This window comes from Pungitius pungitius, chromosome 1 (assembly GCF_949316345.1).
Source record: "Pungitius pungitius chromosome 1, fPunPun2.1, whole genome shotgun sequence".
NCBI lineage: Eukaryota > Metazoa > Chordata > Actinopteri > Perciformes > Gasterosteidae > Pungitius > Pungitius pungitius.
Genome location: NC_084900.1, coordinates 28261165 through 28324900, shown reverse-complemented (window position 1 = coordinate 28324900; position 63736 = coordinate 28261165). Strand labels below are relative to the sequence as shown.

The 63736-nt window shown below is 42.9% G+C and overlaps 4 protein-coding genes across 6 annotated transcripts; all 4 read left to right on the top strand.

Annotated features, from left to right (window-relative positions):
* Window positions 1-14965: 14965 nt before the first annotated feature.
* foxl2l (forkhead box L2-like) lies at window positions 14966-15784 on the top strand. The gene has a single exon (XM_037480478.2). It carries the CDS (start codon window positions 14966-14968, stop codon window positions 15782-15784), a length of 819 nt encoding a protein of 272 aa, XP_037336375.2.
* A 1299-nt stretch (window positions 15785-17083) lies between these two features.
* tmem201 (transmembrane protein 201) lies at window positions 17084-28531 on the top strand. Of its 3 annotated transcripts, XM_037480475.2 has the most exons (11): window positions 17084-17292; window positions 17970-18090; window positions 18231-18419; window positions 18503-18682; window positions 19052-19416; window positions 19508-19708; window positions 22877-23082; window positions 24033-24095; window positions 24186-24476; window positions 24617-24745; window positions 25443-28531. In XM_037480475.2, exons 1-11 carry the CDS (start codon window positions 17183-17185, stop codon window positions 25538-25540), a joined length of 1953 nt encoding a protein of 650 aa, XP_037336372.2. In that variant the 5' UTR covers window positions 17084-17182; the 3' UTR covers window positions 25541-28531. The 3 variants fall into 3 exon arrangements, with proteins under 3 accessions (XP_037336372.2, XP_037336374.2, XP_037336373.2); XM_037480477.2 differs by lacking the exons at window positions 22877-23082; window positions 24033-24095; window positions 24186-24476; window positions 24617-24745; window positions 25443-28531 and adding an exon at window positions 20902-22224; XM_037480476.2 differs by lacking the exons at window positions 22877-23082; window positions 24033-24095; window positions 24186-24476; window positions 24617-24745; window positions 25443-28531 and having other exon boundaries at window positions 19508-22224.
* A 2206-nt stretch (window positions 28532-30737) lies between these two features.
* Window positions 30738-45460, top strand: pik3cd (phosphatidylinositol-4,5-bisphosphate 3-kinase, catalytic subunit delta). The gene is made up of 23 exons (XM_037480353.2): window positions 30738-31025; window positions 31881-32055; window positions 32650-32878; window positions 33815-34026; window positions 34390-34566; window positions 35124-35279; window positions 35683-35772; window positions 36650-36871; window positions 38019-38115; window positions 38414-38541; window positions 38621-38674; window positions 38792-38959; window positions 39312-39433; window positions 39528-39671; window positions 39765-39864; window positions 39956-40122; window positions 40490-40596; window positions 40875-40953; window positions 41033-41200; window positions 42422-42545; window positions 42834-42979; window positions 43069-43201; window positions 43280-45460. The coding sequence occupies exons 2-23, from the start codon at window positions 31915-31917 to the stop codon at window positions 43415-43417; spliced, it is 3102 nt and encodes a 1033-aa protein (XP_037336250.1). The 5' UTR covers window positions 30738-31025; window positions 31881-31914; the 3' UTR covers window positions 43418-45460.
* A 417-nt stretch (window positions 45461-45877) lies between these two features.
* ctnnbip1 (catenin, beta interacting protein 1) lies at window positions 45878-62135 on the top strand. Its single transcript, XM_037480384.2, has 4 exons — window positions 45878-46044; window positions 52999-53113; window positions 54241-54331; window positions 59912-62135. The coding sequence occupies exons 2-4, from the start codon at window positions 53018-53020 to the stop codon at window positions 59968-59970; spliced, it is 246 nt and encodes an 81-aa protein (XP_037336281.1). The 5' UTR covers window positions 45878-46044; window positions 52999-53017; the 3' UTR covers window positions 59971-62135.
* The last annotated feature ends 1601 nt before the right edge of the window (window positions 62136-63736 follow it).

Below are 63736 nucleotides of genomic sequence, written 5' to 3'. Positions count from 1 at the left end.
AAGCTCAATGCAACTGTGCCTGCAGTCTCCTTTGGACCAGTGACAAAGAGCTGTCACAATGAGTGATTATGAAACTGCTGTCTGAATTTAAAACAAGGAACCTGCCTTTACTCCCGTCCATCCTTAAACAGACCCACAAACCCCCCCCCCCAAAAAAGAAAAAAATATAAACCGGGCAAGAGAGAAAAGAAGCTAGGAGTGAGCCTCGAGAAGAGGAATCCTAACAAGTGTTTACCCTCTTTCTGTTGCCAAGCTGTGGAGCAATAACCTACCGTAGCGAAAGGCAGTGCCTGATGCAGAAAGAAAGGCCTCAGCCTGCAGGGTCAGGGGTCACTAACTCTGCCATTGTCTCTCACAGGGCAAGCACACTCCAGCTTTTCTCCGGCTTTCAAAGGCCTGTGATGGGGGTGGAAAGATAGGCCTGAAAACACTGGGTCAGGACCAGGGGCTTTATAATAGTCAGGGAAAAAAAGATTTGGACCCCAAAGGTTAAATGAAGAGCGAAAGGGCCCTTCTGTCCAATTACCGAGGGACAAATGCTCCCTGTGACCCGTCGGGATCAAAGTTCAGCCCAGCCATTGGTAGCGGCACACTCTGGCTTTTTGTGGCTCAGATGAGATGAACTTCTTCTGTGTTTATCTAAGTGACAACCTGACCAATAGTAAAAGTATAAATAATTTGGGGGCTTTAGTGCTGCCAGGAGAATTAATTTATAGACCAGGGCTGCAGAAGGTCAAGTTTTTAAAGACATGGAGCAATTAATGAGCATCTCCATTGTTGTTCAGAGGTCAAATGAATGAAATAAGAAACAAAAAAGGGATTTTTGGTGAGTTCTAATATATTCCGAGTTGCAGTCATGGATAACAGAAGTTATGCAAAGTTATGCATTGATAAATGAAAGAACGGCAACACCCACTTCCAGGAGCTTTCAGCAAAGCCAGTCAGTTCTACTAATCATGAGTCCATCTCAGTCTCAGGCGGCACTTGTGGCGTTAATGCCTGCTGATACAAAGGCCCAGTGGAGCGGCATGGCGAGGGTGGCCATATCCGGAGAATGCTGGATTAGAATGTTTCTAAACCACTTCCTCCTGAGCCCATGTGCCAGGGATTATGTCAGATTGTTTAATCATCTGCACTTGTTAGGTTAACAAGCAAAGTACAATTATATTCCTTGTTTCAGCCAGTCCTTTATTTCTCCAGGAACGTGCACAGCGGCACACGCAGACTTCAAATGTCTTCAATCACAGTTTTGATTTCCATTTGTTTACATATCCTTCCTCTTAAGACAATATTGATTACCCACTACTTTCAAGGGTGTCTTGCAAAAGAGTACATTTTTTCAGCTGAACTCCTCAATCACAGTCAAGCTAGGTGTATCTTTTACATGCAAAAATAACTAATTTGCATTAATTCACCCATTATTTTACAAACAGTATAGCAGGGATGTTCTGGCCCAATGTGACCTTCCCCTCACTCCAGCAAGAAGTCCATGGAAGCCTTAAAGGGACTAAAAATTCCAGCAAACTCCAGCGCTACAAGTGAGGCTGGATCCTTTAGAGATTCCATATGGGACCTTCACTCTGAACAAAATTGAATCCTGTGTTCACACAAATCCCAGTGAGCCCAGCGAGTATTAAATCCCAGCTAGGTCCCCACTACAAATTATCTCCGAAAATCCAGGTATGAACCTGAGAACAATCCATCAAAGCCCTGAGATGCGGCCGCCTGGGCCACTGAGCGCTATGAAAGCTTTAAATCTCTTCCTCTGCCCAATCCATTTATCATGGTTCTGCCACACTCCACCAGGGGGGTGCCTCGGGCTGGATACCAGAGGGGTGCCACTGGGATAAGTGAATGTGGGTTTGTGTGTGCGTGTGTGTATATCTTTGCTTGTGTTTATTGTGTGTCTATGCCTAAGTCTGCACTGTGGATGTAGAGGATTTTCCTCTCTCTTGGACTCCTCTCTGCAGGTCCTCTCCGTCCTTCATGAGCTAGCATAAGCCTGTTGGACACACATCGGAGGGGTGAAGGGGAGTCACTGGGAGCGGGCCGGGCTCCCAGGGTCTTACAGGCCTTTAGAAGGAGCAGGATGACCTTTAATCAGGGATCAGGAGTCCAGGCTGCAGCTGGAGGCCAACGGGAACCCCGATTATACCCCGGGTCACACTCCCAGCTGGCCGCAACCTTGAGCCAGGACACTTGAGAAGCGCTCAGTGCAGGCATGAGGTGTACATTTATGATTTATGAGTATTATCATTTATCTACAAGATCTTCATTTACACAAGTTTTGATCCGCCAGAGATCAGAGTCTTAAAAATCAGATAAAGAACCTGTGATTGTGACGAATAAAGGAGCTACTGCTATTATGACTGAAGGCTGTGAGTTCCAACACAGTTCGATGTGTTTGAGGGATTTGGGGGTTAAGATATATCCCAGAGAAATCAGCACTGACTTCAGAAACCCTTGGGGTGAGCACTAAAGCATTTTATTTTCAATCTTTTCTTTGATCAAATAAATATCAACAGGTGCTCCAGAGGGTACTACACTTTTATAATGTTGAGGGATCCACGGATGACAATTATTTTAGGAATAGTCAAATTGAAGCAACAAAGGCCCATATGTCCTTTTAGTCCTGAGCATGGGGGAAGCTACAAAAATAATCAATCCTACCCAATATGGAACAAGAGCATATTTCCCGAATCCACAGTGCATCTGAAATGCCCACCTTTTGTAAGGCTCATCTGATAATAAAGAGGTTTGTACGTTGATGTTTATAATCTCATTTTGCTAAAGCTGATTTTACCCAAAATGGGAGCTTACAAGTTGAACATCATGCTGTATTGTAGAATACATTAAACTAATGGTTGACATCATAAACTCTTGTTAACAATGTTTACTACGGTAAAATCAAGTGAGGAAAGGGGTCAGTTTCCAGTGCAACATGTAGAATTGTGTTTTCATGTGCGCGCTCAGCATTGATCGGTGTTCCTGACTTATGTGAGAGATGTGAGTTGTGAGGACATGTCCTTCTTTTCGCTTCGAACATTTTGAAATAAATAAATAAATAATCTAATCTAAGAATGTTGACACCAATTTGTTCTTTCTGTGCCGCGCAGCCTAAACAAGGCCTTGCCCACCACATACCAATACACACACTCACACACACTCACACACACACCCTGCTGCTATCTCGAGGAATGACACCCCCTGCTCTCACCGTCTCCTCATCACCCTCCCAAGGAATTAGACCCCTACCCCCACCTCTGTACGCACTAACCATCCTTGCCCTATTATCATATTTGATCCACAACCCCCCCCCCCCCCCAACCTTCTTATTTCACCCTCCCACATGCACCACCAGCAAGGCATGCCCCCTTTTCTTTGGCCACTCTCAGGGACAAGAAGAGGCAAGGGCTTTCACGGGGAACAATCTGCCAGGGAGATGAAGAATGAGCGGGCACTCAATTAAGGGCGGCCCATTGAGCCTGCGGAGTGAGCCTCAATGTGGGCCCCTCCAAAGGAATGGAGTCCCATGAATAGATTGTGGGCCTTCATGAAATATTAAAGAGTGGACGGATTTCCCACAATATTTGTACACCTCTCTTTGTGGGGATTTCTCCCTCCATTGAGCCTGAAACTGTTAACACATCCGCTCTGAAGCGCGGCCCGCGGACAGTGCTAAAAAGCCCTCACGGTCCAAGCATCAAACGCACCGCACCCTCACCTCTCCCCGTCTGTCTCTTTCTCTTTGTCTTCCTCTCCATATCTCTCCCTTCCTCCTTTGCTCTCTCTGTCTTCTTGGCCCGTGAGGGGATTACAGCAGTTTTAATGACCACCTGTCCTTGTTGCAGCCAGCACTGTATTGTGCCACGCCAGGCCAAGCAGCAAACATCCGCTTGGTATTAAAGGGTCGTATTGCTAACCGGTGACCCTTGTCTCCATCAACACAAGCCCGACAGCCGAAGCCACCCAGACAGGTAACGAGAAAAATCACCACAATCCTGTGTGTGAAAATCAAAGATGCAGAACAATTAATGAATGTGGTTGTGGCTTCCCTAAAACACACTAGCTACATGTATATGTGTATTAACGTATATGCATATACATATATTTGGATAGACTCATAATACCTTATAGATTTTAATCTGGAAGGATCCAAAGGATGGGAGACCTCTTATGATCTTGGCTGTATGTGACATCACCCCAGTAGGATTAATTATTTGACAGTTAGTGGCATCTCTGGTCTTTGTTGTTTGTTACATAAATTTTGATTTGCATTCGAGAAACGCAAATCTTGAGAATCAGGGTGATTAAAATAATGATAAATTACTTCTCTGTGCAGTAATCTGTGTTGTTTTTCGCATAAACCATTCGTCCATGGAGTGAAATACTTTTTTGTGTATGAATCCTTCCCTCATATGTTCATTAGTAGGCGCTCTATGTCTATGTATTCCGTTAAGAAAGAATCTAGGATCTAATACCGTGACTATTGCCTCTCAGAATCTCCCTCTCCCTTTTTTTCACACACACACACCCGCACGCACACTCACAGACGCACACACTGCGATCGGGTTGAGTAGAGTTGTATGGCATGTGAGGACTATGTGGTTAAGTAGGTGGTTAAAGCTTCCATTAGCATTAGAATGGCCTCATATTCCTGCCATGAGTCAACATTAGTTCATGTCAGAATTTAGGGGTCGAAGACGGGTCAAAACTGTCGCCGCAACGTGCAAGTGCACGTGGCTGATAGTTTGTACTTGTTTTATATTTTTACTCACAGGTTTTAGATGGTTTGTAAATGTTCAACGTGTGAAAAGATTATAATTATATTATTATCTCCCATTTGCTGGCAGCACTTGATCCACAACCATCGGTACGCAATATACAGTATTCATTTCCATCTTATATTGTTTACAATACCCACAAATTAAATTTTGTTTTTATTTTATATGATTATATATATATATATATATATATGCATATGCATATATAATTTTTGTTATCTCTATTTGCCAAGCTCCTCTTGAAGCTCAGCCCTAACTTCTTTTCTTAAGCTCTGTAGCATAATGTTTAAATTAAGCTTCTGGGGGTCACATTCACTGCACATGCCCAATTTATCTGATATAAATTCCGAATTGGCTCATGAAGACGTGGACTTAGATCTAAAAACAACTCGGTAAGGGTACATTTTCTTTGATTGAAGCATTACTTAATTCTTAGCTTTGGAAACTTTGTTGGATTTTTGTACCAGATTCTAGATCAACTTGTAATGCATCTGACCACTTCTTGTTCATTACAGTTAATGTACTGGGTTAGTGGGGTCAAAGTGGCTCCAACAGTGCTGTGCTGTCAACAATTTACCTCCATGTTACTGAACAATAGTCACAATTTTCTATATGATGGTAACAAAACATATTTTGACCACCATATTCCACTCTGCTCCCAGGAGTTTGACATGTCCCTTTAGGAAAAGCCCAGGTTTAAATTTAGCGTTAATGTTAGCGGAAAGAAATTCCGCTGCTTCTTTTTTGGCTAATTGTAATAGCCTACTGGGAGACATGAACAAAGACAATGTTAATGTTCATGTTACCACCAAACCCAGGGCTCTTTGGACTGTAACCAGGCAAAGTGCACTGAATAGAGTCTGATGTAACATTTACTTAAATAATAATTCATATTATGGTAACCCAAAGCAATGAGCTACCAGGAGTGTAATCTATTCACTGAAGTTCTGTGAAAGGATGTCAGGTGTAAAAAAAAGTAAGTAACTTAATGACCTGTTATCACGAGATGCAGGGCTTCATCAACTACTTGAGGAAACTGTATTAATAAGACCCACAATTAGCAGCTTGTCTGTGCCAATGGGGAAGTTGTGAGTGGAGACAACGTGGTCGCACCGAGCTCCGCTGCCCACTCCGGCAGAGCTCCAGCTGTGGAGCACGTTGGGGAGCGGGACCCTTGGTCTGGCCCCCATATGCCGGGGTCTGGGCTCCAGGCTGTCAGCGTTGCTCCAGCACATGGAGGGCAGTTGGGGGGCACATGGGGTGGGGGGTTTCTGGGTTGGTAATGGGGGCAGCCCCTCCACCAGCATTGTACCAGGAGGACAAGGGCCGAGCAGCACCCAGCAGGAGAGTGGGGGGCCTTTTCTAAAGAGCGATCAACTGGAGCTCCTTTTTTCTCACAGGCCGCTCCCTTCACCCTGCTCTGCATCGCCTCCTCTCCCTTTCCTCTCTCCTCGGCGCTCCACTCCTTCACATGGTGGACTGATACTGCACTGACTGAAATGTGATTTTCTTGCCCCTTATGAAATTGCATTCTCCCCCTCGTTTCCCACCATCCCACCCACTCGTCCCACTAACCTATTCTCCGCTGGAATTAAATCGAGCCGCGCTGCTTTGTTTTCCAATCATCTTGTCCACATCAAAGTCACTGGTGAGAGGACGCTAAAAGGGAGGAAGGGGCCATGGATGAGACAAATCTCTTTGGCGTTTCCTTCTCACAATGCTTCTCATTTGAATTTCCCCATATATTGCTGATCACTATACTGAATGGTGCCCCTGATGAAGTGCTGTTTTTGTGGTTCCACACATGAATTCCAAAGACCCTGGGGATACATTTTCCTCTTTTTGTTTTGGACTTCAGAGTTATCTGGAACGGGACGTGTCGGAATGACGAAACCGAGGGGTCCCCGGGTCCAGCAATGGATGTTGTTTACCAACCTTCTCACCAAGTCAAGCAACATTCAAACTGTGGAGTCACCACAGGGATTAACACAATGTTTTTCAGGCATTGACCTATTTTTATAGAGTTAAAAGAAGGCCCTTTTGTTTGGATGGTCTTTAAATTCATACTCACAATGTATCATTATGTAAAGGATCGTCCAGCCTACTTAGTCTTTGTTTTGGGTGTCTGGTCTTTGTAAGGGGCTGAGAAGGCCAAACCCTGGAGGTTCTATGCATAAACGTAGATTAAAAAACAGGAGATCCTTCTTGCGTATCATATATGTGTTGTGCAGTATTCAGTGGCATGATATCTCAAGATGAACCAAATCTACAATGATAGTCATAACATGTTGATGCCCTAGTGCAGGGCTATTCATTTGGCGGCCCGCGGGCCACATCCGGCCCGAAGGCAACCTCAGAGTGGCCCAGCCCGTAGTTCCGCAATAGACAGTATAAAAGGGAAAATAGGGTCCCGCCAGCGATATTTTTTCCCCCACTATGGCCACGCCAAGACCCGCCCTTCAATAGCATTCACACACTACGATTGGCCAGGTGTCCGTGTACAGGTCCTATCCCTTGACTGCTTCGTAGGGCGGGTCTTGTGGTGGCCATAGTGGGATTGGTAATTCTGCGTCCCGCCAAAACTAACAAAATGTAAACAATGCAGAGCGTGCTGTGCCGGCAGTAGCCTACATTACTATCAATATGTCTTTCTCAACACTGAAACGTAAAATTGACAATGAAAACCGTCAGTTTAACCCTGCCTGGACTGACAAATACTTGTTTATTTTACCGCCACATCCAAATGCCAAACCGATGTGTTTAATTTGTAATGAGTGCGTTGCAGTACTTAAAGATTACAATCTGCGGCGGCACCACGCTGAAAAACACCAGACTTTCCGCACCAATTTTCCCGAGGGATCTCAAGAGAGGGCTGCAAAAGTGCAGAGTTTGATTGCATCTTACAACCGGAGCAGTGTTACTATGGTACGGTCATTTACAGCCCAAGAGAGAGCTACCGCAGCATCCCTTCGTGTTTCCTGGATATTGGCAAAAAAGAAAAGGCCATTCACAGACTCTGAAACCGTGAAGGACTGTAATGCTGGCCATCGTGGATGAGGTAATAAATGACGATAAAATGAAAACGAGCGTGGCATCTGCTATAAAAAACATACCCCTGTCAGATACTTCCAACAGTCAGAGAGTTGAAATTCTTGCTGCAGATGTGTATGAAACGATGTTAGGCGACCTGATGAAAGCTGACACTATGTCTATAGCAGTCGATGAGTCCACAGACAAAACTGATACTGCTCAGTTGTGCATATATGTCCGTTTTTTTGACGGCAAATGCTTCCGAGAGGAGCTGCTCACCCTACTGCCGTTAGAAGGACACACAACTGGCGATATAGTCTTTGGGAACATTTCTGCTTTTTTTTAAGACAATGGTCTGGATATGAAGCGTGTGTGCATGCTTGTGACAGATGGGGCTCCATTCATGACAGGGAAAGTGAATGGTTTGGCAGCACGTTGGTCCGCTGTAGCACCTCAGCTGATGTCCTTACACTGCATTGTGCATCAGGCGGTGTTGTGCGCAAAACTAAGCGGGGCGCTCAAAACGACAATGGACAGCGTGATGGCTACAATTAATTTTATTCGCTCCACATCAAGCCTCCAACACCGCTTATTCCGCATGCTGCTGTCAGAAATGTCTGCTGAGCACCAAGACCTGCTTTTGCATAATAACGTGAGGTGGCTGTCCAAAGGCAAAGCACTGGAGCGTTTCTGTGGTCTCAGAGAGGAGATCATAACTTTCCTCCGCAGCAGCAAGCAAAAAAAGGCAGAAACGCACTTGAGTCGCATACTGGACGACAACTTCATGGCTAATGCCTGCTTTCTGAGCGACATATTTAAACACCTGAATGATCTCAATTTCGGACTACAAGGCAGAGATAAAACTGTCATTGACCTTGTGGGACAGATGCGCGCATTCCAAGTTAAACTGGACCTTTTCGCAACTGATTTGAGCACAGGACGAAGACTCCATTTTCCGACACTCCGCAAATACATCTCATCCCCCGCAGAAATCACGGATGTGATGACAGATTTCATTGCGAGCCTGAAAAAGAACTTTGCTGGTCGATTGGATGGACTTGTTCTGCCCACAGAGGTGGCCGTTTTTGCCAGAGACCCGTTCACTGTTGCAATAGAAGGGGACTTATCCGCCCGGGCAAAGGAAGTGGTTCCTTCCATTGACGAGGGGAAATTCACACTCGAACTTGTTGACATGCAGTCATCTGTGACCATGGCACAGGAGCTTTGCACTAACGGGCCCGCAATGTTTTGGACAGATGTCAACGTACATCAGTTCCCTAACATAAAGAAAGTAGCGATCGTCATCCTCAGTATGTTTGGATCAACATACACATGTGAGTCAAGTTTTTCACACATGAACTCAATAAAAAGCAACTCTCGTTGCTCCCTGACTGACCGTACTCTCCATCAATGCCTCCGGATTGCATTGACAACTTACGAGCCTAAAGTCACTGCTCTCGTTCAAAACAAAAAATGTCACTTCTCCCACTAAGTCAGCAGGGTAAATGTAGCCTAACTACATCAATATAATGTGGGATGTGTAAAATATGTTCCCTCAGTGTGCAGCTTGTGTAGTTAGTTAAAGTTGTGCACTTTTTATTTTTATGCACTTTGAGATGTTCCTGCATGGGTCAAATATGAGCAAGATGTTTATTTTATTTCAAAAGGAAAGTTAATGTTATTTTTAATTGCTTACTGTGCACTTTTTTGTTTTATGCACTAAGATAGGTCAGATATGTAGCCTAGGTAGGCCTAGGCAAGAGGTGCCTAGGTCAGTTTCTTTTCTTTTGTAAGTGGAAAAAGTAGGAGCTACCTCAGATTCTGTTCAGTTAGCTCTTTTGTTTTTTATGAACCTTTTGCTGTGCAAACTCACCAAAGTCAAAAGAGAAACAATTAATAAATGTTTTTTAATAAATTTGTTTGTGTTGGTTTTAAAATTTGTCATTACGAGCTGCTTCGCCGCTGAAATGACTGGCCCAACTAACCTTTCTCGATTTAAAAATCTGGCCCAACTGAATTTGTAATTGAATAGCCCTGCCCTAGTGAATACTTAGATTACTGAATGGGGGGGTGTGAGTTGGAGATATTTTTGCAATGCAGATAAGAACTTACACCCGGCATTACAATAACAAAGTGAAACACACATCTTACTGTCAAATCATCCTCACAACCAACATCAACAAGTTTTACAAAAAATGAGAAGATTCACACGTTCCCTGCAGCATTGGAGAGTGTCACTCTGCCGCCCCCTGCTGTCAGAGTGTAAAAATACAACAGAAGAAGAACGTCCACACGTTTTAGAATTCCATAGAGTTAATACATCTTTTGCAGTGATAAATGCCAGTATTTTGGTCATTCAGATATATACTAGAGCCAATATAACATTATAATAGTACACATTATATTAAACTTTGCTGCTTATATTAGAGACAGTACTACACCACATGTTTAAGGTACAATACTGGGCATGAATGCAGAGTTTGTATTATATGCGTTATTGACATATTTTGATTGATATCCCGTTTAATTCTATGTTTAGCCATACTATAATTTTATCATGGCTCATATTAATTTATTTTGCTGCTGCAACACCCACATTTCTCCTCTGGGGACCGCTAATGGTTTATTTTGGCTTTCACCTATCTTATTAGTACATTTGAAATGTATTTTTTATGAATATGTATTGTATTTTATGATAGTTATTACTTAATGTCTCAATAATGAAACGTAGAAACATCTTGATGGGTGTAAAAAATATTACCTCCTCAAATCAACAATGTTTTGTGTTTTTCCATCCACCTCCAGAAGAGGGCACTGGAGAAAATCAAGGCAAACTGTCCCTTCATTGAGTTTTCCAAAGCACACATGGTAAATAGAGAGGACTGTAGACTATATTATATCCTCACCGTCACATGAGTGTTCGTAGGTAGAAACATTGCATCCACTGAAACGTGAAGATTTAACTGCACAAACAACCTCTCACTTTCTTTTTAATACTAAACTCAATAGGAAAATCACATCCACAGCCTTACACCCCAACAAAATGTGCTTGTTTTTACAGTAAAGCGTGAGAGAGCTGAGAAAATAGAAAATGTGAGAAAACAGTGAGGGCATAGTACATCCTGCTTATTCAGGCGTGGCTGGTATTTGGCCGTGTCTTTATCAGATAAATGAGATCTCAGCCACATAACTCATTGTGCTAACTGGGAGAGGCTGCAGCGAGTTACCCGTATAGAAGTAATATGTCAGGCAGTTGTCACAAGCCTCACTGTTATCTGACGCAAGCAGGAGCATACTTGTGACAAAATTTGCATGATAGCTTGAAGATAACATTTGTGTGGCAACAGGTCGATCGGGAGGAAACAGCTCAAACAGGAGGATCATCAGTTTGATTCCATCCTGTAACAAGTCCCAGCAAATAGATGATACACTATTGTTTTTAAGCATTCGAGTAATAAAAACGCTGCCATGCAATTTGTCACAGAGGGAATTGTTGATGGCTTTGTCTTGGCAGAGCTCATTTTTTGACAATTGAGTGTAAAAATAATATTTTTTACCTTAAACCTGAGACCGAGACATGAGACACGAGTCTCCGCCATAAAAGTCCAGGATTGATAAGATACTTTTGCAGAGAAGAATCTCTCTGTACAATCTTACAGAGTATGTTTGAAGTCATACATTAACACAAAAAGGACATTTGAGGGCGTATGTCAAACAACAAAGATCCAATTAAGTGGCGCACACAAACATGTATCATCTTCTATGAGTTTGGAGTTTTTGTGAGTGTGATGAACTTCGTTTTTGGGAGACGATGCATGTGAAAAGCTTTGTTTAGGGAGTGGTAAACTGGAGATGCGGGTAAATGATTGGCACGGCGCTGGCTGACAGGCCGTCATGTGGAACCCTACAAAGGGATGCTTTGTGTGAGGAGGCACGGGTCATTGGGATCATGAACTGAACAGTCCTCTCCAGCATCTCATCACCTGCCGCACCTAGCACGGGAACTCTTCCAACAAGCAGTCAGAGAAGTGAAAGAAATGATCACATGGATCCTATTTGAAATGTTCATACATGCACGAGTATCGTGCTAAGGGTGGTGCAGGAATGTGAAATGGGCCGGCCCACATTTATACCTAAAAACTAAAGCGTAGGCCTTTTTGTTTTGACTCTTATGTTGACTTTTTTGTTGTTGTATCTATCTGATTCCCGTCACATTAGATCAAAAGTGTTGTTTGTTCCGCCATTAACAGGCAAGTCCAGTCTCCTGTAATCCGTGGATTAGGGAGGTTTGGGAGTGGTGCCTGAAATGACTACTGTAAGTCAAGAAGCGGGCTGTGATCTGCCTCCTGCACTTATGTTTAGACAGGAGCCACAACACACACTGGCACTTCCTTTTATCGCTGATTGCAGCTTTACAGGTGCCCTGGTGGGTCATATTTCATACCTACACACAACTGAAGTCCAACCACACCATTTCTACTTGCTAATTTTCATCAGTTCCTCATTGTCAAAGCCAGGGGAAGAACATAAGCAAATGAAATGTAGGTCAGCAGGTTAACCCCATTTGATGTCCTCACAATCAATTATAGTTTATTCACAACAACGGCACTAATTGTGGATTACCTGCGACCTTCGCAGAGCTTTATTTTACTTCGGGTTTTTTTTTTTTCTGGAGAATTCAAGGTAAAAAAACAGAGGCTTGAAGGCTTGCAGTCTTAACGTCCATGGCTCACTGTAGCCACTGTCAATGTTATCAGTAAGACATGTCCTATTACACCAAGCCTGAATGTAGACTGTGAAAAATAATGATTGTGACATAATTAACTAAAAGCCAACTATCTCTCTCAATAGATGACGTTACTTCGTTGTAAAGACTGAGTGGATGAATCAAACGGATCAGTAATGTAATCTGTGCAGTGAGAGGCCAGAGGAGGAAACATTTTAAAGGTCTGCATCTGGCCATCACTCGGCACCTACAGACAGAAGGGTATCCCGTTGCCTCAATCTCAACAGCTCACACAGCCTTCCTCTTTTCTTTTCCTTGACAGTGTGCAGGAAGAAGAGAAGCAAAGGTGTTGTTGAGCCACCTGATCTGTTAAGAGCAGTTCTGGACCAGTGCAGCTGTGTAGACACCATCTGTGCGTATGAGGTATCCGTGGTATGACAGCTGGGATAAACTCTGGTCCAGAGTAATTTTTTTTCTTTTAAGTGCTAAACCTGACGGCCTACTTTTAACAGCATGGTACGTCGAATAGTTTTACTTTTTTATGTGTAAAAGCAACATATATTTAGATTAAATATGTCTATGAAAAAGCAGGCTTCATTGGGTATTATTACAACGTTGGCTCAGGTGGTTTCGTTGACTACTTTAAATACACAGCGGTTTAACTCGTCATACCGTATGTTTTGCCAGCGTATTGTCACAAAGTGAAAGTATTCCCCTAGATGTTAAAAAAATGCATTATCAACCGTCAAGTAATATTTCAAAGACATTTGGGGTTTTCATCATTGAATGCAATAGTGACCGCGTGTGTTTGACGGTTATGGATTTACGAGAAATAACAAGAGACAAACTTTCTCATGAAAACGTATTCATCTGTTTAATTTAGTTTTCTAGGGCCTCGATTGATAAAAACAATGCAGTGAGAATGCTGCTTATTCATTCAACTGTAGCACAGTATTGAATAAAGGATTGAGATTTCTTTTTAAATTCTTAGCACTTAGAGTGAAGTTCTGAACAGATCACATTGATTATATTTCATCACAAACTCAAGTTTATCACTCCAAATGTGAATGCTGTGTATGACTTGAAAGCAGGGTTGAATACAGCCATGACACAGTTTTAGTTTTTTTACTGTTGTGGCTGTTTTTTGATAGTGTTTTAATTTCCATCAGGAAAAATCACAAGATATATTTAGTAAAAGACTGAGCAAAGTCATGGATTGTATTAATTCTGTATTGCACTAAACTTCAAATGATCAAGGCATTATCTGAAACTCTGGCCAATAGAAAAGTATCCAGCACAACTCCTATTAACATCATTACAGTGATTACAATGCAGCCGATGTGCACACGAATCCTTTGCAAAGACGGCTTTGCTGTTCCACTTGTTGCTGTCAGTTCAGGCCAGACAGGCTGTCTGTTGGGGGGTGATCATTATCTCTCTTCCTCAGAGGACAGAAAGGCCCGTTGTTCATGCCTATGCTGTATGTGGGTGGTGTGCTGTTTGTGACATGTTTAGCTGGAACTATGTGTGCAGTGGTGGAAAGTATGTAAGTGCAGTTACACTGTGCTGTACAAATTGAAAGTACTTGTAACAATAAATAAACATAACCAATAAATTCAAAAAAAGAATAGTGATTCATCTTTAGAGGCTAATGTACAAATACCTGGTCACAAACTATTTCAAATTCTGTGCAGTCTTTTAGCAGCAATTATCACATACAGTTAAGTAAGTATTTATCTAACGTCAAAATCATTACAAATGTGATCTTTGAAACTCAACTTATTTCATTGTTGTCTATCTTGTCACCGATTGGTTATTGTTGTCAATTGTAAATGTATTTATTATAAATATAATGTATTTTATTGTTTTATTCCTCTGATTTCAAACATGATTTTGTTAATTATCAAATTACTGTGTATATTAAACCAAATAAATACATTTGGGAGGGGAAGGAAAACTAATTGGGTCAAGTAGAATCCCCCCTGAACTATTTGGGATTCTCCGTGTTTTGTCGGTACATAATATGAAATGTGTAAAGGGAAATAATCCCTCGCAAAAAGCGCGTACAAACATCTGTCTCCATCTGTTGACGCTATTTTGACTGCGAAAAATCAATATAACTCAACAGAGTCTTTGATCCCATCGCTCCAAAGTGTCCATGTCGCTTTGCTGTTAAGGCACAGTCCTGTGACCCCCGTTTCAACCCAAACAGACCGCAAACTAGTATCATAGGGTGGCATGAAAAAAGCGTGAGAAACCCGGCGAGATGAAAGAAGAAGATAACTGCTGCCCTCTGTACCTGTGGGAGGAGTGTGTGCACCTGCGGACACGAACACGTTCACAGCGTCTGCCGGCCTTTTTGCTTTATGCACATCGCAGCTTTTCGGCCCTCGCAGGACGCGCAGACGGACACCTCCCGAGCCCCATGGACGCACAGCTCAGAGCCCCCGGCGGTCAGGGACCGCAGCTCCTGGACATCAGCGCCAACGCTCCCCCGTCTGAAGCCAAAGGTGGGGAGGAGGAGGAGGAGGAGGAGGGGGGGAGCAGCCGGCAGGGGAAGCCGCCGTACTCCTACGTGGCTCTCATCGCCATGGCCATCAAGGACAGCCGCGACAGGCGACAGACGCTCAGCGGGATATACGACTACATCATCTCCAAGTTCCCTTACTACGAGAAGAACAAGAAAGGCTGGCAAAATAGCATAAGACACAATTTGTCTCTCAACGAGTGCTTTGTCAAAATGCCCCGGGACACCGCGGGGGACAGGAAGGGCAACTACTGGACGCTGGACCCCGCTTTCGAGGATATGTTTGACAAGGGGAACTACCGGCGGCGGAGGAGGGTGCGGAGACCCTTCGGACCGCAGAGCGTGCCGTGTCTGACCGGGAACGCGGTGGACTACCCGGGGCCGCTCTACCTGCAGCCCTACGTGAGCGGCTCCTGGGGTCTGTCGCAGCCGGCCGCCTACCCGACACCGCACGTCATCCCCGGGCACCCACGCAGCGCGTCCCCGAGCGGCCCGATGACCTCCTACTGCTCGCCCCCCCACTTCCAGCACGCTCCCTACGGCGCGTACCACCGCCACCCGGCCGTGCTGGTGCCGCACAACGCGTGTCCCTACGGCGCGGTGCCTCCGCCCGTGAGCCCCGGCGGAGGCACCGTGTCAGTGGCGTGCAACTACCAGCAGGTCTCGAGCTACGGGAGGCACGCGGAGCATTTGCGAGTTTATTCGTATGATCAATAGAGTTTTGAGGGGGGGGGGGGGTTATTTTGGGACAATTGACAGCCGGTTCTTGCTGACTCGGTTCATCTGTTTCACTTGGGCTGTCACTCATTCGCCAGAACGACATTGATTAGTTTGGTGGTTTGTTAAGGCACTTAAATGTGTCAATTAACTGTTTGATAAATTGTTGGATTAAGTGAATGCCGAATGATAAATGCCAGTGACGCGAACGATACTGTTCGCATGTTTGATCGAGTGAGAATGTCCGGAATACAGGTGACTTGAAACTGAGGCCCAGTTTATGCCTCTTTTGTTGAGGATTTTTTTGGAACAAAATCAACCTGGTTGTTTTATATTGTTAAACATGTTTCTACATTTAGCCTGTTCTTACTTTTGAAGAAACCTATTTGTAATAATGTTATTTATTTCTTTTTGTCTGGTTTTATACAACTCTTTGTGTTGATATGCAACCGTTGGGGACATTTGTAGTTATGGTTACTTGATGTAAAACACATCATCTTTGTTCAAATAAAATTGTATTTTTTGCATCAACTCCTTTTATAGATTGACTTATTCCTCTGTAGATGGCTATATACAGTATATTAATCTATTCATTCATTATAATGTTTGTAGTACTAGTATACAACAGTTATTAGAGCGTTCTGCTTTTAAGGTTTTTATGATGATTTTCTAAATGCAAAGGATTGGCACCTGTCTTCCAAACATATATTTTACCTGCATAAGTGGGAAGGAAAGACATTAACTAAATATATTAGATTAGAAATGCCCTGTTGAAATAGACTAAAATCAAAGAACACATTTATTAACACACTTATTTATCTATATGATCATTCACTTTATTACTATAACATTTATGAAGAAACGAGCAACTAATATTACAGCACAGATGAAGTGAAGTAAAATGTAAAATAGTTTGAATATACCTCTGGCTATAACGTTTCATGCTCGTCAGGCTACCTTGGGTGAAAGTTATTTTAAGAGTCGTAATGCACAGTCCTGTTTTGTTTTGAGTTTCACACCATGATGAGAGGGAAGATAAAAGAGAAAATTGTTCACTCACACATTCCAACACTTTCATACCATTCGTCAAATACACAAAACTTTGTTTAGAATCAATCAAAAGTGTGATTGAATCCAATTCAATTGAACTTCCACCTAAGAAACTCCAACTTCAATGAAATAATTTACATGAACGTGATTGTTAGATCGCGGGTGGTTCTCAATAATTGAATTAAAAGGAATGAATAAAAAAATATTGGAACGCGTCCCTGCTGTTACGCACCTTCCGTTTCCGTTTCATGGGCGTGAACAAAAGGGATCGCTCGCCGCGTGCGCTCTCGCGCCGTGTTTATCGGCATCGAGTCCTAACCTTACAATTTGTCCCTGATTGCAGCAGAAATGGAGGCGTTAAACCAGCTTCTGTTGGAGTATCCTGAAATAATGTACAGTGGAGTCGGAGCTACGGCGTCTGTCGCCGTCGGAGCGCTGATATACAAATTTGCCACCCGGTAACTTGAAGCTTTTGCATGTGTTTTTGCTAACGTAGATTCGCTTTAACGGTAGTACAAATAAGCAAACCTGTGTTAAACATTTGCATTTATGTTAAAAGCATTTGTGTTTGATTATCGTGAGATTAAAGAAGCAATGCTGGCTATAGAACAGAGTCGTTTGTTCTCTTACGTCCCGCTGGACCGAGTGCTAACTTTGCTAGCTGTGCTGCTAACCAACTTAAGATAGCACGATAATGAATATTATTTTTATTATTTAAATGCACATATTTTTTTGGGTGCATGAAAGCTGTTGTGTGCATACGTTAATGAAATGCTGTATCTTATCAGTTACAAGGTAATAGTCACTCTGTCCCTCGTTTTAAAGCAAGAATAGTTGTAACCCTCCCCTAGTTTATGCATTGATTGTGACATCTTTTGAAAAACCAAATGGTACATTTCAAGGGTTTTCATCCCAACAAACACATTTGACCTAACATGATTGCTTTGCAAATCTGCATTGCTAAAGGAACTTCAGGGCTTCCTAAAGGACCTGCAAACAAAATGACACATCATTCAGTGTCTTAGACCAGCAGTGTCTCGTTCATATAGAAGTGATACGTTGTACCTTAATACATGTTCGCATTGTCTATTGATAATATGTTGCACCATGTAAGTTTTCCACTTCTAATTTACAGAAAGAAGCCGACTCACGCAGACGTGAACTGCTGGTTCTGTAATCAGAATTCTGTGGTGCCCTTTGGAAACAGGAACTGCTGGGACTGTCCCAGTTGTGATCAATACAATGGCTTCCAGGAGGTTAGTTAGTAGTTAGTCAAGTAAAAGTACTTGAAATTGTTTTTTTTAGCAATTTAAATTTACAGTTATTTGTATTTACACAGCCGCGAAAGTGTTTTAGTTTTAATTGTACTATTTTTGTTCATCCGTCTTGTTTTCAGAATGGCGATTACAACAAACCCATCCCAGCTCAGTACATGGAGCATCTTAACCACGGAGTATCTGGTAGCCTTCCCTCCACCACCAACGCACAGCAAGGGGTTACCAGTCAGATGCTCTTGTGCAGAAAGTGCATAAAGAACCAGACGGTTGTAATAAAGCAGTTGGCCTCATTTGTCCCACGGGATGATGTACGTACTATTCGCCACCACAATGCCGTTATTTTCACCATTACTGTATACTTTAGATTTAAAAATGGTTGTCTTCTTTGTAGGAGAACTACGATGAGGAAATCGAGGCGTACAAGCACCACCTGGAGCAGACCTATAAGCTTTGCAGGCCGTGTCAGACAGTGGTAGAATACTACATCAAATATCAAAACCGGCAACTTCGTACCGTGCTCCTCAACCATCCGCTTCGACGGAGTGGAGAATCCGACAAGGGCTTCATAAAGGTTAGTGCAATCCAAAGGCACATATGTCAACGTTGAATTCATAGTTGAAATATATCGTCCATATAATATTTCCCCAATTCCACTGTTGTCACTCTAATCTTTATACTTTGTTTGGAGGACATTATTTTTATTTAAGTAGATCACACACATATAGGGGTTATGTATTCTCTGCCACCACATCAGTAATTGTTACACTGCTATGTACTTACTGTCCAGAATATGAATCATATTCATCCTCCTTCCTATATTGTTGTCTGTTCCTATCGGATTAAAGAAATTAGTCTTTACAGTCTTTACTTTACATAGCTTACTGATTTCCTTATGTTGTGAAAATACCAGGATCAAAAAAACCTCTCCTTTCTCCCACAGAGCTCCTATTCTGTGTCATCTCCCATTGGGGTCGTACTCTTACGAACCCTTGCCTTCCTTATATGTACTTTCCTAGTTGCTACATCTTTGTGCGACTTGCCATACCAGCCCGCATCGCTGAGTGCCCCACAGACATTAAGTGGTGGGGTGACTCCTCCAAAGCCTAAACCTCACAACGAGTCCAGCCCCAACAATGAGAGCGCTGAGGCTGTGCCCGCATGGCAGGCTCTGCTGGAGCTGCTCCCAGACAAGCTCATAGAAAATACAAAGCTGGTTTGGCACCGTGGAAAGGACAACAGGTTGGCCGTGGTGTCCGTTGGCCTGCTGACTTGTCTCACTGCAATCGTCTTCGCAGGACCTGTGAGGTAAGCCATTCATGTCTCTTTATTTGGCTGAGTTTAATTCAAACAAACCCGCACTCGGGCCGGGCTCATGCGTTGCTCCATCTTGTTTAAGGTTGAGGAGAATTGATGCTGTCGCTTCTGTCCTGTGGCTCCTCATCCTGAGCCTCCACATGGCTGAGGGCTACTTGACTGACGCCTCGGGCTGGATGGACACGGCCAAGCTCGGTGCCGCCTCCCTCTGCTGCCTGGTCAGCTGCGCCGCTGCCCTGGCAACTCGCAAACCACTGGGCCCGAGAAGAGCGAGATATCGAAGGTCAGAATCCGAGCAGTGATGTTCGAATCACGTTTGAGATATGGGATTTTGTGTTAATTAGAACCAGTGTAAAACACACTTTATATATGTGTATACGTGTTCCATAATCAAACAAGAAACAAGCCGTTTTTATTTACCGTCCACTTTCTACTCGTAACCCCCCCCCCCACACACACACACATCACACGCGCACGAGGCTGCAGTTGTTTGCTGGATGTAAAATGTTGGCGGTTAACATTGATTAAGTGCAAGATGCTGTTGAGACAAATACTAATAGAATATTAGGGTACCAACTGCAAACAATTGTTAATCCTTCTGGTTTGATTTAATGGTATTCATTATTATTTTGGGACCTTCGGGAATAAAAAAAAGGCTTTAGAATGCTAATGCTAATACAATTATAGTAGTTACCAGTTCTCAAGAACGCTACATAATAAGTCTGGGGGAAGATTTTATCACATTTTCTATGACTAAATACAGTTATAATTCTGTTTTTATAAAGAAAAACAATATAGTGGGATTTTATCATTAGTACCAGACCAGTATTACACAATACAAATGTATTTTAAAGCATTTTGAATATACTCATTTATTTATTAACACTGTTTTTTTTGTGGGTGGAATATACTGCACTACAACTCATTGCATGAAGTACTAATTTGTGGAGACACTGCAGGCCAGGCTGAAGTTTTATTTTTAAATATTCACATCCCTCCTTTGTGAACGAAGGCTGATATTCAATATTTCCATCAAGTGTTCCACCACAAGCCGTTTGAAACACCACCTTTTAGTTTGTAACTGATATCCGTATGGGATCTCTTGGGAATACAACATCGGTGATGAAACAACGCGCCGCCTCTTAGAGCAGAACTGGAAGGGTTTTTTCACGTGTGACATCTCTGTAGAGACGTGGCTTGTATTGAATTTTCATCTGGACACAACGAAATCTGTGAATCCGGATCAGATCGTTGTTTCTTTTCCTTGGGGGGGAATAAGTCCATTGTCCAATAATGTTTTCCCCCCCAAAATCTGCCCTTTAGTCCAACGGCCCTGCTGTGTCCCGCCCTTTTTCTCTCCTATTTGTCCTTGCGTGCTGTGATTTCCCTTTTTTATTACTTCCACCAAGAACTTAAGCATGGACCTAACCATCACCCAATAACACCTACTATACATTTTTGCTTTGTATACTTTAGTTTTGATTAAGCTGAGGCTTAAGAACGGCGCTTACCCGTCGGGTTCCTGGCTCGTCTCCGTCTTTGCTCGAGGGAGTTTCTGATGACGCTGTGGCATCGGGCCCCCAATTTCAAGCAGAGAGCATGAGAATCACAGAAATAGACATTGATATAGTTTGACATGTGAACGATAAGATTTGAATAGCTTCAAGCAAGTCTGGATAGAAATGTTGGAGAGTCAGCACTTTCCTGTTTGCTAGAAATGTTACATTTCTTCAGCACTTTCAGTAATACTGAACCTTCTTCTGCCGACATTCTGACGTAGTTGTGGATTAAAAACCCCGATGGACGTGACATGCGCCTACACTTCACCTCTTTATTTATACTGTATTGGAACATATTGAGTGAAGAGGGATATTTATTTGACACTGATGTGAAATGGTTTTTTAATAATTAACATCTAGAATGTGTTTATAGATTGTATTTGGTAATATTTCTGCAACTAGAGCATGTGCATGTTTTTCTGTCGTGTTGTTGAAGTTACATCTTCAAACTCACCTTTTGGTGTAGTTGTTTCAAGGCTTTAAAATGTTACGATATTTTGCAACCAAAGCGCTGCCGAATGTAAGACACTACAGATCATCACCTACTTGGTCATTCGCAACGGCTGCTGTTTGACTTTGAAAAATCTATTGCATATACTGCAATGTCATATTTCATTGGTGTCTTGAGTTTTAAATTAGTTGGATTAATGATTAATCATGCTGTAGAAGTAATTATTAGGCAAGTCATTTCATAAATGCATCATGTGAAAAACTGCTATATGCACAATATTCTGCCTGAGTTTTGAATTTGTTTGTTTTTTTATTTTGAGGACTACCTACCAGATGAACTGTATAAATGTGAACCTTTCAATGTGTCCAACTCTAGCATCACTACATTGAAACATTAATATTGTAGCATTGTGCCGTTTTTACCAGTGACAGCTGTTGATGTTTGTACTGTACTCTTTTCATTATGCACCCGAGACATAAACAAATTAAAGGTTATCATTTCAAATCTTGATATTTAATTAAAGAAAGCGATCCTTTGCCCAGCCTGAGTAAGCTCTTCTACTAGATGTCACTTTGATTACTACGTGTTTTCTATATTGTGTATTGGCCTCGAAAACCACATCCGTCCATTCTGGAAGGTTCCCTGCAACATACAAACGTACCCAATGACAAGTGCTGCGGTTCGGTGCCTTTGTGCCTCGACTGCGTTTCTTCCTTTCTGTTATTGTACGGCTTGGATGTGAAGACTGTAGGAATGCTTGCTTTACAAGGAATGTAATAAAAAGCTGTTGAAAGGATATGCCTCTGTTTGTTTTCAACGCAAACACTTTACTTTATTTCTGTATTTTTTTACCAGTTTTTAAGAAAAAGCCTCATTACATTAAACTTAATGTTGATTTTTTTTTTTTAATTTAAAAAGGCAGTCTTTATTAATGGTCATGTCTGGGCCACCGGATGTCTGTGGTGGAAACGTGACCTGTATTGCTGGGCAGAATATTCCCTCCAGCTTTTGTTCTGTAGGAGCTTTCAGCTGTTGTTCGACAGCTGCAACAGCATTTCAGAGACAGCCGCCATTAATGAAGTGCTGGCGTTAAATGGCCGTCAGAGCTGTGTGGTAAAAAGATTTATTAAGACGTGCACTTGCATTGGAAGCCTACTTTCTTTTATACAACAAATGCTAAATTAATCAAGTGTCACTCTTAACTTCATAAAGCACTCGATGGGAGTCCTCTATGAAGCCGTGGATCGGTTCTGTTAACGTTATCTACAACAAGTTGTAAATTGGCTAATTTGATGAAATTGCACATTCTTGTTTCTTCTGAGTTTGTATCCCTCATGGTTGAAATGCACTTATTTGAAGTCACTTTGGATACAAGTGTCGGCTAAATGACCTGTAATGTGATTTCAGTTGGTAGACAGATCGGTTGCTCTTGTGTGTGCAGATACCTCGCAGGCAGCGCTGCTGTCCCGCCCCCTCCGCTCTGTCAGGACCCGGCGGACTCCTTCGTCCTGACCCCGCCGCCCAACCTCTTTAAGCTCATCAACCGCCAACAGGGTCCTTACGAGCGCAAAGCTTCCCCCACCTCTCTGCCCGGGCGCCTCAGCAAGGCACTCTGTCTGGGCACCATGCCGTCGCTCAGCAGGACAGGTATACAGACGATATCGAGATTGATTTATCAATGTAACAATGTACATTAAAAAAAAAAAGTCAAACCGAAGATCTGCCAGTATCAGATCAGGGAAGTAGGCTTCTGCCAGTATCAGATCAGGGATCTGATACTGGCAGATCTTCGGTTTGACCTTTTTGTTTTATTATTGTGTGATTGGGTTCAGTGGCTTGTTATTTATTTGACAATTGATGCAGTAGTGGGAATATTCTGCCTACTGTCATGTTGCATAGCTGCTTTATAAGATCTAACAATTGATTAGATATAGTAAATTTACTTTAAACTGCTCGTTGTACAGTTTGTTCCCACTGCTCTTTCCATGTGTTGTTTTCATGTCAGAGAGGCACTGCGAGGTTTATTTGTTTCTCATATAAAAAGCTGAACATTTTGAATGACCCTCTGGAGGACAAACCATGTAATGGATATTGTTTTTAAACGGGCCCCCCTATTGCAACTTCTTTACTTATTTGCCAGCATATTACGCCACAGAAAGTTGTCTATTTTCAAGCAGCGACAACATTGGTTCCCGCCACCAGAGGGATTTGTTGCTTTTCTTTGTCATGTTTGATAACTGAATGTGATTGGATATTTTTTGGGGGGGGGGGGGGGCTTCAAAAACGTTTAAATGTTGATGATATTTATTAAGTATATCATTACTAGATCAATCTTTAATGATAATAGATAGTTGCACCTAGAGCTGCATTTATTATTCTATTCCACTAGGGGGCAGAATTTAATATAAATAACCAGACTCAATGACCAGCGCCACATCTCACAATGTTTTAAAATTGTCACGGCCTCATTTAATAGCCTTCGGTTTCCTACTGTTAGCTTCATCAGACAGAACAATATTGGCTTTTATCTTCTAGTTCTGTTTCGACCCTGATGTGATTGGTGGCATCACTTGATGTGGGATTATCTTCTTTTTCAGATTCCGGTTACCTGTTTAGCGGAAGCAGGCCCGCCTCACAATACAAAGACTCCCCTTCCTCAGGTATTAGAAATCCTGGTGATTTTTGAGTTTCCCCACTTCATTGTCATCTTCATTTTATTGTTTGACATTTCTTGCATTGGTTTGGCACAGATTACTTTTCACTGATGTCCGGGAGCCGCCCGTCCTCCCCTGGCCCCTCTCCCACTCCTTCAGTAGCTGGCTCGGTGACCTCCAGCTCAGGTTCTGCCAGACTTCGGCGCCCCCTCATCAGCCCGGCTCGCCTCAACATCAGCGGTCGGAAGCTGCGGCTGTTCGCGACGGAGCCGGAACCCTCTCTCGCGTCCCCGTCGGTGTCGTCGTCACATTTCCACGTGAAGTCGGCCTCCTCCGTTTGCAGTGGGCACTTTTCACCCGACGCATCACCCTTCCAAAGCCACAATGGTAAGTACAGCCGAGGTCGCACTGACGCAAGGGAAATGTTCTGTGCGTGCAGCCGTCTACATCTTTACGGAGAGATTTTTTTTTTTTTTTGAATTACTTAATGTTCACTTCATCTATGGCTCTCTGACTTGGCGTTACAGATTTGAGTTCCTTTTTGAGGGACGGCAGTATGATCGAAGAGGAAGAGCGGCGAGGCAGCTCCTCGGAGTCCTCCGCGTGCCTCGTTGGGACTACTACACAGGGACCCGAGAACAGCCCTCCTCCCAAAGGTGAGCAGTCCGTCCCATCGAAACCCAGCAGGCCAATGGCAGCTGCTCACTCAAACGCCGACATGAACGTTCAACCCATTTCCAGCACCGCCGTTGGTCCACGTTAGTCTTAAACAACGCACCCGGCCAAATCAGTCTTGAGTCGGTTGAGTGGTCAACTGGCTTCGGGCTTTTCCTCCGTCCATTTGGCCAGGAGGCCGAGGCCTACTACCTAGTTCTTGGTGCTTAGAAATGGACGTTGTCCTGTAAGGGAAGTAGACTGCAACAGTCATTTCACCACACCGTCCACTATGCACCAACTTGTTAAACACCCTTCTTCACCAAGACTCTCTAGAGGGGCTTTGATTTGGCCCCCGGTTTTATTTGAGAGGAAAGGGTGCCGTCTGATTGTTGAATTTAAATCTAGCATGTGCTAGTTTCAATGGCCACCCCATTACTCGCGCTGAGGCAGAAGCTTTCTGACCAAAATGACAGGAGCACAGGAGCCGAGTACCAGAAACAGCGGAAACTGGTTCACACTTTACACTCTCATGGTTCACATGCGCCTGAGGTTAAAGTCGCTGAGACTCGGATCAGCCTGAAAAAAAACGACTTAACAGTAAAATTGTGAAGAATTTACACAAGGAAAAACATTCTTTCCACATTAATGATGACAATCAACCTGAAAATGAATTTGCTTTCGCTTTGACTTCTCCAGGTTTAATAAAACGGTTTGTCTGGCCGGGCCTCTTGCTGGTCAGCCTGACGTCCAACCTGTTTGTCGCCTGCCTCTACATGTACCACAACTGGAGATGAAGCGTGGATGGCTCTGCTGCTTTTCTCAACTGCGCAGAGTGAGTTGGCGTCTGACCTTTGACATCCAGGGTGCGTGTGTCGACCTGGAGGCCATTAAGCCATGTCAGGAACCATCAGATTTCTGCACGCCACTTGCGGTTTGCTGGTGCTAAGGGAATTACAGACGTCTGGCTGACGGATTTTTAAAAGCGAACCTCCCATCTGCTTGGAGGAATGTGAAAAAACGTGTGGGGAAATCAAATGTAGCTTTATTGTGATTCGAGACTTCTTCTTTTTTTTTTTTTTTTAGGGGTTGGGGTGGGTCGTAGGGTTCTGGCCTGGATCTGGGTTTGTCTTTTGGTTTGTCACTGCTCCTCTTGCACGAAGGCAGGCACATGTTTAATTGAATTACGTGGCTCAATTGCAGCTGCGCTGAGGCTCTAAAATGTGCAATAAACATCCTGTTCAGATGATGCTGCTTGGACGCAGAGGTTCACGTCTTGTCGACTGATGCTGATCGTGATGAGTGCTTCACTTCTCCAGACTGAATGACATTTCTGGTCCTCCAAATGAACCAGAACTCATTCATTAAACAGCATGTTGTGTGGTGGTGCGCACAGTGTTTTGTATTTTGGAAAATCTTTACAAATCTTTCCTTTTAACATCATGATTTCACAGCATTTCACTATTGTTCTGTTCACTACAGTTTACAGTAAACCTTTATTCAATGATTTTATGGTGTTTTGTATCTCATACCAAGGGGACTGTCACAATCATTCACTACAGAAATGGTTCTCTTTCATCAACCCTTTCTTCTGCTTTTCCAGGTTGTTAGGGGCAACACTCCGAAAGTCAAAGTGCAATATATATATTTTTTAAATCCCGCTCACACTTGCATAGAAATGGCACAGGGGTTGAAGATACATTTTTATTCCAAACTGAGCTGTGAACTGATATATAGAAACATTTTCTGATAAATAGTTGGCAAAAATCTTTAAACTTTGCAGTCAAACGCACATTCAATTTTAATGGGTTTGCACTAGTTTCTTTCTGAAAAGTATTTCCACTTTTTGGGGTTTGTCTTGTATTTTGAAATGTGATTTGAAATTGTTGTTTTTAAGTTGAAGAGCACAGTGTGTGTGTGTGTGTGTGTGTGTGTGTGTGTGTGTGTGTGTGTGTGTGTGTGTGTGTGTGTGTGTGTGTGTGTGTGTGTGTGTGTGTGTGTGTGTGTGTGTGTGTGTGTGTGTGTGTGTGTGCGCTTGCGTGTGTGTGTGTGTGTGCGCGCTTGCGTGTGCATGACAAGAGTTACAAAAAGTTGTACATTTTAGACAAAAGAATTAGAAATCCCTTAGTTCGCCTGTGTTGCTTTTGGTGCGAGAATGTCAGGCTTTCGGGTCTTTTATTTTGACATGTTCAGTGTTGTACTGTTGAATGGAAACACACTTGATTTTAGACTGGCCAATTTGAATTTTTGTTAATTGAATGTGTCTATTTAAACTTAGCCAAAGTAAAAATGTAACCATGTTGAAATGATTTTTTGGTGTTTTTCTAACATTGTCACATACAGAATCCCAACATCTGCATCCACCCCCTGGGAGTCATGCCAATACACTGAAAAATACTAATATTAACACTAAATGAAAAATATACTTTTAAGGAATTGAATATTAAATGAAGAATATAGCCATGTGGTAAAATTAAATGTATTTATGTAATAAAACAAGCTATAATTAACCAAGCCCTTAGTGCTAAAGCTGGACTTTCCCAACTTCAAATGAACCAGCAGCTGTGTGCAGGGGGAGACAGCTAGAAGATATGGAAAGACTTACTTAAACAGAGGCTGCTGCTGCTTCTTGTAGCTTTAAGTCATTCAGACCCCTGTGAACGGTGCCGGAAACCGACTCGGCCTTAGCAGGAACGCTGGAGAGCGTTTCAAAGTCCTTGGACCCTAAATTAATGAATAAAGGTTGCCGAGTTGTTGTTTCAACATTGACCGGTTGGGAAAGCCCCCCTGCAGGGCCGATCCATGCAGCGACATCCTTACAATTCGATCAAACTGTCTGACATGTATGAATGTTTTGTGGATTGTTACTAGGCAATTTCATCCTCCCGTTCTCATACGAAATGATCAATTTCAGTTTTAGCGTTTTGTTCCGTAGGGCCTCACAGGGGTCTGAGAAGTGTAGTGATGTCTATTAGAGTAACTTATGTTGAATGTATGGCAGTTTTCCATCATGTATATTTTTGGATTGGTTTTCTGTGTGAAATTGTGTGTTTTCATGTTGTAGATCTTTGGTGCTGTGATGTGATAATTATGCAATGTCTTTTAGTTGGATGCCATGATTGAAGAAAAGGTCTCTTGTCTTGTAAGTAACTGGATGAAGGTCTACGTACCTACGCCAGGTCGCTAAATATATCTGAATATAAGTGTTTTTCTTTCTAACAAAGTCTAAAATTGTTAACAGTTTTAATTATTTGATTTTGGAACGCCAAATGACCTGACTGGGAGAGAGACAAGTCCGTCACATTGCTCAGGCTATTTCTGAACAATAGTCATTTAAAATAATTTATTCGTGAAATTGGGCAGCGAGAAGGACCCCGTGTCTGCGTGTGTTCCCTCCGGCACTCTGGCTTCCTCCCACAGACCAGACGTGCTCTGGTGATTGGGTTGATCCACTCGGTGTGTGCATGTGAGTGTGAGTGGTCGTTAGCGCGTCAGTCTTGCGATTGGTTGGCGACCGTCTCTCACCCGATGTTAGCTGGGATTGACTCCAGCCCCCTCCCCCCCCCCCCCCTATACATGTACTAGAAAATAAACCATTGACACCTTCCTGTTAATCTGACATAAGTCGTTACGAATGTCCTTTTCACAAATTGATCAATTGACCAAAATCATTCCAACTGTGCAACAAGCTATTTAAAGGTGTGCAAGGGGTTATACTCTGAACTAATAATTTACAAATGGATGTCTCCTCATGTCATTAAAGGTCAGCTGTGATAAATATCTAATTCCTTTTCTGTTATCCAAGCACTTCTTGTTTCCATGCACTCGCCGTGTGAGCACCCATTCTCAGCTACTTGTTTGTTCGATTACAGCCTGCCCATCTCCGGTATCTTCCAGGGGTCTCTTTTGTCGTGTTTTTATTCATGACAACTGCTCCCAATGGGACTCACTGACAGTTTTGTTGTGTTGGTTGTGTGTCCTTGATAGATTTCAGCACGGATTAACAGAATGTGAATCGGCGCTCGAGACGTCACGAAATAATCCGTTGGCTGCAGTTTCCTCCAAACAAGGATCCATTTCAAGTCCTTCCTTTTAAGTCATGATGAGAAAGTTAGTTTTTTTAAACAAAAAAAAAAGGAAAGAAACGCTAGCCCCGAAGACAGGTAGCACGTCTGAATATTACATGAACAACTCATTGTTTTCACTCATTGTCAGGGTAAATATGTGTGACGTTATCTATTTGGTGTTCCCCTGCACTGAAAGGGTCTGGTTTTAACATAACGGCGTGTTTAGTCTGTGTTTATTGAAGGTACACCCGCAGTTTCACTTAAATCTCAGGAAAAATGACGATTTGAACTCTGTGCCCCTGAGTTCCTATTAAAGCAGCTAGAGTTGCCTGATGTGACGGACTACAGGTTTACTGACAGGGCTGTATTGTTGATAAAAGCGCACTGACTAGGGGGGGGGGGGAAGTGGGTTCATGCTTTCAGTCTGCAGCTCTGGCCAAAAGTTTCTCTTCTGTACACTCACTTCCTGTTTATTTTAACTTGAGCTACTAGAGCACCAAGAGGCTGATGTTCACATGAAGGATTAACACCTGCAGACCAAACTCCCAAGTATATCACGCATGTTTTTATTTACTGCGGTGTGGCTTACTCTGTCGTAGATTTCAAGTCAATGAATTACGTACTTTGCGCATCAATTAGCTGAGAGTAGATAGTTGTAATGTCATGCTGTTCATGTTGGTCCCTGCATTTCCCCTTTCTAGGGTAGTACTACTGTGGTTTCGTTCCATGAGACTGGTGTCATTGTTCGCGATTTGCTGCCGAACTGAAAACATCACTGGTCTTATTGTTACTACATGGAAATATGTAATAGTAAGGCAGTTTTCCCATCAAAATAGTTTTAGTTTTATTACAGACATCCAGCCTTGAAACCTCCAGATGAATGAAGAATGAGTAAAGTTCACTGAGGTTAACTATGAATGTTACGGGTAACTCCCAAACTATAGTGGGAGTTACCCGTAACGTTACCCGTCTTTGATGACTGGTTGCAAATTCTAACATGCAAAAGAAATCGCACAATTCAACCTAATTTTAGTGCAATAAAAAACAGACGGCTGTTTTTTCTTATTTAGCTGCAAATATGTTAAAAAGTAGGAGACATCTCTGGTTTGTTTTGGATCACATTTGTGTGCTATAGATTTGACCATTGCAATGTTTGTCAAAGCAATAAATCGTTTTGCTGTTACACGCTTATTTTATTACTGATTATCCATTTTAATAACCCATTAATTATTTTCTTTATATACTAAGACGCCAGGTTGATTCTAAATTCCACCCCCCAAAGTGGTGTCCTTAAAACTCTTCTTTTATCCAAGCAACCGTCCAAATACATTTGAGGAACCTAGAAAGTATACATAGGTAGATATATAGATTTATACTGTATTGATCCCCAAGGGGAAATTTGAACAGTTGAATTTGAATTTCTTGTACTTAAGTTGCGTATTTATATTTGATGCCACTTCATAGTTGTTCCACATCCGGGGGAAAATATATTTTCTGACTCTTTTACATATATGTTTTTAGGTAAATTGGAAAAATTAATTTAGATTCTTTTCCATCTCAACAATAGTGCAGTACATGTAGGCCATTATGTGAATGGATCAGTAATAATAATGCAATGATGTATCATATAATAAAATAACACAAAGCATAGGGCATTTCATAGCATTGAGCCCTTTTACTTAGGTTTACTCACAGAATCTCCTCGCCGAAACCCAAAGTTATTCAGTAAACACATAAAGAGCAACTATTGGGAGTAGTTTGCTTGCTGTGTTGAGCCTGGCGAGGAAAGGATGTATTAATAACACAATAAATAAATAGAATGTAATGTTAAAGCAGCTCATCACCACGTATGAGAAGCTCAACTCCCGAAGCAGGGCGGGAGTTAGAGTGCGTTTTTTTCTTTTACTTTCACTTCGCGCGAACAGAGGTTTTTGTCGGACGGTCCCTTGGGCCGCAGGGAGCTGGAGAGGCGCAGCCGCTCAGTGCGGGTCAGCGCAACACCGTCACTGCTCGGATGACAGCGCACTTCAGCGCCACGCAGGAGCCGTGTAGCGAGCACTTCGTGCCTCGGAGTTGGATAAATAATAATAATAATAAAAGTCCACCTCACTCACGGATACAGCCGCCTGAGCGACGCATGTCGCGGTGATGTTACAGCCTCCGTCTTCGCCGGAATTAAAACCATGAAGAGATGACCGGCGTGGAGAGCTCATAGGCAAGTGGGGTTTTTTTTTGTATTTTTGCGCCAACAGGTCGGTAAGGTTTCGGATGTTTTGTTCAAGACCAGTTTTATTCATAGAGGAAAATATCAGGTTTTATCGGTTGTCGTTCTTGTTGTTTGTGCACCTGTCGTTTTCTTTCCCATTGGACATTTTTTAAATGTTTCTTCTATAAATGTTTGATGAATATTGTATTTCTATATATACATATACACACACACACCTGTGTATTTGTATATATTCTGTATATACCCCATAATTAATGTAAAGGTTTAGCCTACATCCTTAACAATGCCTCCTCTTTATTCAGCTCCTCTTACCGAAATCAATAGTGTAGAATTACTTTACGGTAAACTATTGGAAATAACAGTCGCAATGAAATGTGTTCTGTCCATTGAATAGATCTACAGGAAACAGGACATACAATCCACCAAACTGCATTTTTGTCGTTTGATTTATTAGTTTGAATATTCTTTGTATTGTGTCTCAGCTTATTTTACCTCTGGGCACTTTGCTCTCTCTCTTAAGGTGGAGATAAATGATTTAATTAGACTACAGACCATAAATGATAGCACTCAGAGACTCAATACCATCGGCACGTTTTAACATTGGATACCGTTTATAGAAATTTGCCTATGTGCATTTAAATATTGCTGTGGTGGAGGATGGGATCTGGTGAAAACAAGCTACTGCTTCCACTCTTCACATGCTTTCTTATCCCAATAAACGACCTTCTCAAGATACATCATTCAGGGTTTTGGCAACTAACAAAAAAACCCTGCACAGTCACATATACATTAACCCTGGCTGTGTTTCCTCTGCGGAGGGCTGGCTCCTGTTCTGGTGAGCAGCAGAGGAGCTGACGGTAAATGAGAGGCCGTCACCATGCCCCCAGGGAAGTATGGGATGCAGGAGGAATGGGAGAAGGAGTGGGACCAGAGCATAGTGATGGACTTCCTGCTGCCCACTGGGATCTACCTAAAATTCCCTGTATCTCCAAATGACACCATCAAGAGCATTAAAAAAGTAAGTGCCCGCACATCCCCATTTAATTAACAGTACCTGCTTTTAGACATCATAGAAAAAGCAATAATGTTATTCACAATATTTAATCACAATGCTTTAAAGTAAATTGCTTCACTCAAGACATTAGGCTTATTAAAACGTGACAATCTGAGCAATACTCCCTTGTGGCTCTGACGCATCTGCATTTTTGATGCAACCAGGAGCCACATCTTTCATACATGGCTAACTCTGCTAGAGCAGATCTGCTGTTCAATGTGAATGTGCCGGTTTCTATGCCAACAGCTCTGCCGCTTTCGGGCTGTTTGCATTTAGCTGTGTTCACTGGTGACACTCGTGGAAGCATTTGAGATGATTAAGACGTTAAATATGGGTTTTACTTTTTTTTTTTCCCAACGCATTGTTTGCACACTTTAATATAGAAAGGAGAGTAATTCCCGTGACACTGGTCCATGTGTTTTGACTCACTGTTTCGATGAAGCTTGTTTTACATGGCGATTCAAGCCCACCTTAAACAGGCCCATGACCACGCTGTGCACTTCAGGACATAAACACCGCGCTCTCAACCTCACGTGCTCTCGCTGCCTCCTGTTTCAGATGGTTTGGAAGAATGCCAGAAGCGAGGCCCTGTTCAGTGCACTGGGTGACCCCGAAGCTTACGTCTTCACCTGCATCAACCAGACGGCCGAAAGGGAGGAACTGGAGGAGGAATCGAGGCGCATATGTGACGTGCGCCCCTTCATGTGCGTTTTGAGGCTGGTGGCGAGGGAGGGCGACAGAGTGGAGAAGCTCACCAACACCCAAATTAGCCTGTTGATTGGCAAAGGTTAGCAGCGTCCTTTGGTGGTTTGTGATATTGGTGGATGTTTGCAAAGCTTTAGATCAGAAGCGTTCCTCTGCCATCGTCAAAACGAAGATGAGAGTTTTTTCTTAACCTTGTTCCAGTCCTCTATTCCTCTGTCAGCAATGCAAAGAGATTATATTAATAGAATTAATCATTTATGATAATATAACATTATAAAATATATTGAATACAACAATGAAGTGAGACAATGGGGCAGCTCACGTCAAATTGCCGCTTTACTACATCATTCAGTCTGACATTATTGTTCTCATGTTAGCAGTTCTCTGTGTGACTTGAAGAACTCGGCAGTGACTTACCAATCTTTAGAGACGGTTTCCTTTATTTGTGTCTCGAGGGTTTCACCAATGCCGTGCCCATTCAAGAGACCAGCAGCGGGGCCACAGTCTGTTGACTCCCATCTAAACTCTACATTCTGACAGTGAAATGGCATTTTTCAGTGAGACAAATCAGGATTTCACAACTAACGTTCGAGAACAACAACTTTTCATGCTAACATGGCTGCTGGTCTTCGAGAAAAGCAACACGTTTAAAAAAAATATAATACCGAGTAACAGATGTGCTTTCATCCATGAACACAACATTCACAGCACTTCCAAACAGAATGAGGAGATGTGACCCACTTAGGGGAGTGGAGGTGGATAACATTTTAAACCATTGGTGGACCTTTTCATGCGGCATCTTTCTTATGGACTACCTTGAAGGTCCTCTGGAGACAGAAATCCCAAAAGGAGCAGAACCAAATTACAGCTATTTTCCTGAGCAGTTAGCAAACTAACAGTCAAATGACAAAGATCGAGCACAGTAATGCAACCTTTTTTCAGTTAAGCAACAATATGACTTTAATAGATTTCACTGTATGAGACTTGAATGGCTTTTTCTTTCATCATGATCGTTCAGGTCTGCATGAGTTCGAGGCCCAGAAGAACCACGAGGTGAATGAGTTTCGGACAAAGATGCGTGCGTTTTGCGAAGAGACGGCGCAGGAGAGGCAGATGTTGCCGTGGCAGCAGTGGATGGAATACAGCTTCCCATGTGACCTTGAGCCGTGCTGTGTGAAGTCGAAAAACAACAAGAAGATTTTCATCAACGTCAAGTTTGAGGCTTGTGATGTGAGTTGCTCTGCTGCTGTAGTGTGTGTGAGTCATATACGGTTTAGACTAATCAAAGGATGGTTTTGAGTAAACGTTGGAAATCCCGCTGGCACACCAGAAACAAAAGAATCAAAACACCTCTCAGAGACAACATCCACTGACATGAAAGCTGCACTGTGTGATTTTTTTGCAGGGCCTGGTCTAGGCAGGGGCAAGAGGGGGCCTGGCCCCCTCAAATAAATGTTGTGCCCCCTCAAACTAAAGAGTTTGGTAAAAGGTGCTGGAGCACAATGCCCCCTCAAGATTTGTGGCTGCCCCCTCATACATGCCTGTCTAGACCCGGCCCTGCTTCATTGGGGTAAATGTGTGTCTCTCTCATAGGAAAGCTTCATGCTGCAACAGGACCCTCAAGACCTCCCTGTGGCTCTGATGAGGAGCGCCCTGAAGAAGAAGGCCACAGTCTTTCGCTCGTTGCATCAAGAGCCCCAAGACTACACTTTGCAGGTCAACGGGAGGTGGGAGTTCATCTATGGGAAACATCCCATGTGCCAGTTTAAAGTGAGCAAACGCACTCGTAATCGACCGATTTCCCAGTTCTTTCTTTTTTTAAACAAAAAGCATACTTTTTAGTAAGTTTTCCAAATCTCCCTTTGTCCCTTTGATTAGGCAATCAAAACCCAAACTGTGTGACCAAGAACACTTTTTTTTTTTACAAAATAGAGACGTTGTTTTGGAGGGGGGGGGGGGGGGGTTCTCTGATGTTTGTCTACATCCTGCCCGTGAGTTTTCCCCTCTGGTACGGGTCTGCAACGGTAAAAATGGTTGTCGGATCAAGAGTGGGTTGAGTCGAGGTTTTGGTGGCAGGGAACTCCGTTGTTGACCTTAAAGCTCCGGCTACCTGCAGCGGTGACTCATATCTGCCTAGCAGCCCTGCAGCAAGGAAGTGCATCCATCCACACATAATGAGATTTTGTTTGCATTAACCCCCAGCAAATGAACAGACTCGAGGAGTTAACCAGTGCTATCAGACCACTGGGAAATGTCTGTGGGTGAGCTGACTCATGGCTGTAACAAATGAAAACACTGTGTCCCCCTCCCGTTGTCCTCTTTCACAGTACATATTCTCGTGTTTGAGGAATGGCGAAAACCCTTATCTTACCATGGTGCATCACTCCACCATCCACAAATATCAGGAGGAGCAGGGCAGAATGTGCAGCCAGGGGTACAAGAGCCGCTCCTTGTCCAGACCTCCTCCTCTGCCCCTGAAGAAGGTAAGAGTTCAGCGGACGGCTGCCGTCTCTCATTAACAGAGCGGCAGCTCTGTCTTTCGCTCCGCCTCACACCTCGGCCTGCACTGACTGCAGTTTCACTGAGGGCACCTTCTACCTACTTTGAGAAGTGCACAATGAAGGTGGGAAATCCAGAAATATGAGCAGTGAACAACAATAACCCTTTTTGGACTTAACTCAACGCACCCTCAAGCTTGTTTTTTCAGTTTGTTCCCCTTTTTCAGGTTTTGTTTGAAGTGTGCATTGTAGTGTATCCATGTTCTCACGTGGTGACAAACAGGAAATTGTAGCAATGGTTGGTTTTGTGACTTTGGTGAATGTTATAAATGCATATTTATTAAAAAAAAAAGAAAACAAGAATGCTCTCTCTTCTGACTCCTTGCAGCAGAATACCTCCTCCCTGTGGTCCATCAGGGAGCCTTTCTACATTCACCTGCTGCAGGGCAGTCGAGTCAATGCAGACGAAGGAATGAAGGTTGGTGTGGTTTTGCGTGGGTTCGATGCTCAATGAAATGTGGCATTCACTTGTTTACCAATATCTCAATTTCAGTTGTAGGAACAGCAGGGTTAACATGAAAATGACATGGGGGGGGGGTCACATGGTTCAGACCACACGTTTCCCATAATACATCAAGTCGGTTGGTTGAAGCTTCAAAACAGGAAGTGGGGAGGGCCTATCTGCTTTTGACATCTCATTCTGAGGCCTAGATTCTAAGAAAACTGAATGCATGCTGTCTCTCCCTTTTCTTGCTTTCAGTACGCCTCTTCTTTTTAAGGCAATGCACCCATTTTGTTACTAGATAAATGTTTGTTAAAGTGCGTTTCTCTATGAATGAGAATGGCAAAAGCATGTTATCATTTCTAGTACAACTCCCGTGTTCTCTTTTCCTTTTTTTTTCCTTAACCAATTTGACAATTTGAAGTCACAGACTTCAGAGGTATAGTTAACTATGTTACTGTTTGGACAGGTTATTAAATGTAAGTGCACTTCCGGTGACTGCCGTAGAGCGCACCATGACTCATGACAAATTTGTTCTGTGACATAATTATCAGTCATGCTGCAGTTGGCTGAGAGAGGATTGAAAACACCCTTGGGGATAACGTGCACTCTTATATTTTGTGAATAGATCGAGACTATCTTGTTTTAGCAAACGAATGAGGCTTAATGGCCACACAATATTAAATGTTTGGCTTTGGCTTCGCGACCCGCTCACCCCCTGAGTCGTAGCTTGAGTAAAACAGGAAACACTAAATCACCTCTTGAAGTCTGTAAATCTTCCACAAACAATCTACCACACAAACTCCTTCTAATCGCCGCTGTGTGTGTGTGTGTGTTTGTGTTTCCCCTCCAGCTCGTGGTGCAGGCCGGTCTGTTCCACGGGAGCGAGCTCCTCTGTAAGGTGATGACCACCTCGGAGGTGTCGGTGTGCTCTGAGCCACTGTGGGATCAAAAGCTGGAGTTCGACATAAACGTGGCCGACCTGCCTCGCATGAGTCGCCTGTGCTTTGCGCTCTACGCAGTCATTGAGAAAGCCAAAAAACCCCGGGGCACGAAAAAGAAGAATAAGAAAGCGGTGAGTTTGTCAGATACTCGAGCCGTTGACAGGGTGAGAACTTGTTAGCAAGCACAAACAGATCTGTTTCCTCTCTGTGTTGTGTAGTGTGTGTAGTCAGCGTATCCTGTGTGAGTGTGTTTTGCTGCTGTCTCTGGTTGTGCAAGTGTGTTCAGTGGCAATGCTGCGGTTAGTCATCCGCCTCAACGCTTTTATCTGTACACCGCTCCAAGGAAGGAAGGGACATTTTCAAGGAATTCTAAATTCATGTTTACAGTCACCATTTCTAGTTACGACTCTGCAGCTTTTTGACATTTCATAGAAAGTAATCGGCAGAGCAATCATCCATAACAGTTTACTAATAGATGCAGTCCCAGTTAAATGTAAACATGCTACATCATGCAACTATTAGTAGTATCAATAATAAGCCAAAAGAGCCATACTGACTTTCAGCTTTTACCTCTCCACGCCATTTACGTGTTCTATTCAAATCCGGTTTTATGAAGCAAACCACAACAGCAGCAGTCGTCACTGAGTAACGGCACCTCGCACCCGCTCAGTGTATAGTAACAGGTACAGTGAACAGCAACACAGCCCCCTCCGTTCTGCAGCTGGGCTCGCAGCCGCCCTCTTGATAAAGCGACTGTGGACAACATGTTTTGGAGGTTGGCTGAGACGTGTTGCCCAGGTGCGTTTGCGGGCATCAAGGCCACTTCTGCTTTCCGAGCCACTTCTCGCTTCTTTTGCCTGTAAGAGAAGTTCTGCAGACAGGCAGAAGTTGAGCTATTTTAGCGTATGTTTAGAAACTGTTTCTTTTAACCGCCTGATTGCAGTCTAAATGTGTTTGCTTTTATCATTTAGAGGGGTGAAGTTGTTTTTCTTATTTCCAATTTTGGAAACACAAACACCCTTTACACTTTTCAATTTTGTTCTATTGGATTTGAATTCAGAGGAATGTCTAACATATAGCAATATCCATAAAGCATATACAACAAAGGTTGAAAAGGTAACATTCTTTACTTTTTCGCACATTAGACATTTTGATTAAAAACCTCATTTATTTGATCCGATAATTGAATGTTAATATAACTTTGATTGCACATTGGAGTGCTCTCCTGCTGCCTCTTTGCTTGATAACCAATGGAATCCTCCCGGCCCCTTTCTTCAGGACTGCCCGATAGCCTGGGTGAACACCATGGTGTTTGACTACAAGGACCAGCTGAAGACTGGGGAGTTCCTCTTGTCCACATGGCCATCTGTTCCCGGTACTCTCAGGGCCTTTTCTATTCTTACATATCCTCATCTTGAAAAACACCTGACCTTTTAAGAGCCTCCACCACAGCACCTGGCAGGCAATATGACACTTGGTGTCGAAATGATGTTTCAATAATGGCGATATTTTTTATTCACTAAATTGATTTAATCCTTCTCTGCGGGTTGGAGGAGCTGTGAGTAAAACACGCTTTTAGAGATATGGGTTTTGTTTGAATTTTAATGTTTTTTTACTAAGTAGAAGAAAGCATCTACCAAATGGCTCATTTGATGTATGATTTGTTTTTACAGACAAAAGCGATCTGCTGAACCCAATGGGAACAGTTGAGAAGAACCCCAATGTGGACAGTGCTGCTGGGCTGCTCATCCGCTTCCCTAATATCCGCCCACATCCTCTCTATTACCCTCCGCTGGACAAGGTAACTATTCTCAAAAAAGCTATTTGAGTACATAGTGAAATTTCCATTTGCATTACATTGAGACTTTATCTGTTGTCAGTTAAGTGGTGACATGGAGAAAAATGGGGATGCAACTATTGCCACAAAAGAAGAGGTGAGACACCACATTTCACATTTTCCAGTTCTCACACTGTTAAAGTTCAAGTACAAACAGTAGCTGATAGTTGCTGAACACTTATATTTGCAAATGTGTTGTGGGGGTCTTTTGCAGTACTCGAAACTCAAAGAAATCATGGACAACAAAAACTCCACTGAGTTTTTCGAGGACGAGAAAGAGCTCCTGTGGAAGCTCCGCACAGAAGTCCGTGACCATTTTCATGAAAGTCTGTCCAAGCTGCTCCTCGTCACCAAGTGGAATCGGCACGAGGACGTAGTTCAGGTACCAATGGGACAGAATTTGGAAGAGAATTTGCTTCTTAAAATACCTTTTTATTAAATCTTTCTGGAATTTAGAGTTTCACATAAAACTTGTAAGTCCCAAATATATTTGAATCCTCAATTTATAAAAACTATTATCATTAATGTCCCTGCTTAAGGACTTGGCCTGCTTGTTTGACAATGATTTGACACATTGCTGTGTCAAAATAGCTCTCAATAGCTTTATTTAACTTTTACTCCAGTCTTTAGTGATCATTTTGACCAGCCATCAGCCCCAAACGCAGAGATATTTGTCATCAAACACATGAGAGTTTTTACAAAAATGTAAAAAATGGTCCTGTGATTCTCCTCAGATGGTAAGCTTACTGAGGAACTGGCCGGACCTCCCGGCCATTCATGCCTTGGAGCTCTTGGACTACAGTTTTCCCGACCCAGCGGTCCGTTCGTTCACAATCGCGTGCCTCAGGAAGCTCAGGTACACACATGTACCTTTGGTTTTTACTCGCATCCATCTAACATCACCCATTTATCAGCACAATTACGTGAAGGGACATTTTCTCTGCACGCAGTGATGATGAACTGCTACAGTACTTGATCCAGCTGGTCCAGGTCCTAAAGTACGAGTCCTACCTAGACTGTGACCTCACCACTTTCCTGCTAGAAAGGGCTCTGTCCAACTGGAGGATTGGACACTTTCTATTTTGGCATCTCAGGTGAGACACGGATCAGCAGAAAAAAAACACAAGTTTGGGATGTGTCCATCAGAAGCCTGTTTTTCTTGACATGAGCATTTCTTTTCATTGCAGGTCAGAGATTCACGTGGCTTCTGTGAGCTTGCGTTTCGGGCTGATACTGGAGGCCTACTGTCGGGGAAACATCCATCACATCAGGCTTTTAACCAAACAAGTAATCTCATCACACTGACGTACACACTGACATCTGAAAGGATGTGTTTGGGTTTTGCTCTAAATCTCGGAGCCTTACCTCTCCCACACAGAATGAGGCTCTGGGTAAAATGAAGGCCCTGAGTGACTTTGTCAAGTCAGGCTCCCAGAAGATGACAGCAGATGACCTGAAGCTGTGTATCAGACAGGAGTCCTACCTGGAGGCCCTGTCAGACCTGCTGTCACCACTCAACCCCAGCATTATTCTGGCTGAGATCTGGTTAGTGCCAGACACACACACACAAACGACAAACTATATTTTAATTGGATTATCAGGGGCAGTTTTGGTTCCCCTTTACTGACTTACAAAATAATACTTTTACGTAGCATATTGACAAATTATCCTTTATTCCTTACAGCACCAGTACACTTGGTTTTATTTTGAATTGTACTATATGCCATTTTATCACCACTTAAAGCCTTACAGATGACACAGTTCAGACAACTGTTCATCATCCCCCAGGGTGAACACTTAGAAACGTCAATGTACTTTGTGAAACAAACATTTTCCTCGGCCCATGAAACTTGTGCGGTTATAATGTGCAAGTGTTTTGACTGTGTGTGTGTGTGTGTGTTTGCTGTTGCAGTGCAGACAAGTGCAGGTTTATGAACTCGAAGATGAAGCCGCTCTGGCTGATGTATAACCCCGGGGCTCAAGGAGACATGGTGGGCATCATCTTCAAGAACGGAGATGGTGAGATACAAGACAATAGAAAGACATGGCAGCACACGCACATCAGTTAAGATTATACACTAGCTCACAGTGCCAAGACTGCAGTTCAAGGAAATACACTGAAGCGTAAAAAGATAGCGATTGTCTCACATTAAATGCACTGTAAAGATAAACATACCCAGCTGGTTTAAAAATGATGTCCCTTTAATTAAAAAAAGGAAGTTATGAGGTCAAACACATTTAAATGTGATAAATTTTCTGGGGAAATGAAATTAACTTTTTTCACTTGTCACCATAAGATCTTCGACAAGACATGTTGACCCTGCAGATGATCCAGCTCATGGAGAATTTATGGAAGAGAGAGGGCCTTGATCTCAGGTACAGTGGAGCGGCCGTAGAACGCTTTTGTTAAAAATGAGCACTGCTGAAGCGACCTAATACTGTTACACACTCACAGGATGCTCCCTTACGGCTGCTTGTCCACTGGGAACAAGATGGGGCTCATTGAAGTGGTGAAGAACTCCGACACAATAGCCAACATCCAGCGCAACAGCAGTAACAGCGCGGCCACCGCTGCCTTCAACAAGGATGCTCTGCTCAACTGGCTCAAATCTAAGAACCCTGAGTGAGTATGATGAACAAGTTGGACGTAATGGTTCCAAAGCCTTGTCATCGTTTATGATCTCAACACTGTATTCATCTTTTTAGAAGTGGTGAACCTCTCTAACACCAGGAAAACAACACCAAACAGTTTTAAACACCTGTCCATGTTGTTTTGTTATGATCAGCAAAACTCCCCTTTACATCCAATAGCACACACAAAACAATAATTTATATAATTTATCATGTGTGCAAAAGCATTGAGATGTGGGTGAAAAAATTCCCCAGAAGTGCACCAATAATACTACCTAAAGTAATTTTCATATTATAGGGAATTGTCATAAAGTCATGTGGGAAATGAGTCACTGCCTCTGTTTTAAACAGGCCTTTTAGTTGTGACAGTAATACTTTACTTTACCTTTGCCCCTCCCCCTTCTGTACTATATAAACAGTACAGAAGCAAGTTTATAATACACTATAATGCCGATGTAAATTTTAAATTGTTGAATGTTGTATTTGTTATCAACAATACCAAGTGTACAGTATGTGTAGACTTTATGTCTTCATAGACAAAGTTACAATCACTGAGGTTATAACTAACTCATAATAAGTACTATACGTTAGTTAACATTTTATATTTAACTGAACTGGTAATTATTAACTGATTTAAAAAGATCTAAGAAATCCCTTATTTGTATGTTCTCATGAATGCCCTTTAGATGTTTGCGTGGTTTAAAGAGTTTTAGACTTATTGTGTGCAGCATTTTAAAAAGTGCATTTTTAAAAGTGCAAAGGCGACTACAGGTTTAGATTTTTATTTTGTGACAGAGGGTCTGAAGGTCATGTCAGTTCTAAAAGCTTCTCGAAAAGAGATAGTAATGAATAAGCCTTTGTGCGTCACGTTGAGAAGACGGGCCCAGCTGACTGCACAACACAGCAGAAAGGTAATTAGCTTGAAATGCTGCAGGGCCCAAAACGGAGCAGACCAAATTAGTAAAAGCTTAACACTGTAAAAAGCACCTGACAGTCAATCATTATTCATACTTCATATAGCAGTGAGGAAATCCTGCCTCATTACTTGTGTGTGTGTGTGTGTGTGTGTGTGTGTGTGTGTGTGTGTGTGTGTGTGTGTGTGTGTGTGTGTGTGTGTGTGTGTGTGTGTGTTCATAAAATATTCATGGAGATGAGAAATTGTACAACCCTCTCCTGCTTTGCCTCCTTATTTCTCTGATATTTTGGTCACCAGGGACAAACTTGATCCAGCAATAGAAGAGTTCACGTTGTCCTGCGCCGGCTACTGTGTAGCTACATACGTCCTGGGCATCGGAGACCGTCACAACGACAACATCATGATCAGGGAAACTGGACAGGTGGAGTTTGCCATTTTGATATTTCCCATCCCATTACAACACTGAAATCTAGACATATAGTGGGAAATAAGTGTGATCTACTTCATAATCTACCATGTAGCAGAATATTATTCTTCCACGACAGGGTGACTTTTTTAATTGAACTTCTTTGATTTAACGTAGTGTCAGATTTGGCCACTTTGGAGTGAATTCCTTCATGTCACTCATCACCAGTTAGTGAGTCTTTAACAAATATGACTGCGACCAGTGATTCAGAACCCACGAGTCACTTTCACCTTTGCTCCCCAGCTGTTTCACATTGACTTTGGGCATATCTTGGGCAACTTCAAGCGGAAACTGGGGATCAACAGGGAGCGTGTTCCTTTCATCCTGACTTATGACTTTGTCCACGTGATCCAACAAGGAAGGACGAACAACAGTGAGAAGTTTGAGAGGTACAGTATTTTTGCGTCTGCCTGTCTTACGGATCATGGAATCTGTTTTTGTATTTTATGACCTCCTTCTTGTTGCATCGTGGTCTTAGGTTCAGGGAGTACTGCGAGCGGGCCTATAAGATCCTTTGTCGCAACGCGATGCTGTTCGTCAACCTGTTTGCTATGATGAAGGCGGCAGGACTGCCAGAGCTCACCTCCTTCAAAGACATCCAGTATCTAAAGGTATGTAACAAGGACGTTGCAGCTGCTGACGAGCATGATTAGGAGGATAATAACATTGATTTTTTTTTTTTGCCAAAGGACTCTTTAGCTTTGGGCAAATCCGAGGAAGAGGCACTGAAGAATTTTAAGGTGAAGTTCAACGAAGCTCTGCGGGAAAGCTGGAAGACAAAAGTCAACTGGATGATGCACTCCCTGGCCAAAGATAACAGACCGTGAGGAACACTGCACCGAGGAAACCCGACGGCAGAGCGAAAAGAGGGGATTTTAATTTATGAAGATAAAAGGAAAGAATGAAATATTTTACTCTATTGATGGCATTTAAAAACGCTGAGCGTGGTTTTTACATTGGACTGGCCTGTCTGTGGTAAATAACGGCTAAGTGGAGGCATCTAAAGACGATACAACAACAGGGCATAAGCTCAGTGCATATATTTTTCACATGCAGATCTTTCCCCCATCAGACGTGGAAATGCCTTTCACTCAAGGAATTATCAACAAAAAAAGATTTCCAGGCTTCATAGATGTGTCAGGAGTCGCTGATTGAAATCCACCTGCACGTGCGAAAGTAACATGAAGCAATGAAACGGCATCAGAGACTGAAAGTTCCTCGCTCCGAGTGCAACGCTTAGCAGCGAGCAAACTGCAGACACACTTTATGAGGACTTCAGACGCCGCCGCTCAGTCACGGAGTTCAGTAACAGGACGGCAGTTTAACCTCTTTTCCATGATGATGGTTGTGCCATTTCCTCTCATTTCAACTGCCTCTTTGCAATTGTGTTTTTGTTGTATATGATTTCATTTTGGTTTCTCTGAAGTATTTGCAGAAAGTCATGATATTGTTGATGATCATGATGTTTAACTGCTGTTTTGTTGTATAATATTGCCTTGAAGCGCAGCATGTTGCCTCTGCAGTGCCAGGAGACACATATGTGTGTGTTCCTTTTGGTAATTTCCTGATATTTAAGTTATGCATTGCGATATCCATTGCATTTCGATGGGCCAGGTGCTTTGAAAAATATTCTTTTTGCTTGTACTGTCAAAAACCTCCATACTGGTGTTCTGTATGATCTCATTTCATGGTGCTTTCAGTATATCTTATCTTATACTTACATATACTTACATATCTTACATGCTGTATATCTTGCTGTCAGTTATGCAAAGACTGGGCTTTTTGTCGCCTTTTTTATTTTATACAACATCGCAAACGATTTACGATGGTGAGTTTTAGAGAATAGCAAGTGTAGCTGTAGCTGTAGATGTCAAGCAAGATATTGCCATTCTCTTAAACTACTGAATTAGTCGCCGTGGGAAGTGTTTTTTATTATAGGTTAGTCCGTCAGAATGGGCTCAACCAAACACTGCTGCTTTAAGCCAGAAGGAGTAAGTCTATTACTATTAAGTCTATTAAATGTATGAGCAATTTTTGCAAAAAGGTACATATTCTGCTGTTGGCTTTTTAATTTTTTGTAATTCGTGAATTCTGTCAAATGGTACAATTATTTTAATATTCAGGTATTGTTTACACATGCCGCTAAAGTTGATAAATCATCCTGTCAACATATGTCCAATGGAGACATCTCTCTTATCTGCATCCTGTTTTTGCAATCGCTTCAAGGAGACACGCACACTCAATAAACAGGGTGCAACAGCAGAGCTGACTGGGGCTTTCTAGGAGCCCTGTTAGATCAGTTCAATTTAAACATTAAAAATGCCCGATTGCAGATGAAGGCCCGAGCCACCGAATTCTCCCAATCATTAAGTAAGTAGGCCCAGTGTTTTAAAGCAATAGCCATTTGTATGAGTCTCTGAGTTTACACTTGACAAAACAACATGATTGTTAATTAAACTGAGTGCGAGGTGGTTTTTACAAATACTCTACATGTTGTATAATACAGTCATTGTCTTTGGTATGGTTTTCTTTCTCTATTTTGGACACAGAACCACATTCTCATAGACATGTAGCGAATTCAAGTGTACATACTGTACGGGTGAGAGATACTGATGATTTCAAGTTATACATTGTCCAACTTAAATGTTGTGATTGCTTTACTATTATGTACATGATAGAATTAAATACAAATAGCATCAATGTTGGATGCACATTTTGTAACTTTAAAGCCAGTAAACATTTTATTGTTATCTACTGGAACACTTTGATCCATTTTTGTGGGTAATACTTTCGTAGAAGGGTTTGCCTAAAAAATAAAGAAGCTTCCTTAAAAAAATTTTTTTTTCAAATTTGGGATCAACATTTGACAAGCAAGGACATTAGATTTTACCAATGAAATTACCTGGATCAATAAAAAATCACTAAGGGTTTTGTTTTTTAGCAGGCATGTGTTTAGCAGTGTAGTACTGTACTTATGATTTACTTGAGTATTTTAATTTGAATCTACTTATACTACTACTACACTGTATTTTTGATGCAGTGTTTCACTGCACCACGGGCATTTGTTATCTACTTACTTTGCAAATTGAGATTATTAATACAGTACTTAAATGTACTAATACACTTGTGATGTGTCGTTGTGGATACGGCGGTCAAAGATAAGTAGTTTGAATAACTCCTTGCAACATTAGTCATCGCCGCACTTATAGCATTGCTGGTTAAAACTCAGTGACATGCAATGTAGAATTGTGGAAAGGGCCAGTGTTTGCCGGTCCGGTGGCGCCCCCTGCGGCCCGTAGCGGTACTGAGCATGCAGCAGGACGCTCGCTGCGCTGAGTCGGTAGTTCGCCGAAGCTGCGCCGACTGGAGGGATGTGACCCCGGAACAGGACGCCCTCCCTACAACAACACACCATTCAAACAGCACAGAAGAAAGAAAAGCTGGACCAGGAGGGGTAAGGCTCACGCGTCTCGGTTTTTCTTGCCGAGGCTCCACATTGTCAGGCGTTTTTTCCTTCTCGAAACGATACGTGCGTTTGATTCCCGGGCGTGTGCACTCCTGGCAGAGAGCAGCGGCACCTGGATGGTGTTTGCACCCATAGGAACTTCATTCAGGCTTTTGTCTCGGGCATGCTAGCGAGCTAGCTCGGCTGGTTAGCATCGACTGCTTTGCCCAAACGTACAGCGTGTTTGAGTGGAGGCTTAACTTGAATTATTGCCTGGGCGAAACGAACGTGTCTCGCGAAGCCTTTGAGTGAGCCGTGTCGGGGTTTTAACCGCGACCGATGTTGAGGTCCGATTCATGTCGAAAGAATTGCGTTGAAGGCTCGCTGCTCGCTAGCATGAGCGCTGCTACCGTTTCAACGGTTCGCGTCCCCCCGCGACATGATAACAAGATCCGTTCAGTCGCGGTGTGTATCAGTCTGTTAGAAAAACAATGGTTTATTGTCCTGGGTTATTAGTATAGTATTATTATTAGTCCGAGGTTAAAGAAGAAGACTTAAAAGAAAACTATCGTGATTTAAAAAAAAAAGAAAGAAATCTCTGCTAACGCGCGTGCAACGTTAACCGTTCCGTTGCGGTAACGTTAGTTAACGTAAGTTTGTGACGTCGCCAGTATTGTGGTCTCTTAACACCTAAATCACGAAATCATAAGGTGTAGCTGACTTCGCGTACGTGATGCACGCCTACGTGTGTAGAGTTGTATTCCGACTGCAGACCCATTTGTCCCACTCACCAAACACCTTCACAGAGGAGATCCAGTGCTGCCCGGACACAGAGGCTCCTCTGCTCACTTTCTCTCCATCCCATCTCCGGGGGGGTCAAGCTTTATATTTCACATAACTCCTTGTCTTCTCGATTCTCTATTTTTGGATCACCCATGGATGCATTGTGCCACGCTGCCTGTTACAGTGTCTGCCACCCCCATGTCAGATAGCTGACAACCCTCATTGAGGGGTGAAGCTGGCACCCTGCCGACAGCGGCGGGGCATGGATGACTGATGAGGGTTTGGCCACAGGCGAACTTCCCCAAACCCTCCTGGCATCTGGAAGAGTTGGTCAAGGACGATAGTGTGTCAAGGCTGCCTTAGATTGGGTTTTTGGAGAGAGATTTTGGACCCCCGGCCTTGAGTCCCACGCAGTCGGAGCAGGTGGTCTTCGGTGATCTCATCAGCTGCCCAGAGCAGAGTCTGGGAGGTTCACCTCGCAATCCCTCGCTCAGCGCTTGGCACGCTCACTTGTCAGTATGTCGGCATTTACCCGGCCCACATAGTGGCCCGTTGTGGCCTGACGCGATGATACCGGAGCGGCTTGGATCCATTTGTGGCTTATGCACACAGTCCAAATGAAAGAGGCTTCCTGGCGACCGGCACGTCTTTCTAAACGGTTCTAAAGAATCCAACTGGAGTGCATTGCCAACTTTTCAGTTCATAGTTCTTCGCCTTTTGTGCATGATATCTTGCACATTTGAAATGTGTTATATTGTTCCATCGCACACAAAATGCAAAATGGCAGAAACAACTTAATTCTGTGCCTGGACGTTGGTGCCTTTGAAATCATGCATCAGCAGCCCCAGGGGACCTCCTTATAGCATCACAAGAGCTGAGATGTTCTGACATCATAAACCATCAGTTTTCATACAAAAATTCGGTTTTCAATTAGAAAAAGATATTATTTATAGCCTAGCTAAAAAATGTGGATCATTTATTTTTGTAGTAAAAGTCAACCTAGTAGCTTACGCTATACGGTAGTCTAATGTCCTGTCTGCTGTAATGGGGCCACATTTTGAAATCATGTGCCACAGAAACCCAGCTATGAACCAAACCTGTACAGTTGGGCAGGATTGTTTGAGTTCATGCCTCACGTGGTGACAACAAGACATGACCTACTTATCAATCATGTATTCACAATACAGTTCATCACCATTGTCACCAGATACTGTAGCCATTGTTGTGGGCACTGTACTTATGAGGAGATGGCATCACACAAAGAGAATGCAGATAGCCAAGCAAGTCCAAGCCAGAGCTTTTCAGGTCTGCAATGTCCACCCGTCTGGCTCCTGCTGTTACCAGAACCCGAACTGCCCCGACTTCGAGAAGACAAGTCTGTGAAGATGGACAAAAGGTTTCATCATGTCTCCTGCAGGTTTGGATGGGCAGACCCACGTCATTATCCAAGTCATAATGGCAGTATTTGTCTTGCTGAAATATTTAGTCTATTGACAGAAATACATGGTACATTATTTTGGTTTTCTATCACATGGCTATTTAGTTGTTCCAACATCTAAAAAGTTAGTATTTACTTACTTATAAATTCAGAATCATTGGTTGATGGATTTCATAAGTATGTTGCAGATATACTAAATAGTTGCACCCCATTTTTCCTCGAATGTCCTCTGGCTTTGTGACAGGATTTCTTGTTTGATATTAGAATAAGATTGAATAAGATTGTTCAGTCCCAATTTCAGCACTACCACTAATTGTTTTTAATAGATTTAGTGTCATGGCAAGCCGACATTGGTTGTGTGTGTACCTGCAGGGACTCAGCTGCCCTGCATAACCAGGCCAGGTTGTTGGCAGCTCAGCTGGCAGCCACATCAGACCTCTGACTTACTGAAGTTTCTAACACGCTTGTTTGAGATGTTGGCGCAGCTCATGATTGAATTCTTGGTTATTTTTCCTTCTTGGTTTTGGCTGGAGGCTTGTGACCGCTCAGAGTCTTGCAGAGTTCTGCTGTTTTGTGTGGCAAGTAGGGCTGTCAAAATTGCTCAAAAATGACGTTCGAATATTCGCTTTAAAAAGCACATATATTTGAATATCTGGTTGCTACGGAGGAGACATACGTCACGTCCGGACTGAAGGTCACGCGCACAAAGCTGCCGCTGATTCTGCAGTTTCTTTCCTTGTTGAGGGATTCCATAGGTCGCGCATTAGGCACGTCAATAACAGGACAAATGAATACAATGAGACATAACTAGTTGTATAGGTAAAAAGAAAAAGTTTAAACATGTTTAACAGCATATTATCTACAAAAAAAAGTAAATTAACCAATGGCCAAGACCGCAGACCATGGCCTCTTTCTCTCTCTCTCTCTGTCCTGCACCGAGCGCTCTGCGCATAGTGGTAAAATGAACGACAACTATAAACATGCTGAGTCAAGAGATTTGTGCAAACAATTTGTCCCAAATATGGCAGGCTTCATTCAGTGATTTAAACAAATATTCTTAACATATAGAGGCGAGCTGTGCTGTGGTAAACATGGAACTCTTTCTTGGCATGAAATAATCAAACCAGTGCATGAAGCTGTTGTAGCCTGTCTATTTAATTCATGCAATATAAACTCAGTAAAGTAGCGCACCACCCGCAAAGCAGACAGTCGTGCTGCTGTTGTGTTTTTATTTTCACATTCGAATATCCGTTTTTAACAACTATTCAAATATAGAATATTTGTTGACAGCCCTGGGGTCAAGCAAAACCTGGTTTGTCAATTTCTTCAGTTTGCAAGGGGGATTTGAATTACTAAGCAAGTACACATCAGTGTTGCCTCTAGGTTCACAACTAGGTGAGCGGCAGAGGGGGGGTCGGGGGGGGGTGTAGTCTGTCCGCTGGTGCTCTCTGTCCACTGCACATGCACCGACATACGGCCGCACGTGTCTGGGTCGAACTGCCGCACCCAGTCACTCTGGGAAGCACTGCATGTAGTGCCTATCTGTACAGCTGATTCTAGAGCTAATGACCAACCTGACAAGTGGCCCGGGCCATGTGGGACTGGGCCGGTGCACTTTAGCAGCCTATGCCCTGAATGACCCGTAGCAAATGTGCGGGCCTATCACATTGCATACTGTAATCTCTGCCTGCAGATCTCCACTCTGCCGCGATGAAGTGGCCTTTTTGTTTTGTTTCTCAGAGACACCAATGGACACTGATACACAAGCGTTCAAAAGAAATCTGGAACGTGGAGGCTGGGCAATGGATGGGCTTCCCTCCCTTTTAAGCAGCTGGTAAACGCTGAAGTGAACAGTGATATCTAAATCACAATCCAGAAGCTCTGCAATGTTTTAAGCTCATTGCTGTAATAGTTCTTTAACAATCAACAACATCAATTTTTCTTTCAAATAATGCATACATTTATCTTAACAACTTCACGGTATCTTAAAGAATACATGCACTAGTGTCATTTTTCTAAACTCTACAATATAAGATATATATGTTAACGCCTTCAGAGCCAAACATGGGCTGAGGAGGGGGGAGGGGGAGGATTAGGCCTAGATCGGCATTAAAGAAAGCCTTTGATTACGTCTAGAATATTAGCCGCGCACGTCTGAGGCTGGCTGAGCAATCCCTCGAGGGATTAGTGTTGAGCCAGCCCACCCCGAGAACCTAACATCAGGCCCACACAAAGGACTATGACGGGATTCCTGTTGTGCTCCCTGAAATAATTTCAGACATGGTACACTGAGGAGTGCGTACATCAGGATCATGCTAGAATGGCCAAAGAAGGCTCAACTTAAGACAGTTTGTATTCCAGAGCACTATTCATAGGATTTAGCAGAGTTGAGAGCTCCGATCAAATCTATTCAATACAATTCTCTTTTTTGCCTCCTATTTCTAAGCAGTGTTAGAAATAATTAGGGCAATGGGTCAATTCATACAGATTTCCTCGAAAAAGCAGCTGAGGTCTAGCTGTCTGTCAAGGAGGGATCTGGAGATCAGTATTTGTTCGTTTGTAAGCACAGGTGAAACTGTACAAGTAGTTTAAATGATTTTGATCAACACTGCTGGAAGAAATATTACATAAGAATCATGCTACATAACATATTGTCAGTCTGTCTCTTGAGTAGTATAAAGTTTGGAAAGATACTTCGGCCAAAAAAAGCAGTTTAATCCTCACCAAAAATGATCTAGTTGCAGAATTATCATCTTCATATATTCTATTTTAAGACACAGGCCACTTATAATATACCTGCCAACAATGACAACATACTGTATGTGACTTTTGGTTTTAGAATCATGTACTTTGTCTTGACCCAGTGTGTTTTTAAAATGCTGTAATCCAGCAGTGTTACCCAGGGAGCCATTATTTCGAGGTCAGGTCTGTGGCAGTGAGGCATTGTGTGCCAGGCAGCCGAGGACCATCTGGCACCTTGTTGGAATTATAAACATGGTTGGAAAGCTAGTTTGTTCAGCAGGATGAGTTCTCCGACAGTGACGGTACCACTATTCTCTCCATTCACTATCTACTCTCGCTTTGTGCCCAGTGAGCTTCAACCGGAAACACTGCCACCCATTTTCACCCTCGCCGCCACCATCCTCCCCCAAGGTGTACTGAGCAACGGACACCAGTCTTTTCATGGTGCTTTGAGACTCTCCAACTAAGCCACACCTGATGCTCAGGTTAGAGTGAATAAGTGACGTGACTCTGTGGCTGGAACGCAGACGTGAAGATCCAGTGTTATTTGCTTGGTATAATTTTATAAAGCTCAGGGCTCCGGCTGCTCTGATCAGGATGAATCCACGCTCACAGTTGCACTCAAACGCCAGTCAATGGCCAACGGTGCTCCCATTCATTCCCCACCACCCCCCGGGCTCTGGGTAGTGGGGACGACAAGCCAGCTCCCCAATTATATACAACCCCACATCAAACGGACTGTCAACCTGCATTAGTGGCCCTTTGTATAGATAAGAGGCCAAGATAAATTGCCAGAACTATCATAGTCAGTGTGGCTCCCTCTGGATTCTCGTGAAAGATTCTTAGGAGAAAACAAATCCTGACTCGCATACTGATATTCTCCCCACGAAATCTATTTTCAGACCGGCCTAAATGTTTTAAAGATATTTTTTCTCAGAGTAATTTTATCTTTAGCTATATCAATTAGTACATTTTAAGGCTGGGGGTCAAGCCGCGCCGTCTGCCGCACCTTGCTGTCGTGTTGCAACAGAGCTCTGATGTGACGGCGGCTGACCTTGATGTGTACACGCACATCACAGCGCAATCTATCCCTTTTCTGTCATTCGCATTAGCTTTGGCAGCCCCCTGCACGCCCCTCTTTCTTCCATCTTGCCTATATTTTGCATCTCTACAGACTCAGAAAATAGGTCATTAGTAAGACGGAGAATATGAGATGGGAGAAGCAGGCCAAGGCGAGATCTGCGTGAAAACTGCCATGCAATATTAATGACAGCTATCCACGCTGCGCAGTGCCAAACCCACTATGTGACTTACAATATTACCACTATTTTTAGACCGTTCGATAGAGACTCTTTTTTCACTTACCCTGAGACCTCCAGCTGCAGCCTAGTGCTGGACATCTGAAAGTCCGATCAGAAAAAAGTGATCCTTTACACATAGAATCATATAAAAGGTGGACGTGGTCCCGGTGACATCACCCATTGGTTGGTGGACGGCCATTCTGAGGCCTTGATCGTCGCCCCCTGGGCTCATGTGTCTGAAGAGGGTGGAGCTAAGTACTTATGTGACTAAAAGGGGACATTTAATATTGAGCTGAGAATGCACTTTGAAAGAACTCTAAATGGAACCATTATATATACAAACTGAACATAATGGTGTGTTGAAAAAGTTAGCTGAGGTAATAAATCAAGGAAGAAGTCAGTATAGAGTTCCTTATAATCACCTTTTTTCACCCGGAGGAGTAGTAAAGAATTGAATCGTTATTCACTCCTACTTTGGCTTCACCTTTCAGAATCTGAAATTTCTGCCTGATAAGGACACTCACACACACACACACACGCACACACATGGAACAGTAACTATTTAGCTATCACTTTTCAAGATCTCTGGCTGAACATCACTCTTTAAGTGTTTGTTATTGTCTAATAACGCTGAGTGTTTGTGTAGCTTTATTCTTTTGCATTTCTTGTAACATTTATTTGTTTGTGTTGTGTGTCCAGAGCCACAGGAGCAGGGGGGATGAACCGCGAGGAGGCCCCGGGGAAGTCTCCTGAAGACATGTACATCCAACAGAAAGTGCGGGTCCTGCTCATGCTGAAGAAAATGGGATCCAATGTGAGTGCAGTGTCTCGACTAACACATTGTGGCCATGTTGTCGTTTTCAGAAGGAACAGCGAGAACCTGTTATGAGGCGTTGCTGCCCGATCAGCTGTTCATATTTCATACTGGCTGTAGGATGCTGTCTTTGAGGACATAAGCTCAAGGCTGTGCAGTTCTTTGGATACTGTCGCAGTGTTAAATGTTGTAGGGCTGACAAAATGAACACGTTAATCATACATTATACTTTTTGAGATGCTTCTGGTGTGCGTTCACCCCTGACACAAAACTGCTGCAGTCAGTTAGATCGGGGAGAGCGAGACGGTAGCTGAAGATGGAGACGCTTTTTGCATTGGAAGTAAAACAAACAGAGGCACGACATACACCCGAGAATTCCTCCACGTGTCAAACAGAAGGGGGGTAGGTGGCAAAAGGACGACTTTAGGACTGCTAGTGCCCGTAACATGTTGCATCTCAACATTTGCCCTGCGCGGCACGCAGTCTGCAGAGGACCGCCCCTGTTGCCCTCAGAGACAAATGTCGGGAGATTGTTGAAACTTCAAACACAGTCAAAAAAACAAATGATTGAGAGATGAAAGCACAGAAGAGTGCACAAGGACAGCAGGGAGAGCCGCTAGTTCAGGTGGAATTCTGCATTGGAGATGAACAAATATGTGTAGCTTTGTGTTTAAAACAATCAAACAACAGTGTCCAAAATACATGTTTTCTAAAGTGATTACTTGTTTGGTTTGTTGCTAGGTGGTATTTTCTTCAAGTAGGTTTACAGGCAACAATGTGGTGTTTTCCAAAGGTAAACCATGGAGATGGAAACACATTTTGAGAAGCTCTACTTTAGGTGACTGAAACTCACTTTGACTGTTAACACTGCAGCAACACAACCAGTCCTCCAAATAAATCCTAAAAACATTCCATTCACTCCCTAAACAAGACAAACTGTCCAATATTCGCGAGACCTTGGATAGAGATGTTCTTCCCATCACAAAAGCGCTGTTGGTAAAAATGCATCAATTATTTATAATACCAAAACTCAAAATATATTATAGGGCAAACGTGTTTACTCCCTCAAGATAAACTATGTAATTTGTCGTTGTTTGCAAATTGTCACTTTGTTCACTCCTTTTCAGCTCACGCCCAGTGAAGAGGCTTTCCTCCGGAGTTACGCGGGAGTGGTCCACAGTCAGATGAGCCAGCTACCACAGCACAACATAGACCAGGGTAAGGCTTTGAAAACGCACGCACATAGTATACACACACTGCGCCTAACCGGTTCCCCGACGATGCACAACGCAGCAAACAGCACGGCCAACTTGAAGTCGAGTCACTTCCCCCTCTGCGCGAGTGCAGCCCCTCACGAGGCCGGGGCAGAGTTCAGATATCGTGTTTGCACGATAAAGCAAAAAGCCGTTGATAAAGGTTGTCATAAGAATTGCAAGATTGCTCATACGATGATGGTTGTACCTCTGCAGGGCGTCAGGGGGCGCCGTTGAGCTTTCATAATCGCCACAGGTTTTTTCTTTTTTCAAACCACTAGATGGTGCCGGATGTGTGGAGTGACACTGCAGTTACCTGGAAAAGTAGCAGCAAATTGCTTAAAATTACTATTTTTCTGTAGACTTATCTGCGTCTCTCCAGGCTCAGTCCCAACACGTCTGTTCTGATATTAGTCCCTCAGGGGAGCTTTTTAACTCTGTAACACTTTACCTGCAATGAAGAGTAAAACGATTATGTAGTCACATTGTGCCAATTCCAACATATGTGCTGCATCTTTAGAATTTGAATATATAATATATATATATATATATATATATATATATATATATATATATATATAATTGTGTCATTGGAGTCCAGTGGATTGCATTATTACAGCCTGTTTCTTGATTTAAGCTACAGAACATTAAGCAGTGCATGAATGGGAAAGATGGTATATAAAAGTAACACCAAAAAGGGTATTGGGGTATATTTTAAAATTGACATTTTGAAGGACCCTTTCTGTCTGCTTAACTAACTTCAAACAAGCGGCCTGTTTGTACCTTCTTCCTCTGGCGTCATGCCCTTTAATACATGGAGGACTGTGCTATCACCACACTGAGAAGAGCCTCATTAATAATGGACGAGTAGGACTGGTGAAAGGTGCCCAGAGTATGAATTAAACATCACAAAAATAGACACATTTAGTGTAATTTGCAGCGTGCTACATACTGAGCGCTGTGGTGTGCATCTTTTCCGAATGAGTGTGATTAGGCATGTAGATGGATGAGAGGTAATCACTTTGTATTATTCAGCGCTGAAGGACCGCAGTTTGAAGGTATCAGTGCATTCCAGATCCTTTGAGGTAGTTGGAAGAAGTCCACCATTTGATCTCATTTAGACTTGGTAATATGGGAGTGGATGAAATAGATGAAAGGAAGTGATTTATTGCCCAGCTACTTGCACAGTGTTAATTTGACAAAAAAAAAGATTTTATTTTATTTCCTTTCAAAATATTGCTAATTCTGTGAGCGATATTCATACACTTTGTGACAAAGACATTCACATTGATGGAATTTCAATGTCTTCATTATACTGGACATGAGTGTGGAGGTAAATCAGGTTGTACTCTCTGTGGCGCACTCTGTTCTCGCTTCATTCTAATGACAGCAGAGCCTTTCCCTCACCCTTCTGTATGCAGCAGTAGTACCCTCTGTCCCAGTTGAGCATCACACCGTCTGTGACCTGGCAGCAGATTTCCAGGCGAAGCGCGTTCGTCTTTGTGTGATCTTGCGTCATTGATCTACTCTCAGTTCCACCTTGAGACGGCAGACGGGTGGGAAAAAGAAAGCTTAATTCATTACATTTTGTCTGAATAGGTTAACTTGGGCAGTTTTTTTTTTTTTAACTTGTTAAGACAATATGTCAGAATAACAGCACTCAATTTGACAAAAAAAATGTTGAGATAAAATCCAGACTGCTTTTTGATACCATTTGACAAAGCTGTTTTCAAAATATAAACGCCTCTCGGGCCCAGGTTTTTGATGGCAATAGCTAGTAATACTAGTCCTAATAAAGTATAGGCTACTCCTTAACACAGTGTGAGTATTCTAAATGTTGAGATGGAAGAGCTTTTAGGGTATTATTATGCAGTGTTTCAGCCACGATATCCAGCAGTGTGAAAACAAAGCACAGCTTGGACATGCAGGTGCAGGATGCTTTTGATACCAGCGTCCTCAAATAGTCTCCGCATAGAGCCGAAGTGTCACGTGCCAGACACAACCTCATCGATCGATCCTCAGGATGCTCAGAGGGCGCCGAGGGCGCTATCCCGATGCTGAGAAGCGCTTGGATATTGATCACAATAAGTCAAGGGCGGGTTGAATTCAGGAAATGTTGGATAGAAGTGGAGGCGTGAGAGCAGACTAAAGCTAAAGTGACAAATGGAACACATTATTTCTGTGGTCAGCTTTGGCATATTCTGATAAGGAAAAATGTGTAGAATCTATTCAAGACGTGATGGCGCTGATTGAAATGTAACCCAAAACCCTGTTTGATTGTTCCCTCAAACTGAGCTGTATTGTTTTAAGAAACCAGTGTAAATCTACCCGGCGCTGCCGCTAGTTTATCTTTTATATCTACGGGGTCACACAATTTGCATTTTCTACATGTCTTAATTGGCTTATTACCATACATGCAAATGCATAAAAAAAATTCGGGCACTTTTAATCAGGCCAAATAGGAATTCTCAGGCCGAGACCAATTCTGGTGCTGAGTTTTCAGAGCACCGAGGCTTTGTCTTCACGAGCAGGCTGCTGTCATTCCCCCTTCAACTCTCATTTAAATCTATTCATGACTGACAGCGTGTCAGTTTGAACTGTAGACTTTGACAGAGCCACACCTACTGCTAGCGATCTCAGGTCTTGTTTTCTTGTCTAATTTGACGAGGACAGTTTACGCCTCCCCAGAAGGATGTCTGAGGACTTCAACAAAAGAGGACTGGTGAAGATGTGGTTGTCAAGGAAACCTCAGTTGTTCCAGGAAGGCTACGGTTCCTGTGAGCTTTGGTGCCACTGCGTCCTGCCGCTTCGGTAGATTGGAGCCTGTGTCATTAGGGGGCCGGCAGGCAGGCTGGAGTGCTAATGACACAGCAAAAGTGTGATCTCCCAATCGCCCTCGTTCCTTCTCAACGTCCTCTTTGGCCGTGCCCCATCTTTGCACAATCTTATCTACGTTTACAATCCTGTAGAGTGCGATCCTTACACCCCCCTTCTGCAGAGCTGGCCGTGTGGCGGTAAGGACTCGCCTTTGTTTGGCGACCTGGGCCGGGGTGGAGTGGTATCGATCCATTATCTGGTTTGTCACTGCAGCATGAATCAGAGCCAGCGACTCTGATTCCTGAAGTCACTTATATGCCTGGCTCAAATCCCTCTCATTTCCATGCCTTAAACCTAATGTCAAGGCTTATTAAATCTACACAATCTCGACACATGTGGAAATAACATAAGATTGCTTGTGTGTTTGTTTTAAGAGGAAAACCCAAAGATAAGTCCTTCATCATGACTAACTGTTGCTTTGATGTCCAGTCACTCAACCTATACCTAATCAACCCTTTTAGTACTCGCATTGTGAGAGTGCAAATGGGACTGTCGGACGTGATTTTTATCACGTATGTTCGCTCGCTTTTAATGTATTTTGTTTGGTAATAAAAACACTCTTCGATTTAAATACACATGTATGAAAATAGTTAATACTTTAACCTCTATGTTCTTTAGCTTGAAGAGTGCATTTGAGGGCTTTCCGTCCTCCCTCCTCAAGTATCCATTGAGGACAAATCGGATGCTACGCCTGTCGTGGCTGTTATTTATGTAATCCACCGGATCCGCTCTGTTCACCCTCACCAGGCTGGATGAGTCTGGGATCAGTGCACAGGAGGGAGGGGGTCCAGAACGGACCGCCTCCTCGTGAACGAGCCGTTGGCTCAAAGGCGGCAGCCGCCTGCCATCCTCTGCTTTCGTCTGATTTTTATCTGTCGCTAGGCAACAGCTTTAAGGGACCTGACGTCTTCATTGATTTTGGCTTAAGCTTGACTCTCGGCGACTCTCGGCCAAAAGGAAAAACAGATATAGCCCACTTGGTTCTGTGGATGTATTTTGAGAGCATTTCTGCTGGCCATTCGGCTCCAGTTGCATAGTGTCCTACCCATGAACTGTACGTTACACAGGGGTGAACTTATGCACACAACCACAGCAGGATTGAGAGGAACATTTATTGTACAGAAGTACTGTTCAGCAGCAGTGCGGCTCAGGTCCATTGTGTGTCAGTACATAATTGTCTCCTGTTGAAGCATCCTTATCCCGACGTGCTGTCTCAAAGCGGCATGGTGTTATTAACTGAAGTCGAACAGCACGTCTGTGTCAATATTGGTATGTGTTTAGTTGCTTCTCCTGCTTCCCTTTTCTCCGTAACCTCATTTGATGACTAATGAGCTTTCAAGAGCAACTTGGGAGTTCTTTGAACCGGACCCCCTCCCCCCAAAAGAAACCTTGTAAGCATCTTCCCCATAGAGATAACCAAACGAAACTTTGCTGTCTGAGGAGGGTCCGCCCAGTGTGCCAAATACATGTGCAGGCTCACGGCGCCTGGCCTACTTTCATATCTCCACAATAATTAAATCTAGCAAGCAATGGAGGGCTGTGGTCAGCAGTGTTTGGTTTTAATTGCAGACAAGCTCGATGTGCTGTTTGTAATACTCAACTCTCTGCAAAGGCATAAAACTCAACTTAATATTTATATGATTGCAGCTTGTGAAAAGTTTCTCTTTTTGGCGTTCGCTGCTTACTTGAGGCTCTGGGCCCAAGTTGTCATTTGCCCCTGTCGCTTTGAAGAGGGGCACTTTTCCTCATGTGTTTGAGATGTGACTGGACTTTCAGGTCTCAATCAATTTCCTTCCATTACCAAGAAGCATTTAACCACCCTACCAGGCGTGACTGCATGAGGGACTTGCTGTCCTACCTTGTCTGGCAGGGGCATTTTTAAGCTCTCACACTATTTTTCAGGAATGTCTACACACTGCATTGCAGTCTTTGCAAAAACAGTCTGGCCTATATGAGAATATGTGCATATATGAGAAGGGTAAAAAAAAGCAGTGTGGCATTTTTAACTATCTTGTGAATTGGAAATGGAAATTGTACATTTAGTCATCAGAAGAAAAACTGTCAGCAGATGTGGAGAGGCTCAAATGACCTGATGAATTGCAGTTACCATATAATAAGTGATAAACACTTTTTTTAACAAAACCTGTGGACAGTCTCATTGTAACATAATTATTGGTTGATCTTCATCAACTTGGTGAAAGGGAAATAGGCTCAAAAGAAAAAACAACCCAACCCTGTGTGCTCTTTCCTGGGCGCTCCATGATTATTCTTTTTCTCCAGAGCTTAGTCAGGTTAATATCACTACAATCTGGTGTTGGATACCGACCACACCGCCGCGACGCGGCCTGGCTTGAAGCCTCTGATCTCAGTGTTATCACGGCCGAGCAGGATGCCGCCGCCAGCGGGTCACTCAATGTGTGACAGCGGCACACGCGACAGGTGAACTTGGCAATAGACATTCCTCATTCAAAAATAAAATAAAACTCCAGATGATAAATGATCACGTTCTGCATTTGGGGGTGTTTGTTATATACATCGACATGGCCATTTATGAGGATCCTGTGACATTGTTTTGCAGAAGGCCATGTCGGGTAACATCTCTGTGTAATGTGATAACAACTGGCACTTGTTTGGAGGACTAACCTGTCAATCTGCTGTCTGTTTTCAGGTGCAGAGGACGTGGTCATGGCGTTCTCGCGGTCAGAGGCGGAGGACCGGCGACAGTGACCCTGGGCCCCCTGACCCCCCCCCCCCTTTTACTCCCCAGTGCATCCACCTCTCCTCCAACACCCTTCCTGCACGCGATCCACAGAGCAACTCCACAAACACGACACTGATGAGCTCAGGAGAGGAGGGGAAGAGACTCCAGGAGGTGGCTGCCTCGCCCCCCCACCACCATCACACCCCCCCCCAGATTTGCTGCAGGTTGAAACTGAAGGCGGTCAATGAAAACACTCACAGGTTGTGGGTGAATATCAAATGTAGTTTATTTTAATTTTTTCCGGGTGGGTTTGATTTGTATTATGTTGTCTGTGTTGACGTTTAGGCAGTGTTACATATTACATGTTCTATTGGCTGTGGTCACTGGAGGAAGTGACCAGTCAGCAGCTAATTGAAGCAAAGAAAAATATAGTTTTGGCCAAGAAGCGAGTTTGAGGATTTATCTTTTTAGTAGGGGAGAGATTTCTAATTATTTCTGCTTGTCCTGGTGGGGCTCAAATGTTTGTTTTTTTATTTAGCCGTTGTGTTGGAAAGGCTTTTTGTGTTCTGTCACACAAGGGGCCTCATTTAAAAACATTCGATCCCCCCCCGCCCCCTCCCACACAGATGTTGGGATGTTTCTGGTGAGCGTCGATACGTCTCCTTAAACCTGCATGCTGAAGGCCAAGTAGTCAAATACAATCTAATGTATCCATAACTTCCCAGACAATTAATTTCACTTTATATTCCAGTCTTTATATTTATCACCTTCTTGCACCAAGTTGGTCGTAGAAACGAGGCCCCTCTTGCTGTTCTCACCGGGTGTAGAGAATGCAGCAATGCTCTTCTCTTGAGAAAGGTGCTAGAATTAGAAACAGAGAAACGTACAACGTTCTCCCAAAATCTGGTTTTGGGGTTATTGTGACAAACCTTTTTTATTGTACTTTTTTATTGTGTTAGTTTGCAAAATGCATTGTGCCTATTTGATTTTTTATTTTTTTTTAAATCTGTAAGATAACATTAACACAATGACGAGACGCTGAAGTGGTAATTTATTGTTTACTGAATTGACTTCCTCAAAACACATCAATGAAGATGGAGAACCAGTAGATAGTTTAATGTCCTCAGCAGTGACTCTTTGTTCACACTAAAATCACACAAACTACATTGCTAACTGAGCACGTGAGAGCCAAACATGAACGCTGTGTGCTATTTCTGACTGTACTGTATCTCTTGCACTATCATCAATGGGATATTTGCAAAAAATACATTTTGATATTTAGGGCAGAGATTTTTTGTTTGGTTAAATGGATAAAAGAAAACTTTGTAAACATGTTTTTATTCCTTCGATGATTTAAAAAAAAAAGTATCTTCTCTGTGTTAATTGACTCAACTGGAAAAGCTTAAATGAATATTTGTTAACAACCAACAGATTCTTTTAGTGACATGATCAATATTTAATGTATTTTAAGTACAGCTCGTCAACTTGTATAACTTAAAAAATAATTGTAACGTGATGTTTTGAAGCCAAGCATGTGTGCCCTGTGGTTTATATGTTCATCAAGTCTTTGAATCCTTGGCACATTGACCATTGTTTGTGGAAGCTACTAGCTCTTTTAACATGTTTCAGAAAAAAAAATCATTTTTTTTGGTGTGGGTATAGTGTTATCCATTTTTTGTTGTTGGCAATAACTTCTGTTTGAATGTCCTCAGTAATCATTGCGATGTCATCAGCCAACAGATCGATTACGCTGTCCGACATTTGTCTTTTTATGTTTACTCTTGTTTTAAAACATTCTTTATTACGCTATGCATTGTTTTGTTTCTCTCTCTCTCTCTCTCTCTCTCTCTCTAAAAGGCGTCTTACTGTACATGTGACCTATCAAGGATTGTCATGGACAGCCTCCATTCAAGGTGTGTGTGTGTGTGTGTGTGTGTGTGAGATCGATCATCGTTGAACTTGCGACCGGTTTTCATCACGCTGTGGAGTTTGACCAGCATCGATGTATCTTTTTACTGTGATGACCTGACGTTGCCTAATTGTTCTTTTCTTTGCATTGCTTTTGTATTTTATTTCCCTCTTGGTTGACATTCATTAGTTGGTTTTGTTTTTTATGGCTGCTGACCATGTCTTGACTTAATGCTTCCAAATCCTATACCAACTGAACCATTAAAGATATTTTAAACGGTGAGAGATTACTTTTCCTTCTTCTCTCCATAATTGGGTAGAACTACCTTTTTGGACTTCACACTGCTCAAAATAATGTATATAATAATAATAATACCTGTATGTCTGTGTCCAATCAAATGAGGGGCCAAAGTGAGTGTGACCTTTTCTCTCAAGGTGAAGCATTCACCTGCCTCCAGGTACCAGGATGTACAGGTACACCAGGAGCACAGGGCCAGAAATGTGACATCCCATTCTGCTCAACATCTGCCAACAACTGCTTCCAACAGAATAGGGATTGTGTTCCATGTCACTGATTGAAACCCTAACCCACACAACACTGACTCAAATGGACGTTGGGGATATTGTACATAAAGTGTTAGTGGGATGCTCATACATTTTATGATTGATATGATTTCACGGCCTTTTGCCTTAAAAAAAAAAACATAGGTTACAGGTAAAATAATTTTTTCGTTCTGTTACCTTGTATGTGCAGAATAAAGTGATCCTTTTATTCAGTCAGAATAACGCAGTTTCTCTGCGAAGGTAAATCTGCAGACGCCAAAATATCTGACTCGAGGTCTACTTTCCTGGTTGTGTGTTTGGCCTTGAAAATATCTCCAATATCCAATTCAAGGTCTGCTTGCTTCCTTGTTCTGAACTTTCAAATATATCAGTTCTCATAAATCATGAGAATTTCTGAAGACTGAAAATGTTTGCAGATTTATAGAAAGTGTGCACCTTTACAGTCTAATGTGACACCTTGTTAGCTGGGATAAAGACCATAACAAGCAGAAGAGGCCCTTCAGAGGAAGAGGTTTTAAAAAGAGGTCAATCATTTTTTTCAAAACCTCACACCAATAGCAGTGGTATTTGATGCTGAAGGGCATTTCTCTTTCTAACTGACAGTAACTACCCACAGTCTTGTACATTTACCTCTCCGGTGTTCAGGCAGATGTATAAATCGCTGAGTCGTCCTCATGTTGGGCTCCATGTTTCTCCCGCGCTAATGATGAACATCTGTTCCTTGTTCCTGTGCCTTTTCTTTTTTTTTCACAGATGCATATAAATCGTGCGATTTGGAGAGAAACAAGCTCTGGGAATAACACGCCACCGGTTGGCACATTCTTATTCAATATTCATGCACAACTTTAAACCGGAGCTGTCATTTAGTACAACTACAACTTTCTGTAACGAGTTGATGCTTGGTATACAAACGCCAACCCCTGGGTGTTGTGTCCTGGTACGATTACATGCACACCTCTGAACTCCCACCCCCACCCCACCGCACCCCAATCCACCCCCCTACACGTGAGCTCTCACACGCTTATCTGATGTCAGAGCGATCAGACTCAGAGCTCAGCAGACAGCACGAGCCAGATGATAACTGCCACCACCACCATCATCACGATATACAACTGTGTGTGTGTGTGTGTGTGTGTCTGCACAGCATACTGTACTTGCACAGTATCATATGTGATCATATCCACATTTGGCCCGGCCCCCTGAACAATACCAGAGGGGCATTATGATTTTTTTTTCAGTCTGGCCACGCAAATCCTAGAGTAGCCCCTGTGAAGTAGAACGGAATAATGGAGAAAAGGTTGATTCAGAACGCAGGGTATT

Coding starts and splice junctions, on each gene's coding strand:
- foxl2l (XM_037480478.2), top strand. CDS start 14,966: ATGGACGCACAGCTCAGAGCCCCCGGCGGTCAGGGACCGCAGCTCCTG.
- tmem201 (XM_037480475.2), top strand. CDS start 17,183: ATGGAGGCGTTAAACCAGCTTCTGTTGGAGTATCCTGAAATAATGTAC. Junction 24,096..24,185: donor CAAAGACTCCCCTTCCTCAG/GTATTAGAAATC, acceptor GGTTTGGCACAG/ATTACTTTTCACTGATGTCC. Junction 24,477..24,616: donor ACCCTTCCAAAGCCACAATG/GTAAGTACAGCC, acceptor TTGGCGTTACAG/ATTTGAGTTCCTTTTTGAGG.
- ctnnbip1 (XM_037480384.2), top strand. CDS start 53,018: ATGAACCGCGAGGAGGCCCCGGGGAAGTCTCCTGAAGACATGTACATC. Junction 53,114..54,240: donor TGAAGAAAATGGGATCCAAT/GTGAGTGCAGTG, acceptor ACTCCTTTTCAG/CTCACGCCCAGTGAAGAGGC. Junction 54,332..59,911: donor ACAGCACAACATAGACCAGG/GTAAGGCTTTGA, acceptor GTCTGTTTTCAG/GTGCAGAGGACGTGGTCATG.
- pik3cd (XM_037480353.2), top strand. CDS start 31,915: ATGCCCCCAGGGAAGTATGGGATGCAGGAGGAATGGGAGAAGGAGTGG. Junction 34,567..35,123: donor ATCCCATGTGCCAGTTTAAA/GTGAGCAAACGC, acceptor CCTCTTTCACAG/TACATATTCTCGTGTTTGAG. Junction 39,434..39,527: donor GCGTGCCTCAGGAAGCTCAG/GTACACACATGT, acceptor CTCTGCACGCAG/TGATGATGAACTGCTACAGT.